Source organism: Rhinolophus hipposideros, assembly GCF_964194185.1.
Source record: "Rhinolophus hipposideros genome assembly, chromosome: 10".
Lineage (NCBI taxonomy): Eukaryota > Metazoa > Chordata > Mammalia > Chiroptera > Rhinolophidae > Rhinolophus > Rhinolophus hipposideros.
Genome location: NC_138056.1, coordinates 45,460,429 through 45,524,447, shown reverse-complemented (window position 1 = coordinate 45,524,447; position 64,019 = coordinate 45,460,429). Strand labels below are relative to the sequence as shown.

Here is a 64,019-nt window from a genome sequence, read left to right as displayed (position 1 = left end):
TTTTTGGCCTCACCGTATCCTGTGTTCTTGTGTGGGGAGCAGGAGCTGAGTCCCTGTGTGGGGACAGAGCCAGGAGTGCAGTTTCCAGGCTCTCGGCCTCACGTGGAAAGCTGCTGGCTCAGGTAGTAAATGACCATCGACTGTGATTGGATGTCCATCAGCTGTGGCTAGTTGGCCGTTAGCTGTAACCAGTGGCCAACTAGCCACAGTGACCCATTGGCCACTAATATAACTGCCGTGGCTACACTAGCAGAAAAATAGGGGGTAGCAAGAAGATGGTGGCTGAGCAAGCGGCGGAGTGTGGATTACGGATTGCAGAGAGGCCGATTGCAGCTAGCAAATGGGGAGTTGGTTGGTTGGCAGAAAAGCGGACAGCAGATCGCACGTCATGTGAATCCAGCCTCCAGTGAGACTATAGTGGTGTGACTCCCCTACCTGTGTCTCCGTGGGTGTTCCTTTTTGGCTTCACTGTGTCCTGTGTTCTTATGTGGGGAGCGGGACCAGAGACCCTGCATGACACCCTGCATGACACCCTTCATTACACTGATATAAAAATCCACGTGTAGGTTGTTGTGTATCCATAACTTTTCGGCTCCTTTGGGGAGATCCTAAGGAGTGCAATTGCTGGATTGTATGGTAACAGTATGTTTAGTTTTGTAAGAAACCACCAAACTGTCTGTAGCATTGTGCGTTCCCACCAGCAATGATTGTTCCACATCCTCACCAGGATTTGGTGTCATCACTGTTCTGGGTTTTGGCCTTTCTAATGGGTGTGTAGAGGTATCTCATTGTTGTTTTAAGTTGCATTTTTCTGATAACATATGATGTGGAGCATGTTTTTATATGCTTGTTTGCTGAGTTGCTTCATTTCAAGTTTTCATTTTCCGTGTCTGTGTGCAAGTCAGTAACAACTCCCAAGATATTCAGCATGTCCAGGGAACGTCTTGAGCTCTGAACCAGACACTACTGCACTCGCCTCAGTGAATACAGTTACTCAGCAACTCCTTTCTTACCTGAGTTCTAGGTTTTATGATTGCTGTGACATTGGCAAATGACTGGGTAGCAAACCCATGGGAGAACCATTACCACCACTTCTCCCTTATCTTTGCCTTAAAGCAAAGTTTTGACTTACATCTGTTCAAGGGTCAAATTGCTTTTGAATGAGAACTGCAATTGTAATTCATCTCCAGGACTCTCTTTTGGGGAAGTCAAACTGAAGCTAGACTGAAATGAAATTGCCCTTCATACTCTGCCTGTTTGGGGCACAAAGGGTTAGCAAGACACAGCTGTGTAGAGTTCTCTCCTAGGAATTTGTTACTGCTGGGTAAATGTCTCTCACCAGGCAGCTTCTGGACTCCTTATAAAGGCTCTCTTGCTTAGATCTAATAGTTTTCTATTCCTGAGAACTCCTTATGAGATCTTCTGGCAAAAGAGAATGTCTTTGGAGGTGGTTGAAGGGGATGAGACTGATCAGGGACTGTTTCCCCAGCCTTAGTACAGCAGGGCCTTTCTGCCTATAAGTTTTTTAGGTTGAGATAATACATCTCTTTCCCTCCCCCATTTCTCTCTTTCCCTCACTTGCACTTGCTCGCTTTAAAAGATTCTCTGCTGCTGCCTAAGATGACTCTTCAAACAACAGGGGGCAGGATGAAATGAACTTCCTTTTCAGACCCAAGAATTCTTTTTCCCATGAGGTCAGTATTTTAGTGCATTGAAATCTTTTCTGAATACATCAGGGATTGTAAGACAGTTTATAAAACCAACAGTTTGGAGGAAATTGGTTAACTCAGTAGTATATATTCAACAGATTCACACATTATATATATTGATATATCAATTTGAAAACAATTTCTGTATTGTTCAAGATAGTTTTTAAAATATAGACTATAGTCATGAAGTCATGAGCAGGTATGTATTCGACATTTTTAAAAAATGAAATTCTTTTAAAGTAAGGAGTGGCAACACATGTGGTTTGAAGTCAGAGAAAACAGAGTTCAGTTCTTGAATCTGCCATCATCATGTTGGATAAATGTGAGAAAGTAACATGATTCTGCTAAGTCTGGGTTTTCTAATCTTAACCTCAGTTTTCTCATCTGTAAAAAGGAGCTAATAATATCCAATGAATGTTGTGACAGTGATGGATGTGAAGTTTGGAAGTTGGGGCAGTCTATTTATACGTTCTTGGTGGTCTGGTTACAAGGATGTTTAAATCATAGCCTTGTCTTGGAAGACTTCTCTGTGGGAGAGAAAAAGGCATTTAAATATATTTTTCCAAGAATACTTATTTAATATTTGCTCATTAGTTTTAGTGCAAGAACACCCCAGGGTGGTTTAAGCATCATAGAATTTTTTAAAAAAAGGAAAAGAAAGTTTTAGTAACAAAGTTCCCTACATTAAAATAGTCATTTTATGTTCTCTTTGGTTTTATGAGTTGAAAAAAGATATCATGAGAAGCGTATAGAGCAGTGGAAAGAAAGATTCAGAGAAAGAGATACAATAAACCAAATTGTTTGGTACATAAGAGGCATTTAATACATTATCACTGTTGTTACTAAAGAGAAGACTAGCTTGGATGCTTCGATAATGCATTGGGGTATCTTAATTTATTCGCTATAATTAAAAGAGCATTAACTCGAGAGCTTGCTTGTTTATCTTTAAAGTATAGAAGATAAGCTTTAAAGGTTCTTAATACTTCATCTAGAAAATTTTTTTGTATCACATTGTCTAAATTTGAGCCAAGTCCTAGAATCAATGATGAATACCAGATTAATAAGAAAACTGTTGGTTTATCATCTCTTGTTTTAATATATACCAACATGGTTACCTGAACTTTACATCTAATTTGAGAGGACCATATATCAAGAATGACAATATATGTTTGATATTAAGTGTTTAGGGTCTATAACTATGACTAGATACAATTCATTAATTTATTTATCATACACTCTTAGATTATTACGGCAAGCATTTTTCCCGGCTTTTAGATTACAAGTCTGAGAAAGACTGATGAGGTCCTTGTGTTTTCCTGGGGGTTGTTTTCACCTTAGTGGCTATGCTTGTACAGACTCAATAGCAGATGCTTCTTTTGTCTTTTCCTTAAATACTGCTATTCCTCAGGGCTCTTTCCTCAGACCTCCTTTCCTAGAGATCTGATTATTGATATTTTCACCACTCCTGTGACTTTAACCTAGACATCAGTTTGACAACTCTCAAGACTTATTATCAAGGTGGCATCACAAAGTTCTTGCATGTACGTCACAGGTGAAGAAATGAGGTTTTGTCTACCAACTGATATCCACGTGCTCACTCCAACCTCGTGGATTTTATTTTATTTTGCATTGCCTCAATTCAAGTTTTCCAGCCATTAATTTTTTTAGTGAGTTCTCAAGAGGCTTCCCATATTGCACATTTTTCTCTTCTTTCTTCAAGTAGCTAGAGAAATACTGTTTTGGTCACATTTCCTATAACCAATTCTCACTCAAGTTGAAGCCACTGCCCGTTAATTCAGGGATTGGAATGAAACTCACCAAATTAACTTACACTCAGATATTTTCTTTCCCAGAGTTATGTACAGATGTTCTTGAAGAGTCAGGTCAAATTCTGATTCTGCCCATTGTACACACTGGCACTTTGTAGGTATTTGCCTGTTTTTTGAGAGAATGCATGCATTTTAAAAAACAAACATGCTTTCTGTAGATAAAATAGTTTGTCAGAAAAGTTAGGCCAAGAATCAATATAGAGGAACTTCTTGGATCCTATAGATTTCTTGATGGGTGTGAACGCATGCTCATATCCTAAAACTGAGGATATGGTTCACAATTATCATCTTTCATTTAAACAGAGATGAATCCAGCATCAGTGATGGTTTCTTAGGGAACTCCCTGCCCCAAAACATTTTCAATGCCCTTTGGTGAAAATGGAACATCAGGAAACTTTTGAGTAATTTTTCTGCAATCGATATCCAAGAGCTTCCAATGAGAGACATTGTTCTTGTAGAGGTTACTTTTAAGCTATCTGTCTTTAGGGAGAACTTCCCCTAAGCAATATCAGTTTTACAAATACTACCTGTATAAACATTTTAACACCCATCACCCACTGTGATTTGTTTGCACTGTTTCAACTGGTTCTTTCCTATTATTTAGTTTTTTTCAATAGCTGTTTTGTATTTCTTCAATCAGAAGTATTTTTCTATGAATATTTAATATTATCTTTATTACCTTATTTTTGTTGGGTACACAAGGACTTATAAATCTTAATGACCTCTTAAGGATTTTTTGCCTTGGAATCTGTGAAGTGAAGAAAAGCAGGATGAATTGTCTTTTGTGTTGTCCTATGGTTGCCCGGAAATATCTTATCGGCCCATGGACATACAATCATAGAAATGGAAAATATGTTATCATTATACACTCTAACCTCCTCTTTTATATGTATAAGAAATATACTGAAGTGTAGATCTCACATGTGGGAGTCTCACTATAACCCAGGTGTCCTCATACAATTTAGTGCTCCGTCTCTTTCTCTAATTCACCCAAGATCAACTCCAAATCTAAGAAAAGAATAACTAGGTATGGACTTCCACTGAAGAATATGACAAGGTTCACTAGTGATCCTAAATTATATGACATGTAGAAAACAGTGAAAAAAATTTTCTTTCCTATTTTTTTTTTTTTACAGGACATGCTTTTTTTTTTCCCCTCTAGGGAAATCTACTTCCTTCACTTATCATGCAATACTTCAATCAGAGCATCTTCCGTCCTGCCATCTTCTTTCTCACTGGCATCCCTGGTTTTGAAACTTACCATGTCTGGATCTCCATCCTGTTTTGTTGTCTCTATGTCATTGCCATCTCTGGGAATGGCATGATCTTGTTTGTCATCATCACTGAGTCTAGCCTCCATGAACCCATGTACTATTTCCTTTCCATGCTATCCTTCACGGACCTAGGGCTGTGCCTTTCCACATTGGTCACCGTGTTGGGTATTTTCTGGTTCAATGTTCAAGAAATCAACTTTGATGCCTGCATTGGCCAAATGTTCTTTATCCATGGTTTCACATTCATGGAGTCATCAGTACTCCTGGCAATGGCCTTTGACCGCTTCATTGCCATCTGTAACCCATTGAGATATTCCACAATCTTAACGAATTCAAGGATCACCAAAGTGGGCTTTGCAATCGTTATTAGGGGAACGACAGCTCTAGTGCCTTTACTCCTGCTCCTTAAGCATCTCTCCTTCTGCCATAGTCATGTTCTGCACCATTCATACTGTTTCCATCCTGATGTAATGAAGCTTTCATGCACAGATACCAAGATCAACAGTGCTTTTGGCCTGGCCATTGTCATCTCTACTGCTGGCTTGGACTCTGTCTTGATCCTCCTCTCCTATGTTCTGATCATCCACTCTGTGCTCAACATTGCCTCCCCAGAGGAGCGGATAAAGGCCTTTGGTACGTGTGTCTCACACATAAGTGCTGTTGCCATCTTCTATATCCCGATGATCAGCTTGTCACTGGTGCATAGATTTGGGAAGCATGCCCCTCCCCTTGTGCACACATTCATTGCCAATGTTTATCTGCTCGTCCCTCCTGTAATGAATCCCATAATCTATAGTGTGAGGACCAAGCAAATTCGCAAAGCTGTGCTCAAAATATTCCGTTCTAAACTGATTTAAGAAATTGTTGGAATACCATATCTTGACAAAGTCTGCTCTGATTCATGTTTGATCATTTACCAGTATGGATTAAAACTGTACCTTGAAAAAGCAGGTTTATACCTGCTTTCACTCTATTCTGATGATCTAGTAACTTACTATTTACACAGTAAATTCTTTGAGAGCAGGGACTGTGTCTGGTGTACTTCCATAAGTACTTTACTGGGCATAGAATAGGGTTTTGGTTAAAACATGTTTGTGACCCTGGACAAATGAAGTCATGCTTTGAGGTCTAGACAGTCTCACCACCTCTGGAGTATGTTGCTATTTAAAGATATCTGATACAATTTAGATCAGTAGGAAAGTCTAGGTTTCAGTAATTCTTACAGTTGATGATTATTCCCCAAAACAGATTATTCATGGCTAAGAAACATGAGTAAGTATACTGAGTGAGAAGAAATGTGAATAGAAAAGGTAGTTTCCTAATTTAAAAAGAGTCCTTCAGGTCTCTGAAGGGGTGGCCTTGTTCTTATGGCTGGTTCTTAGTCTTGTGGTTGGCAATGAACTTTTTTCCCCCCTCAGATAGTCATTTTTGAAGTGAATGCCTCTTTGAAGGAATGGCTTGGCAATCAAAGCTTAAGTCAGGCACTTACCTTACAAAAACAGAAAAACCAACTATAAGAAGTCTGTACATTTTCACAAATTTTGTGCTTTTTTAAATAGACCTTTTGAAACAATGCTTGTTTAAGACTGTTTCAGCCAATGCTGAAAATAAGTCTGGTTAATTTGATGTAGAATTTGGAAGGACAGATGATGGGGTGTCTGCTAAATGTTTTGAGCACATTGAGATTCTGTTTAAAAATATTTCCTAAGTTGGTATTTCTGTATGATGGGTATATTATGGCTTAGGGGGAAAATTTGATATTCTTACCATTCAGGTTGATATTGACAGCAAACATGGAACTGAAATATATTATGGAGACTCAAAGTACCCAACTTCCTCAGTTGCTTGATAAAGAGCTGAAGAAGAGTGCTTTTCTAGAAAAAGAGAAAGATTAAATCCTATGCTGAGCAATTTCTATTATGTTATTTAGATTAAAATGTTTTAGAATGCCAGTACTTCCATGACATGGATCCTGCCCCCCTGTGTAGCTTTATCACTTGCCACTTGCTCCCCTACTTGAACTCATGGTTCCAGGCATACTGAATAATTTATTAGTCACCTCTGTTCTTCCTGTGCTCTGTTCTCCCTTGTCTCCTGACAGACCTGGAGCTGATCTTCCAGGAGGATGAATTCATGCTCTTCTGTGCTCTCGTCATAAACATGCCCTGTTGTAATCCCCAAGTTTTACATCTGTTTCTTTACTGGGATTTAAGCATTTGAAGGGAAATGACTTTGTGCTATTCTTTGTATGACCAGCGCAATACTCTGGAATGTGATAGGTACTTAAAATGTTTTGCAAAAGAGTTAACAAATCTGCTTCCCTTCTTCTTCTCCCTTCTTTTTAGCCGAAGCAAAGTTTTCTAAAAAAAGTACAAAATTCATCGAAGTGAAGAAGATACATTTATCAGCTGGGTGTGGAGGTAGTGGAGGATCAGGAGTGAATGCATGCATAGAACAGGTTTTCTTGTTTGGAATTTTACACTTACAAAGTGACTTTTAACAAAATTTTATCAAGATATAAGATCAAAGAACTACAGCACCAGTCTTTGCAAAAGTAAGTGTAACGAGGCAGAAGGAAAGAAAATTATGAGGGAGAATAAACCCTTGGGAAGCTTCATACTCTGGGAGCACAAAAAAGTCCACTAGGAGTTTTCTGATTAAGAAATTTCAGGTAGCCTGAATTGTAGCGCCTTACATATGCCATCTACCCTGAGTAGTAAACTTCCCCAACTCCTCAGGGTCTTTCCTGGCATACAGGGTAGGGAAGACCATATCTCCATACTTTGTAAGTAAAACTGATTCATTCAGGGAAAAATCAGACTACACACACTGGTTTTCTTTAAGAATGAAAAAAGATTTTATTAACTGCAAAGAACTCTCATGGGTGCCTAAGAAAAATTGTGGAAAACTCCTTCCTACACTCTGTATTTCCGGGGATGTTCTCTTCTAACTGATGGGGTTCAGTTGATCCATGCGTCATATGTTTCGCTTCTAGGAGTAAGTTGTCAGTGCTCATGCAATTAGTTAGATGTGAGTTTTGGGTTGAGTTACATTCCAAAACGGTTGCCTAAGGCCAGGAGGCATACTGCCAAGGACTACCACCACCATCATCCTCATTCCCGTTTTCACTTACCATTGTTAAATGCTTCCCATGTAATAGGCAGCATATTAGATGTTTTACAAATGAGCTACTAATTTCACAGAAGTAAAATCTGATATAAAGTTGTTATTTGGAGAACCTCACTAGTTGGTGACAGATCCAACATTTGAATCTAGGTTTGTCTGACCCTATAACCATATTGTTCACTCTCTGTAATCAGAGGAGAGAGATAACGCATGGTAACCCCCCCCCCCCAGAACTGGCAGTGTGCTCTTATAGTTGGTTTGGAGCAGTATCTTATAAAAAGAGAATTACTATCAATAAATGGGGGAGATGGCATATAAACATTTATTCTATAATAAAAGAACAGTCTTCCATCAGAAAACAACAGCAGAAAACAAATATAACATGTATACACATATAGGAATGAACACATACAGATGTGGGAATGAGAGCTTAGTAAGTTAATTCCAATTGTCACATGTGTAATTTCAGGAAACATAGCATGACTTAAGTAGGCAAAACAGGAATTTGTTGAGGACCTGATTTATTTTCAGAATTCTTGGTTTACAACTCTTAGACTTAATTTACATCAAGTGTATATTGTTATTCAGAAAAAAAATGCAAGGCATTTGGAATATAATAATGGATAAGCAATGACTCACCTGCAAGTAGTTTTGTTATATTTTTCAGTCAGACAGGCATATTTTCAAATAACTTATGATCACACAATTTAATAACCACTATTCTAGATACATAAATAAAAAAAAAAGAAGTGCTTCCAGAGAAAAAGTAATTTCTTCAGACTGCACATAGAGAAGGTGATGCCACAAATGCTTCCAGAAATAAATAAATTAATGTTGAACTTATAAATGGATCAATGGAGGAAATAATGACTCTAAAGAACTTAGGCTTTTTCAAAGAAGAGTGGAAAGCACATGAATTAAGCAAAGCACAGCAGTGTGAAAGAGCTTGCTACATTTGGTAGTTTGGTGAAGTAGGAAAATCCCAGACTGACTACATGAAAAGGTTCCGGGGGTTGGGAAGAGGTTAGGTAGCAGTCAGAGTCAGTTTTGCTCAGATTGGGAAGATCCTTGACTGCTATAGTAAAGAGATAAAGAGTTTCAACTGTGCTGAAGGCAATGAAGAGCTCTGTACGAGGAGTGACATGAAGATATATATTTTTGAGATCACACTGGCACCAACAAGGAGAAACTCAGGACAGGAAAATTACTTACGGGAATACTGCTGTAGTTCCTGCAAAAACTAATGAGAGTTTTGTATAAAATGGAGGTGATGGAACTGGAAGATAAAGATGGTCAATTAAAGACCATTTCAGAAGTTGAACCTGTTTAAGTTTGGAGACTGGATGGCCTAGTCAATTGTGTAGGCAGAATGCTGAAAGGACCCTCAAGGTTCCTGCCCTCTATGTACTCGTCCAGTATAAAACATACCCCTTGAGTGTGAATGGACCTAATGAATGTGCTGGGGTACCACTCCTGTTATTATGTTACATTATATGGCAAAGGGAGTTTGCAGATGTTAATAAGGTCTCTGACTACTTGACTTTGAGTTAATCAAAAGGGAGAATATGCTGGGTGGGCCTGGCCTAATCATGTGAGCCTTTAAATGAGACAAGAAGCAGCAGATTAGAAGATGCAAGATGTCATGTTGTGAGAGGTCCACATGGCTGGGACTGAGGTTAGTCTCTAGGAGCTAAGAACAGTGAGGCTCCAGCCAGCAGGAAAACAGAGACCTCAGTTCTACACCACAACAACAACCGAATGAGTCTGGAATAGGACTCTGAGCTCCACATGAGAACACAGTCCTGCCTGAAACCTCGATTTTAGCCTTGTGAGATCCTGAACAGAGGTCCTACTTACACTGTGCTCAGACGCCTGACATTACCAAAATGTGAGATAATGTATGTGTCTTGTTTTAAATCATGCATTTGTGGGAGTTTTTTTTTTTTTTTAATGTAGCAATTGTATGTTTCAGTCCAAAGAGAAGCCAGATTTCAACTGTAGGTGTGAATTATTAAAAAGGAAAATGAAGGTAAACAAATGTTCAAAAACTTGTTGATGAAGGGAAGGAGACACATGAAACATGGAGGCAGGGTTAATAGGTTTTTTTTTTGTTTTTACAGTTTTAATTTAGTTTGTTTACTTATTTAATTGAATGTTAATTTCCATTTCTTGGGAAAATTTTACAACAATAACATTTATTTTTAGCATACACACATATTTCAAGAGGTGCTGTTGAGTTTGGAATCTATCACTAATTATTTCTTTTCGTGCCATCAATTCGTTCATTTTAATCTCTATGTTGGAATGACTGATGATTAAAATTAATAGTTCAAATATGTTTTTTATTTTTATTTATTTATTTTTATTAGTTTCAGGTGTACAAAACAATGTACTAGTTAGACACTTATCATTTATATCCCTCATAAAGTGATAACCCTCCTCCCCCAATCTACTACCCCTCTGACATCTCATACAGCAGTTACATTTCCACTGTCTCTATTCCTAAAGCTGTACTCCACTTCTTGTGAATGTGTGTGTGTGTGTGTGTGTGTGTGTGTGTGTGTATATACATACACATACATATATAAAATCATAGTTGACATTCATTATTCTTCAGCTTCAGGTGTACAGCGCAGTGATCAGGCATCTACATCATCCCTGAAGTGGTCTCCCTAATAAGACAAGTGTCCATCAGATACTCTACAAAATCTTTCCAACATTATTGATTATATTCCCCAAACACTGACTTTTGTATCTCTGTGGCAATCTTGTGGTAACCAATGGTGCTTTCTAATTCCCTCATCTTCTCCCTCATCCCCAACCTCCTCCCATCTTGCAGCCCTCAGTTTTTCCTCTGTACTTCTGAGACTGTTTCTGATTAGTTCATTCATTTATTTAAAGAAGATTTTAGGTGTTGACAGAATTTATATATATTATATATATGTATAATATATTTAAGCTTTGCTTTACCAATTTGTTTTTTTTAAATCATTTACTCCAGTTGGGAGAATGAATAGACACTGTGTATTTGGGAAATTATGGAAATATATAGAAAAAGCACTTGAAACATTTTGATGCAAGTATAGGAGATTAAAATAAGGAATACAAGGAGATCATGCAAATTTTATTATACATGATCAAAAATTGGATTTTCTACTCATTTCCAGCTCCACATTTTTGTTGAATCATTTTTTAAAGATTATTATTAAAATATAGCCAACATACAATATTATATTAGTTTCAGGTGTACACCATAGTTATTCAACATTTATATATCCAAAGAAGTGATTACCATGATAAGTCCAGCAATCATCTGACACTGTATGATGCTATCTCAATATTATTGACTATATTCCCTATGCTGTACATTACATCCACATGACTTATTTGTTTTATACCTGGAAATTTGGATCTCGTATTCCCTTTCACCTTTTTCCACTTTTTAAAAATTTCAATTACACTTGACCTTTAATATGATTTTATATTAATTACAGGTGTACAGCATAGTGGTTAGACATTATTATAATTTATGAAGTGATCCCTCTGACAGGCCTAGTACTCACCTGGCACTGTACATAGTTATTACCATATTATTGACTATATTCTCTGTGCTTTACATTCTCATGACTATTTTGTAACTACCCATTTGTACTTCTTAATTCCTCCACATTTTTCACCCTGCCCTCAACTCCCTCCCATCTATTATCCCAACAAATTATACCCATCTGAAACCATACATAGTTATTACAATATTACTGGCTATATTCCATGCTATACCCTACATCCTCATGATTACTGTGTAACAACCAATTTCTACTTCTTAATCCCTTCCCCTTTTGCACTCCCAACCTTTCTCCCATCTGGCAACCATAAATATGTTCTCTTTATGAGTTTGTTTCTGTTTTGTTGTTTTATTTTGTTCTTTAGATTACACATATAAGTGAAATCACATTGCATCTATCTTTCTCTGTCTTACACTCTACTCGGTATTGTACCCTCCAGGTCTATCCATGCCACTGCAGATGGCAAGGGGAAAGAGAAACATTAAAGCAGGATCTCTTCTCCCACCCTTCCTTCTCCCCCTACTGCCGTCCATGTTATAACCCATATAGAAGTCAGTCCTCAAGGGGACCTGTGAGATACTATCCATTTGTGTCAACACCTTAGAATGTCAAGAAAAGCACAGAAGAATGAGCAGGAGATGTGTATATATATATATACACATCTCCTGCTCATTCATATATATATATATATATATATGTATATATATATATATGTGTATATATATGTCACAGAGTCATCAGGAGAAAAATTCACTCATATATAAATATATACTTGCTAGTATATTTATATATATAAATTATATATATATGTGTATATAGATGTATATATATACATATATATATATACACCTATATATATATATGATATATATTCTTCACTGTGTGGTCTTTTATATATTTAATATTTTATGTTTATATTTTCATGGGTATTGTTTCTATACTGCCTTCTGTACTGTGAGGAAGGGATAAAATATCCTATCATGGGGAGGGAGAATGCACAATTAGCTTTTCATCTGGACATAGAGGTTCTCTGTTTCTTCCCAATGTTGCCAGAGAGTTAAAGCACAGAATTTAGACAAATTTCTCTGTGGCCTAAAATAGAGCACAAAGAGGACCAGGTTGGTGTTAAAGAGACAGAAGTAAAAATAACCAGATTTTTAAATGGAGTTCTCCAATCTAACACTTCAGAACTTGGAACGTCCCTTCAATAGCTTCTAGTTTTTCTGCAATATTCTTTTGTACAAAACTTTGCTATTGTTTCATCTTTCAATGTTATTTCATCATCTTTCATAGATTTTCCAAATTTATACATCATAATTATACTCTTACTTCTCCAGTGATACTGTTGATTTAATCTTTATTTCAAAACTATATTCTCCCTATTCTCCACTTTCTTTATAATCTTGAATTCTTCTTCTTTTTTTAATTAAAATGTATTGGGGTGACAATAATAAATAAAATTACATAGGTTTCATGTACACAATTCTGTAACACACCATCTATATATCACGTTGTGTGTTTACCACTCAGGTAAGGGATAAGGGGGTGAGGGATGGTAGATGAGAGTAGATGAGGGTAAATGGGGTCAAATATATGGTGATGGAAGGGGAACTAACTCTGGGTCCTTCTGTCCTTCTGAATCCTTCTTTTGTTTTTGATGTAACAGTGTTGTTATTGTGATACAATTCACATGCAATACAATTCATCCTTTGAATATGCAGAATTTAATGGTTTGTATTATATTCACAGAGTTGTGCAACTATCACCTCAAAAAATTTTAGAACATTTTTATAATCACAAAAGAAATACTTAGCAACTTCTTTCCTACCTGTGTTCTTTGTCTTATGATTGCTGTGAGACTGGCAAATGACTAGTGAGCAAATGTGGGTAATTCATTAACACCATTTATCCTTTACTTTTGCTCTATGCAAAGCTTTGACTTACAGCTGTTCAGGGTCAAGTTGCTCTTGAATGAGAACTGCAATCATAATTCATCTCTAGGACTCTCCTTAGGGGAAGTAAGAGTGATCTAGACTGAGAAAAATTTGCCCTTCGTTTGTGGCACAGAGGATTAGCAGGACATAGGTATATAGAGTTCTATCCTAGGAATTTGTGTTTCTGCTGCATAAATGGCTCTCACCAGGCAACTTCTGGTCTCCTTATAAAGGCCCCTCATCCTCAAATCTGACAGCCATCTTCCTGAGAACACCCTATGAGTTCTCCTGGCAAACAAGAACCTCTCTGGAGATAGTTTAAGGGGACGAGACTGATCAGGGACTGTTCCCCTAACCTTAGGACAGAAGGACCTTTATGGCAGTAAGATTGTGAGTTTGGAAGAATATCTCTCTTTTTAGACTTTAAACAACTCTCTGATCAACAGACAACAGGTTCTGGCAAGGATGTGGTAAAAAGGGAACCCTTATATATTGTTGGTGGAAATGTAAATTGGTCCAATCACTATAGAAAACAATATGGAGTTTCCTCAAAATATTGAAAATAGATCTTCCATACAATCCAGCAATTTCACTTCTAAGTATATGCCCAAAAGAAATGAAAACAGGATTTGGAAGTGATACATGTACTTCTATGTTATTGCAGCCTTATTCATAATAACCAAAATATAGAAACAGTCCAAATGCTCATCAATGGATGAAGAGATAAAAAAGATATGGTACATATACACAGTGGAAACAGTGGAATATTATTCACCATGAGGAAAGAATATATTCTTCAATTTGTGACAACATGGGTAGAATGTGAACACATTATTCTAAGTAAGATAAGTCAGACAGAGCAAACAAGTACTATTTTGATATCACTTATATGTGGAATTTAAAAATGCTAAACCTTTAAAAAACATAGAGTAAAATGGTGATTACCAGAGAATTGGGGATGGATAAAAGTGATGGTGCTTAAGGGAACAAACTTATAAATGAGTAGTAAATAAGCCATAGAGATCTAATATACAATATAATGAATAATAGGCCAAAATATTATACTGTAATTATATAATGTAATAAATATTGCTACATCAGAAATCATATTATAATACATAAATGTATCAAAGTAATCTGATATGCACCTTAAACATATATAATGTTACACATCAAATTTATTTAAAAACAAACAAACAAATAAACGACGAACCAGTAAATAAAAAAGACTCTGCTGCTGCCTGAGCTGACTTTTCAAAGAGCAGGAGACAGGATCAAATGACCTCCCCTTCCATAGCCAAGAATTCTTCTTTGCATGAGGTCAGTGGTTAGTGCCTTGAAATCTTTTCTGAATACATCAGGGACTGCATAACCTTCAGATAGTTAATAAGACTAACAGTTCAGAGGAAATTAGTGAACTCAGTAGTATGTATTCAATGAATTCATGTATTGTCAATTTAAAAATAATCGCTGCAATGTTTAAAATAGTTATTACCACTATAGACGACAGTCATGAGCATGTGATCATTCATTCCACATTTAAAAAAAATTAAGTCATTTTAAAATAAGAATTGGCAAAAGCATGACATTTGGAGTCAAAAAGAAAAAAGTTTAATTTCTGAATCTGCTTGTTGGGTGAGTGTGAGAAGGTAACATGATTCCCCTGAGCTTCAGTTTTCTAATCTTAGCCTCAGTTCTTCCATCTTAAAAAAGAGCTAATGAGACCAATGCATGTTCTTGCGATAGCAATGGATGTGAAGCTTTGTAACGGAAGCTGCCTATTTATATGTTCCTAGTGGTCTGGCTATAGCAGTGTCTCGGGGGGAAAAGAGACATTTAAATATCTTTCCAAAAATAGTTATTTATATTGGCTTAATTTCAGTGCAAGAAGACTCAAGGTTGGTTTAAGAATCATTTAATTAAAAAAAAAAAAAAGAAACTCTGAGGTGACCTATGGACTTCGAGTGATAGTGTCAGCGTAGGTTTATCAATTGTAACAAATGTGCTATTTGGTGGGAATTTTGCTAATGAGGGAGGCTGCGCATGTCTGAGGGTAAGCTGTATTTGGGAATTCCCTGTACCTTCCTCTCACCTTAGCTGTGAACTTAAGTCTGCTCTAAAAAAAATAAAGTTTCTTAAAAAACAACAAAAGTTAAATAGAATATTTAACGTTTTTCATTCTGATTATTCCTATATCCAGAATTGACACCTCTCTGTTAATTTAAATGCACTTTAAAATTTTTAAATTGTATTTTATAATCCACTATATGAAGATTTTTTCACTGATCAAAAAAAAATCGTAAGCAGTTTTTTCATGCCATATGAGAAACCACACATACATACACACACACACACACACACACACAACCACACACACACATCAAAAGAAAGAATGGGATGCTGTGAAAAGGAAAAGGAAAAAAAATGAATAAAAGGAAACCTTTTTCTGCTCCCAAGCTCTGCAAATTGAGTTCACTGCATTAGAATAGTCCTATTATTTCCCAGGAGTTTCCTCATTAAGAGATTTTAGGCAGCCAATCATGGCTCCTTAAACATGCCATCCACTCCTGAGTAGAACACCTCCCAGCTCCTGAAGGCCCTACCTGGCAAACAGGGTAGGGGAGATCGCATCTCCGTACTTTGTAAGTAAAACTATTGCATTCAGGGAAACCATCAGACTTTATACATATTCGTTTCCTTTAAGAACGAGGAAGATTTATTAACTGCAATTAGCTTTCATGGATGCCTAAGGAAAACTGTGGAAAGCTTTTTCCTGAAATCTGTATTTGGGGACATTATATTTCAACTGATTGAGTTCTATTGGTCTATGGGCCCCTATGTCTTGATGCTTAGAACAATTTGTTAGCCTGCTCTTGTAATTGTGTTTTCTGGTTAGTTGTGTCACATTTCAAAACCATCATCTAAAGGCAGCTGGCACTACGACCACCATTTACCACCAACATCACCCTCATCCTCATCAACATTTACCATTACTAAATGCCTCCCATGTACTAGTTAGCAGATTAAATGCCTTGTAAATGTTATCTCATTTAATCCTTACCAATTAATGCTTTTGGTAAACTACCAATTTCCCAGAAGTAGAATCTAATGTAAAGTGCTTGTTTGGAGAACCTCAGCTTGTTGATGGCAGAGCCAGCATTCGCACATAGGTTTGCCTGATCCTACAACCATATCAGTGACTTTCTATAAGAGAAGAGACATAACTCAGAACCTACAACACGCTCTTAGTGTGACACTGGACTATTTTTTTCATATAAGGAGAGAATTACTTTTAAAAAATGGAGGGAAGCATATAAAAATTTACTCTGAAACCCTAGGACGGAATCTTCCAGCAAACCCAACACACACACACACTCACACACACACACACATACACACACACACACACACACCTCACTTTGTGAGAATAAAGGAGAGTTCAGTGATATTCTTCCAAAAGTCACATATGTAATTTCAGGCTACATGGCATGAATTAAATGGTCAAAGCTGTCATGTGTTGAGATCCTGATATATTTCCAGAATCAATGATCAGTTGGATTTAATTTGTATCAGAAAGTATCTATCATCTTCTCACACTGCACAATAAAGTGCAAGATATTGGGACTATAATGGTGAAAAACAGTGATATACCTGCCAGTAGCTTATTTTAGTTGAGGAGGCTTATTTTCAAATGACTTATGACCACACAATGGAATGACCACTATGCCAGGTGTATGTATAAAAAGGATGTGACTCCAGAGGAAGAAGCAATTCCTTCTGACTTGAGAAGGTGATGTTACAAAATGCTTCCAGAAGTAAATAAATTAATGTTGAATCTGTAAATTGACCAAAGGAACAAATAATGAGTCTAAAGAATTTAGGCTCATTCAAAGAAGAGTGGGAAGTATGCGAATTAAACAAAGCACAGCAGTGTGAAAGAAGAAAGTTATTCGTGTTTCTTCTCAGAGCAGAAAGACATCTATATATTCATTCTTTCCTCAGTGTTTAGAAACTTTGACATTCCTTACCCACATTCCATACCTTGATGATGATAATTCCATGCAGGATCCCCGTTACCTTTATTTTTTTTTCAAATACCTCCCACTTTATTATTTTCATTGTGTTTCGAGTATAGTCCAACGTTACTTTATTTTATGTTTCCTTAACACTCGGTATTTGCCCTGTTGATATTTGCTGATATCAGAGGATTATTTAACTCAGGTTCATAATTCTGTTCTATTTTACTTTTTATTAAATTTATTGGGGTGACATTGGTTAGTAAAATTATAAAGGTTTCAAGTGTACAACTCTATAATACATCATATATTGCATTGTGTATTCATGACCCAGAGTTAGTTCTCCTTCCATCACCATGTAGTTGACACTCTTTTCCTCTTCTACAGCCCCCTTACCCCCTTCCCCTCTGGTAACCAGTAAACTGTTGTTTGTGTCTATGAGTTTTTGTTTGTTTGTAGTTATCTTGATTGCTTATACTTGTTATATGGTTTGAAAGTTAATTAGGTACAGTTCAAGTTATGACATTGCAAACAGAATGTATGTTCATGCAGGTTATTATCACAACTACTAACAGATAGTAGGGGCTCAACAAATGTTAGCTTTTTATTATGATCGAATATAATCAACTTGATTGAAATAAAGTATCCAGGAGATGAAGAGAAGATTTCTTTTTGGACCACTAAAAGCTAACTTACTTTATTGACTACATAGAATTATTGCATATATTGTTTGCTGTTATCTAAAATTTCATACAACCCTATAGCCACATTTCAACAAATATTTATTGACTGCCTACCATGTGGAGTCAGGAAGTGATGGGTACAATCTCCATGAACAGGCATGTAAATTTAAATAAAATAGGTCATTTTTAGATTTGTGTACAAATTCTGTATCCTCATATAATTGTTCATTTCCTGTTTTCTGCTCCTTTATTACATGTGCTCTTAGTTTTCTTTTGAAATCAATCTTTATGATCTTTTTATATAATATAGATATTGTCTTTTATAAGTATTTACCTGGTGGAATAATTAATTTCAGGTTGAATGCATTATAAATATACAATTTATTATTGCAGGATACTCAGATTAAGATTCTGCAGTTTGAGTTCAACATGTCCACTTTCCAGAATATCACGTCCTCCTCCATCATTTTTCTGCTAACTGGTGTTCCTGGGCTAGAAGACTTTCACACCTGGATCTCCATTCCTTTCTGCTTTCTCTATATAACTGCCCTCTCAGGAAACAGTCTGATTCTCTTTGCCATTGTCACTCCGCCCAGCCTCCACGAACCTATGTATTATTTCCTCTCCATGCTGTCTACCACTGACCTCGGCTTGTCCATATCCACTCTGGTCACCATGTTGGGTATATTCTGTTTGATGCCAGGAAGATCAGTTTTAATGCCTGCTTGTCACAGATGTTTTTCATTCAACTCTTCACTGTCATGGAATCTTCAGTGCTGTTGGCCATGTCTTTCGATCGTCTTGTGGCCATTTCTAATCCTCTTAGATATGCTTCTATCTTAACAGATCTTAAAGTAGCGCAGATTGGAGTAGCAATCGTCACCAGAGGTACATTAATCCTAATACCTGTGCAGGTGCTTCTTAAACGTCTATCATTCTGTCACAGCCACGTGCTCCACCACTCCTACTGCTTCCACCCTGATGTGATGAAGCTCTCCTGCACAGACAACAGGATCAATAGTGCAATTGGGTTGACTGCCCTGATCTCCACTGCTGGGGTGGACTCCGTCTTCATCCTCCTTTCTTATCTTTTGATTATTAAGACTGTCCTCAGCATTGCATCCCCAGAAGAGAGGAGGAAAGCCTTTAGCACATGCATCTCCCATATGGGGGCTGTTGCTGTATTCTATATCCCATTGATCAGTCTGTCTTTTGTTCACAGATTTGGGAAACAGGCCCCACCCTATGTACATACACCGATTGCCAATGCCTGCCTGTTAATCCCTCCTGTCATGAATCCCATCATTTACAGTATGAAGACCAAACAGATACGTAGGGCTGTGCTGAAAGTTCTCCATCCCAGTGCAACAAAGAACTAGATGGGTTTTTCAATTTTTTCTAGTCCTGATCATTGTATAGATGAATAAAATGACACTTATTGAAGTTAAAATGTTGAGTCTCATGCTTGGGGTGACAGCATCCCAAAAGATCACGTTAGCTTTCAGTTAGAAGACTGTGGACTATGAGAAATACATTTAAGCTGGAAATTCTCTATCACTATTTACCTTTCTTTAGATAGGCAAGTTTCCCTGTGGACTAAAATATGGCACAAATAGGACAAGTTGGGGTGAGAGGACAGAAGTAAAATGGTTGGATATTTTAATGGAACACCTCAACCAACACCTCAGAACTTGGAATATCCCCTAGAGTATCCTCTACTTCCCTTTCAATTTGCTCTTGTAGTTATTTTGGGCTACAATTTTGTATATCAATCTTATTTTATCTTTGTTCTATATTTCATTGATTTCCCAAATTTATAGATCACTGATTATCATCATATTTATATTCTGGTGTTATTATTAATTTTTTCCCCAAACATTTTCTTCTTTTTCTAGGGAAAAAGTAGTTTGACTATGTGTGCTCTCTCCACCTTCTTTATGTAATCTCCAATCTTCCTTTTTTTAAAAACATAACTGTTTTACTGTGATTCAGTTCACGTACAGTACAATTTACCTATTTAATATGCAAAAGTTTAATGGTTTTAGTATATTCACAGAGTTGGCAACTATCACCACAATTTTAGATCCTTTTTGTAATTCACAAATGGAACACCCTACCCATGAGCTGTCATACCTCATTACCTTCCATCCCCTCAGCCCTAGGCAACAATTAATGTACTTTCTGTCTCCATAAATTTGCCTATTTTGGACATTTTATATAAATTGAATCACATGTAATATGTGGTATTTTGGTATTGGCTTTTTTCAATTAACATAATATTTTAAAGGGTCATCCATTCTATGGTAAGTGTAAGTACATCACTCTTTTTACTTGGCAAATAATATTCCATTGTACGACTCTGTCATGTTTTATATACCCATCTTTTAATGCAGCCTTAGGTGGCAGCACCATTTGTTGAAGACACTATTCTTTCCTTACTGAAATGTTTTGGCACCTGTGTCAAAAATCAATTGACAAGGAATGTGAGGGTTTATTTCTGTACTTTCAGTTCTATTCCTTTGATCTGTATATCTATCCTATGCAGTACTACACTGTCTAATCATAGATGACTATGCATTTTGAAATTGTTAAGTATGAATCCTGAAACCCAGACTCAGCTCTTCTTGTCCAAGATGATTTTTGCTATTGTTGGTGTCTGAAAATTCCTTATATATATTTTGGGATCAACTGTCAATTTATGCACAGAAACAAAGTTGCGTTTTGATAGAGATTGCATTACATCTATAAATCAATTTGGGGAGTATGGCTATGTTAACAATATTAAGTCTTCAAATTATACACATGGCATATATTTCCATTTATTTAGGACTTCTTTAATTTCTTTGAGCATTATTTTTGTGTACAGTGTTCTAAGTGTGCAAGTCTTGCACTTCTTAGCTAAATTTGTTTCCAAGTATTTTTATTCCTTTTGATGCTTTGTAAATGAAAATGTTTTCCTAAGGAATGGATTAGTAATAGTTCTATTGAAAATAAAAAGAATAAATTTATGTCAAACTGTATCCCCCACTTACCCCATCCCACCTAATTTTTAAAAATTTTTGGGTTACTGGTAGAAGAGATTATATTGATTAAACATTAGGTATTAGATGTGATAACTAAGGAGTAGATTTTATTGCACAGGTGTTAGACCCCTTGGGAAAGAGAACTTTTTTAATGGCCCTACGGATCTGCTTGGTTTTCACACTATAAATAATGGGATTCATCACTGGTGCAATAAGCAAATACATATTGGCTATAAGAATATGTACATAAGGGGGCACCTTTCCCCCAAACATATGGACAAAGCACAAGATAATGAGAGGGATGTAGAAGACAGTAACAGTACTTATGTGGGAGGTACAAGTGCTAAAGGCCTTATGCTGTTCTTCTGGGGAAACAATGCTTAAGATGGTCTTCATAATCAGGATATAGAAGAGAAGAATAAAGGTGGAGTTCACTCCTGCAGTAACTATGAGGGCAGTAAATCCTAAAACACTGTTGATCTTATTGTCAGAACATGAGAGCTGGATTATATCAGGATGGAAACAATAAGAATGATGGAGCAAATAACTTTGGCAGAAGGATAGTTGTTTGAGAAGCAGGACCAGAGGCATTAGGATCACTGTACCCCTGACAAGAATGGCAAACCACACTTTGACGATTCTGGAATCAGTCAAGATTGTAGCATATCTCAGTGGGTTACAAATGGCAATGAAGTGGTCAAATGCCATTGCCAAGAGCAATGAGGATTCCATGACAGTAAAGAGTTGAATGAAGAATGTCTGGGCAACACAAGCATGGAAATTGATCTCTCTTGTATTGAACCAGAATGTCCAGCATAGTGACTAATGTCGAAATACACAAGCCCAGGTTGGTGGTTGAGAGTATAGAGAGGAAATGTACATAGGCTCATGGAGACTCAACTTAGTGATAAGGATGATTAGGATTATACCATCCCCATAGAGGGCAGCGATGTAGAGACAGCAGAAGGGGATGGAGATGCAGGCATGGGCACCTTCTAGTCCTGGAACTCCTGTCAGGAAAAAGATCACAGAAGAGGAAGTGATGTTAGAGGAAGATGACATAATTACTATAGAATAATGTCAAAATAAAATATCCTAGAATGAGAAATGAAATTACCATTTAGCAATTTTATTGTGATTTCTATTAACTGTAGTTAGATAAATCAAATTGGAGATTATTCTTAGGACCTTGTCCTGTTTTTGCTCCCCAATTTTCATTTCTTTTCTTTTTGCTGTATTGAGCTAATCTTTCATGATTCTTGTTTCCTGATTCACAACAGAGAACCTTTATTTATTTTTAATCTCAGGGTACTTTTTGTTGTCTTGACCCTAAGCATTTTCTTTCCCCCTTCTTTGTACTCCCCATATAAAGGGAGAATTGGATCAAGATAATCTGGAAATACCAAGAATTTAATGAAGACCTCAAAGGAATATTAGTGTTTAAAAGTAAGATTTATTATTTTATAGAAAGCATAAATGTTTGAATATTTGTGTTACTACTTGTACATTATCATGGAAATTTATCATACATTTTAAAGCTATATAGCCTATTCAAAAATAATTTTGTTTAAGTATATACTTTTATACCAGTCCTATACAATATCCTATTTATTATTTCTTGGTCTCCGGATCTTATCTTGCTAAGGTTGTTTCTAGTCTAGGATTATTTTCTGATCTTCATTTTTATTTTTTATCTATTATCACTGTAGTTGTGTTGATACGTAACTGTTAAAGAAAATTTTCTGTAACATCACCTTTATCAATTAGTCCTTTCAGAAACAACTGTATTAAATTTTAGGGTAAGAGTGAACTGGGTGTACAGAGGCCTGGTATTAGATCATTCCTTCTCCAGCTTCGCGCTTTTGCTACCTTTTACTTATACATAGCCTCAGGACGGTAGTACACTTACAGAGCATATCTTCATCAAGGTAAATAACACATTTCATCTTTCAGTTCTGACATTAGGTAACATTGGATATGAGACTTACTGTTATGTAAGTGAGGTACTGGGTAAATTTTCTTCTTCCTTTTTCATTTCCCATACTGACTTAACTCTTGTGATCTAGTCCCTTTATGTATGGAAAAATCTTGGTAAGCTCTTCACTAAGCCAATGTGGTGGTGCTCTAAATAACCTAACTTTTCTTCTCTTTGTGTCTCTTAGTACCGGTTATTGACTGGAATCCCATTGGTCCTTCAGGAACATTCTGATCTATCATGCCTCCAACCACTTGATTTGAAGAATATACTCCTGCAGCAGTGTTATACAATTTCACCTCCTTAGATATTGAAACATTCTGACTCCAAATCTCAGTTTGTGATACCTCTTGTGACTACCTGTTGTATTGTTGACTACTTTTTGTTTAATCCCCAGCTATTATGGCTGTCCAGTCTCAACTTTTATTCCTGTTGTCACAGGCTACTGGGATACCAACTATCTTATATCTGAGGCTACTTTGTTTAGGTTCAGCACAAAAGAGCCTCATGCCTTTGGTCTTGTCACTTAATCTTAATATTAAAGATGATTGAATTACATAATCTCTATTATTGTTTTCTATGAGTTTTTGTTTCTCATTTGTTTGTCTTGTTCTTTTGTTGTTTTTGGTTTATATGCCACATATCAGTGAAATCATATGGTTCTATGCTTTTTCTATCTGACTTATTTCACTTAGCATTATATTCTCAAGATCCATCCATGTTGTCACAAATATTCCTATATCATCTTTTCCTACCGCCGAATAGTATTCCATGGTGTATATTTACCACAACTTCTGTATCCATTCATCTATCGAAAGACATTTTGGTTGTTTCCATGTGTTGGCCACCATAAACAAAGCTGCAATGAACATTGGAGCACACGTGTCTTTATGTATAAATGATTTCAAATTCTTTGGGTAGATATCCAGGAGAGGGATTGCTGGGTCATATGGTAATTCTATTCGTATTATTGTTTTCTCATTCTATGCAATAGCACTTTAAAAAGACATCACAGAAACAACCTTTTGGGCATTACTTAATATACTAAATATATGAGAAATTATGGAAAAGGCCCCCATGCAGAAATTTTCAAATGTATGTTACAGTGATTATGAAGTAGTTTCTATGCTGACTATGAGGTGATTCATGTTCCATTGACTTTATAATTATTTGATTGAAAAGTATATTAAGTGAAATAGAATCAATTTCTCACTCAGTTTTCTGGCATCATTCAAAAATTAATATGCAAAAATGAAAATCCCTTATTCATTAGATAATTTTAGAAGAACATTTTAAAAGTCATATGTGTAGAAGGATAGAAAAATATATTTTTTTTAATTAAAGTTTTTTGGGGTGACAATTGTTAGCAAAGTTACATAGATTTCAGGTGTACATTTCTGTAATACATCATCTATATATCACATTGTGTGTTCTCTTTCCATAGAAAAATCTTATATTAGAAAAATAATGATCTTGTGGCTGGAAATATGAATCAAAATTTAAGCAGATTTAATTTAAATAAAATAAATAATGAAAAAAAGTCAATATTTAAAGCCAACATCCATGAGCAGTAAAGTGACAACAGTAGGGTTCAAGAAGAAATGCTATTTTTGTTTTTGAAGTCTCCTCCCAGGCGACTTTGGACATTGGCTTTAAATGTCTCCATTTATAACATTTTAGAATAATATGGAATTATAGGATTTTAGAATTGGAAAGTACCTTAGAGATATTTTACTCCTTCTACAAAATGACCCTGATTTTTATCAAATGATCTTCCAGTTGACTGAAAGCAACTAATTACTTTTATTAGTCTTATTCCTGCTAAAGTGAATTGAAGAAATAATGATGGGTGTGTAAAGAAAAAAGAATGCTTAGAAACTATGAGGTTTAATCAGGTTTAATCAGCCAGGAGAAGAGAAAATTAATGGTTACATTAACCATTAATTATAACCATAGTTATATTAAAATGACTGAAATATTATATTTGAGAAGAATTACACATATCTCTGTGCCATACAGAAGGTAAACCTAGAATTAGCAGGAAGGAGGTCGTAAGATGCTCCTTTAAGAAGAAAGGCTTGTACAACTGAAACCCATGTAACTTTACTAACAATTGTCACCCCAATAAATTTTAATTAAGAAAAGAAGAAGAAGAAGTGCTGTAATGCATACAATAAGCCAGAAACAGTGCAATAGTGAGCTTCCAACGCTACTTGATAAACGGGTCACTTTGTCTAAACACAAATACTGAAAATGGGATAGATGTATTCATTTAATCTTTCAGCAAATACATATTACACATCTACTGTGGACCAGCCTTAGAAAATTAAATGTTAAGTACAACAACATCCTTGACCCTAGAAATGCTTAGTCAACTAGAAGATATAGACAAGTAACATGGAATTAGAGAGTATATAGAGTAAATCTAGAATGCTATGAGGGCACTTAAAGAAAACAACAAGCTCACTGTGGGGGATGAGGAATGGTTTCCAGCAAATAATGATGTCTAGATTGAGACCTGAATTCTAAGTAGCATTGGCAAGAAATGAATTTGTGTGTGTGTGTGTGTGTGTGTGTGTGTGTGTGTGTGTGAATTTTAAATGTCAGCTTGACTTGGCCACAGACTGCCCACATATGGGATTAAACATTATTTCTGGGTGCATCTCTGGAAGAGATTAGCATGTGAATCAGACTAAGTAAAGCAGGTTGCTCTCCCCAATGTGGGTGGCCATTATTCAATTAGTTTGGGGCCTGAATAAAACAAAAAAGGCAGAGAAAGGAAACTTCTTTGTCCCTGCCCGAATGCTGAGCTGGGATGTCAGTCTTCTCCTGCCCTTGAACTGGGACTTACATCATGAGCGCCCCTGATTGTCCGGCCTTTGGACTTAAACTGGAACTCACGCCATCAATTCTGGTTCTTAGGCCTTCAGATTTGGACTGGAACTACACCACTGGCTTTTCTGGGTCTCCAGTTTGCAGACAGCAGATTGGAACAATCTGTATCTCTGTCTAGCTCTCTCTGTCTATATCTCTACCTCTACCTCTCTCTCTCTCTCTCTCTCTCTGTCTCTCTCTCTCTCTCTCGTCTATCTCTATCTGTCTATATCATCTATCTATCTGTATCTATCTATCTATCATCTATCTTCTATCTATCTATCTATCTATCATCTATCTATCTATCTATCTATCTATCTATCTATCTATCTATCTATCTATCTATCAACTATCATCATCTGTCTACCTATCATCTATCTATCTCCTACTGGTTCTGTATCTCTGGAAAAACCTGACTAATAGAATGTGAAAGGGGAGGGAAGGTAAAATAGCAACAGAAATTTTGGAATCAGAGGACTTAACAAAATTTTTGATGATATTTTCTTATTGGTAAATTATAGTTATTTTGCAAGGTAGTTAAGACCTATCATTTATAGAATCTCACAATGTGTCAGGCTTTATATGAATTGTGTATCTTACACAATTTATCCCATTTAATTTTAAAATTATATTGCTTATTAAATTTCAATTTTGTTTTTTTTAATATCAACACTTCTCCATGGTGGTAAAATTGGTAGAAAAAGACATAAAACTAATTTAGCTGAAAGATTTTAGTGTCATAGGCTAAAAGTATGAGATGAAGAGATATTTTGCTTTTAGAATTAAAAGATAATACAGATTCATTGAATACAGGAGCAAAGGATGAGTGAGCATTTGAGGATGGTTCATTAGCTTTTGTCTTTGGTACCTGGGAATTATAAACAAAAACAAAATGAAACATAACAGCAGTTAGTTCTGGGAAACCTTTTATTCATCAAAAATTGCTTGAATTACTTTTAGTCAAACTGGGTCTTTGGCAAAACTGTGATAAGTTCCTGAAACTGAGATTTTGCACTCCAAAATTGCTCTGTGTCTATATGGTTTGGTAAATCAGCTAGATAAATAGCTAGATAAAATAGGCAGAAAAACTGGGAACATAAATAAGAGAAATTTCTTACATTATACATACCAAACTTTGACTTATCATTGAAATTATTTAGATGGATTCTTTGATAGTCTGTTATGTTTAGTTCAATTCAACAGCTATCATTGAATATCTGCTTTATAGAAGATGGTAAATACCTATTGTGGTATTTACCATATATGAATACCTGTATTTTTCTAGGGATTGTAGTGGATTCAAAGAAAATCAAACCTTTATTATTTAGGGAATTTACAGCTTTCTGAAAGCTGTATATATATGTAATAATACATATAAAACATATAGTCAAAAGTAAATAAAGGCAAAAAAAGATACAGAGAAAGCACTATAAAAGGCAAATTATGGGAAGGAGAGGTCTGATATCATTGGAACAATTATGAAAAATTTAATGCAGAAGATATTTAAAGATGAGCCTTGACACATAAGTTAGAATTTCAAGGTGCAGGAGTGGATGTCAAAGTTGAAGTGGAGTCAACAGGAAAGCTCACTGTTAGGAAAGTTCATATGTATGACAGAGTGGTCAGTAGACTGGTTTTCTTAGACTGCAGAGTATGTAAAAAGAAAAAGGCAAATTAAACTTTAAATGGAAGTTGAACTAAAATTGTGGAGGACTTTATCATAGACAGAATTTGTTGATTCATTGAGTTGTTATATGAAAAGTAAACATGAAAGAGATGCTTATTGATTTGTTTTTAAATTTTATTTGAGCTGGATATTTGGAAAATTAATTCTAAGTAATGACAGGTGGTTTTGGGGAGAAACAGCATAGAGACTGGAGGTCAATTATTACCTATAGGAATAGGATAACTGAGAGGTATTGAGAATCTGAATTAGTATTTTGGTGTAGAAAAGATAAGATTACCTGAGGTCGATTAACTACATTGTGGACATATTTGAATTAGATAACATTTAGTTCCATCCAACTCTAAAATTGCATAAGTTTATAACTCGAATTTGTGACAAATTTTTGCTGGTTTTGAAATAGGTCTTTATGGGAGCAGTAATTGTTAAATATAAGTTCTCTTGGAACAGACAAGTTTGAACACAGCTTTTTGAATCTGCTTTGTTTTCACACTATAGATGATGGGGTTCATCACAGGAGGAATAAGCAAGTATACATTAGCAATGAGTGTGGGCACAAAGGGAGGAACATGTTTTCCAAATCTGTGAACAAACGACAGGCTGATCAAAGGGATGTAGAATATGGCTACAGCAGTGATATGAGAAATGCAGGTGCTGAAGGCTTTCTTCCTCTCCTCGGGGGATGCAATGTTGAGAACCGAGTGAATGATCAAGACATAGGAAAGCAGGATAAAGAAAGAGTCCACTCCAGCAGTAGAAATAATTGCAGTTAGTCCAAATGCACTATTGATCTTTGTATCTGAACATGAGAGCTTCATCACATCAGGGTGGAAGCAGTAGGAGTGGTGGAGCACGTGGCTGTGGCAGAATGATAGACGTTTAAGAAGTAGGACAAGTGGTGTCAGAATGACAGTCCCCCTGGTAATGACTGCCAAACCAATCTGTGCAATCCTTTCATGAGTTAGAATAGTAGCGTATCTCAAAGGGTTAGAAATGGCCACAAAGCGATCAAAGGCCATAGCCAGGAGCACCGAAGATTCCATGAAAGTGAAGAGGTGAATGAAGAACATTTGCAATAAGCAAGCATTGAAGCTGATTTCCCGGGCATTGACCCATAATATTCCCAGTACTGTCACCAGTGTGGAGATGCATAAGCCAATGTCAGTGGTGGACAACATGGAGAGGAAATAGTACATGGGCTCATGGAGGCTTGGCTCAGTGAGAACTATGAACAGGATCAAAGTATTCCCAGAAAGGGCAGTTAAGTAGAGGCAGCAGAAGGGGATGGAGATCCAGGCATGGGCCCATTCAAGACCAGGGACCCCAGTCAAGAGGAAAGTAGGGAAGGTGGAGTTATCGTAGATTGGCATTAATGATGTGAAGGAGCAGAACTCTGTTGTAAGATCTTGACTTTCTAAATTTAGAATTTTAAAATTCTTTTTAGTTGAAGTTTAATATACATTTAGTTCACAAAACTTGAGAGTACAGCTCAATGAAGTTAGACATCATTGTGCTCACTTACAAGAACAACTGATGAAACATTACCACTAACCCAGAAGGCTTCCTAATGCTCATTCTCATCAACATCCTCTCTTGTAGTAACCATTATTCAGACTTGATTACTGTAATTCTCTCTGTTCTTGATCTTGATATAAATATAATTATGCAGTATATATTATTTGCATTTTGCTTCTTTCATTCAATATTATACCTGTGAGATTCATCACTGAAATAAAATGTTTAATTAGGTTCAATTTACTTAGTTAAACTTATTTGGTGATTATCACTCACTATCATGTACTCTTATCGATATTTTTGACTATATTTTTTACCTTCCAACGGGGTTATAAGCTTCTTCTTATTAATATGGCCCCATGAGAATAAGGGGTTATTTTTGGCTAATCTTTGCTTAGTAGAATTCTTTGCTCAGAGTAGATAATCAATATATTTTCTCTAATTCATTTATATTTTATTTGCCCTTTCTTAAATATCTTATTTAACCAGAAGTGGTACATGGCGTAAGAAAATAATTGACTAATTTTGCCTTGGAATCTTAGAACTCTTAAACTCATATTCTAAGTGAAAATCCACTTTAACTTACCAGGGGAACATCTCTTTTCAGGGAATACATATACCTAAGAATCCACCCCAGATATAATTATAATAATTTAGTACATTTTGGAAACAAATACAGCCCTGGGACAGGATTAAAAGCACAGAAAGTGTCCTAGGTAAACATTCAGTTAAATGTTAAAGGAAGCTTCTTAAACCAGTAGTAATAGAGTGAATTATTGAATAAAAGGAGTTGGGTAAACTGACTATCCATTTGAAAAACTATATATAATAAAGCATACACCAACATATATATTTACATTATTTCCTGATAGTTAAATATTTAATTATGAATAACCAACATACGTTTTACATAAAATGCCGGTAAATATTTATACAATCCTGAGTGAGAAAGAATTTTCTAATGGTAACACTAAAGATGTAAATCACAGAATTAAAGATTGATATATTTGATTTGATGAAATACACAGAATTGTTTTATGGTAAAAAAAAAACAAAACACCTTTAATTCCACAGAATTAAAAAAATAATTACAAACTGGAGGACATATTTGCAGTATATACAAGATTGAGTTGGATAATAAGCTTACTGTAGAATGGTAACAAACAATAAAAATGTAAAAATGGGTAGAAGTCTTTAAACTGGAATTCCCCAAAGAATAACTGATATAGTAGTAATACAGAAATAATATTTGATTTTACCATCAGCTAGAGAAGTAGTAATTAAGAACAGTTGTTTTTAATCAAGTAAATTGACAAGGATTAGTAAGGATTGTTGAACTATAGGAAAACTATACTCATGGTGGAGAGTGATTAGGTAGATGGTTCAATTATTTTTTTCACACACTTAAGACTTCATTTCCTTTGAATTAAAATTTTAATTTCTCAGGAATTAATAGTGACAACAATGGCCACAGCTGCATATCATGCATATATAAATCAATCATTCAATAATTTGTCAATTATTTCAATAGTTAAGTACTAAGTGTCTATTTGAGACATTTAACCCCTCAAATAACTTTTAATTTTCAATATAATACATCTTTATAAACAGATTAATATAGTGTATATGAGACATTGTACTACATTCCTTAAATTTGTAAATTGGCCTTATTCTTTTTTGTGCTAAAAAAGTGTAGATAAGATTGCTATATCCTATGGTTACTAAGAGGTAAATAACATCTATGTTTTCAATTCATTAGTTCCTTTCACATTTTCCAATGTTTTTCGTTCTTCATCTAATCCGAGGACACTCTCAAGCCTTTCTAAAAAAAGGAGTATATTTGTCAGAGTATATTCACCAGCTTAGCCAGAGTTTGTTTCTCAGAATCACTGTGTTTTCTAGAGTGGACAAAGGGGAAGAGTTCAGGAATTGGCGGGCTAGCACGCATTTGGTATCAGGCAGGACCAGATAGTCTGGGATTGATAACTGTTTTATAATCTTCACCTCCCAGTCAACCTCACTCTATAGTTAACTCAATTTCTATCAATAAAATGCATGGGTGTGTAGTTGGACATGAGTTGGAATATGTGGCTGAGGTTTTAGGAAAAGAAGATAAGGAGTTTTTTCTTATCTAGTTTCTTAGAAGGATGAGTAATCAAGAAAAGGGTAAAGCATCTTTATTCTTTTAAGAAGAAAAATGCAAAGTCTGATTTTCTAGATTACTAGTCATCTCTTATATAAAGGAAGGTCTGGAGTTATATTCTGCTGCAGAGAAAAATCAGTTAACATCACATGATGATTTGTCGAAACAATGGATACAAACACAATCTTTCTAGAGTGACAATGTTATCCCTATGATTGAAAATGCCATGGATTCAAATAATTAAATGAATTGATTTATCCATTCTGAGAGAATGATTTAAGAGAGTCCTTCATTATATTTTTCTGAATTTAGGAACAGTGCCTATGGAATATATCAAAGTTAACCACCTACATGGAGGCGAAGCAGTGACTGTATCCTATGAACATGCTGACATGAGGCCCTGCAGACTCAGTGTTTAGTGCCTGGACTGAAAATGAATGAGATGAATGGTTGGAAGATAGATGAGAGGATAATTTTAATATTTTTATAGAGAAGAGAATATTGAACCAAGTTCTTTGCTAGATATCTGTACATATTTTTACTTTAACAGCACCATTAGTAGGTCTGACTAACATTCCTAGTCTTCAGGTGAGATGACCTAGATTCAGAGTGAAGCACTTATTTAAGGTTCCCATTGATAGACATAATGGAGCCAGTGTGTGAAATCGGGTCTGTCTGACTCTGAAAGTATGGTCACTTTACGGTGCCACACTGTTGTTCAGACAAAATTAAAAATAAATTTGTCAAATTGCTGCAGACTTATGAGGATGAATAGAGTAATTGTGCTGCAGTAAGTATAAACTAATTAGAAATATTAGTTAAACAATAGTGAGGATGTGCCAGTGGTTGTATTTTGGGGTTTGGTTGTTATATGTGTCAGGAAATACAAACAAATAGGAAGCACAATTATTGCTACGTTTAGCTATATAGATGAATACAAAACATTTTTATGGGATTTGGAATTTCTTAACAGGCATCAGGCCCATAGAAACGAACAAAACACTGGGGAGTAAGTATAGTCAGGAGCTTGGGGGATTTGGAGATCAAGGACCAGGGGTAAATGAGGAAGGTCTTACCTTTCAAAGTGTGGAGAATTAGAAGGGATACAAATAGAGATGTTGAAGGAGCAATGCCAGAAGATGAGGTGAATTATGGTCATTAACTTCACTTCCAAAAAATTCTTCCTTATATTTATCTAAGATAAATTACTCATGATGCAGCTTAAAGTCATTAGACACATTTTATTCTAGACACAACCAAGTACTATTTCTGATCAGCTGCTTGACTTGGCCTTTAGAGAGGGAGGAGAGACTTCTTTTACCCTTATGTAGGATGGGGTAAATGAAGGTAACCTATTTATCTCTACAAATAGGAAATTTTTATAAGGGACCACGATGGTGTAGTCATTTACTCAAATGAGCTAAATAAACCCTTGGGAGATTTCTGTGCCATTCTATTGTGCTTCACCTTTCTGTCCCCCAGGTGAGTTAGCTGGCACCAGGAAATGTGGATCCTCAGACAAGTGGAAAAGAACCAAACAAAGAAAAATAAACATGGTGACACAGTAACTCTGTGTTTACATGTTTTAATTAAAAATGAAATTGAATCATTACTTTGAACATGGATACAGCTAAGGACCCAGAATTTCTTCATTTTTATTCTGTTATGTGTTTATTATAAATAATCTATTACATAGATTTTTGCATACAACTAAGTAGAATGACAAATGCTTTGAAAGTATCTCCAGGTAGTAGCATAGTACCAGGTACGTAGTATGTATGCGTTAACTGTTTGTTGCTATGAGCAAATGGATTCCTACGACTGAGAAGCAAGCAATAGAATAGAATTACAAAGTCAAGGGGCTATAATAAAAGAGGGTCGATTTCCCTTTCAATGGAAAAGGGAAGATTTTAAATTCTGGCAACTCAAATGGAAGAAACTTCCAGGAAAAAAAAAGTAGGTTGTTCTCAAGGATCATAAAAATTAACATCTGTATAGTGATTAATGTTTACCAAGTGATTTCAGGTACATTATCTTATATAGTTTTTGTTGTTCAGGCTAAAACAAACATGTTGTATTTACCTGACATGTGCTGATGAATACAGTATTTGACACAAAATCAGTGGTCAGTAGTGTTTATCAAATTAATTTACCCCTCACTCTTGAAGATCTATTTCATAGTCTAGAAAAGAGACTCATATAAACAAGAAAAATAGAACTCATTTTATTCAACTCTGTTTGGTTGATGGTTGGGCTAATTAGTTAATAAAGTTGGTTACATATAGGAGGAGTCATAAAAATAATTTTAACTTACACCGAACACTTTCTTTCAACATAAAACTTGTATGTGTTATTTATTTACCATTGTTTGATGTAGAATTAGGGACTTCTCATGTAGTTTTGCAAATTAGAATTCCATATTATACTCTTTTTGTAAACCATATCTTTAATATACTGTATACAATTTCCATTACAATAATTGTGATGCTTGAGAAAAAACAAGTAGCCTACAGTTCATTTATTGGGGGCATTGAGGACTTGATCATTGGAGAATAAGCTATGAGTGTTCAACTAGCTGCTAGCATCAGTCATTATGTTTGGCAGAGGGAATAAAATTGCTGGTTCATTTAGCAAGTTTATTCAGTAGAACTTGCATAGAAATCTTTTTTTTAAAACTGCTTTGTTGAGGTATGATTGACATTTAAAAAACTGTATATTTAGTGTATACAATTTGATGAATTTGGGAATAAGTCTACAACCATGAAACCATCATCACCATCAAGGCCATAAATATACTCAACACCTCCCAAAGTTTCCTCCCACCTCTTTTGTTATTATCGTATTTTTGTGGTTAAAAACACAGCATAATATCTACTCTCTTAGTAAATTTAATATACTACAGCTTTGTTAACTATAGGCCAACCATTGCATGAAAAGGTGCTCAATATCAGGTAAATGGAAATTAATTCCACAATGAGATACCACCTCATACTTGTTAAGATGCCTATTATTATTTTTTAAAAATTTTTGGTGAGCATGTGGACGATAGGGAACCATGGTACATTGATGGTGGGAATGTAAATTGGTACAGCCACTATAAAAAAACGGTATAAAGTTTCCTCAAACATTAAAAACAGAATTACTATATGATTCAGCAATTTCACCTCTGGGTTTTTACCCAAAACAATTGAATTCAGGATCTCAAAGAGATATATGCACTTCCAAATTCATTGCATAGAAATCTTCATACTTAAAATTTTGTTATACATTTTTAGAAAAATGGAAAAACAAGGAAAAAGAGACTCAACAATCATAGCAGCAAATAGTTTAAGCACTTTCATAATTGAGAGAAGCAGCATAATAGAGTTCCAAGAATCCTGCATTATACAACCAGATAAAACAGAAAACATTGCTCTGCTAATAACTGTGTGGCTCAAAGGAAAGATTCCATAGCTAAAGGCATCAATTTCTTCCTCTGCACAATAGAATGATGAGCTGATAATCTGAAAATTTCAAGGAAAAGTTCATAGGATTAGGATTTAGGGTTCTCTTGGCTGATGGAATTTGTTTACAATTTGGATAAGAAGACAGGTTCTTGTAGATTATTTTAAGCTATGTTGTAATTTCATTGTAAGATTAATCTGACATTTGTATGGAGGACAAATTGCAATGAAGAGAGATTGGATATAGGGCAACCTGGCAGAATGTGCCTATAGTAAAGAGAAATTCTGAAGACACAGAATTGTGGAGTTGGAAAGGAGAAAGTTTATTAAGTGCAATATCAAGTTATATATTTTTTTGATATAGTAACAGTTTCGATGTTGAAGATATGAAGGCCAAAGGTGATGTCAATAAATAAGGTTTGGTTGGCTGAAAGAAGGGTCCCTTGCATCACAAAAGGAGATAAAAATTTTTTAAATTTTGATCACATAGACATTTAAACAAAAGACATGTTGCCAGTGGTCAGAGGAGCACTTGGTCAAGTTTTTTCAAAGAAGGAAATCCTTTAATCACCTTACATCCTTCATGATCAGAAATAATTTCATCCATCAACAGAAACATCAGGTTGCTTGTAAAAGAATCAAAATAAATTTGGTTTTGGACTTGCTGACTTTGAGGCACTGATGGGTCATGTGTATTATTTTGGTAAGAATAATGGTTAGAAATACTTCATGAGAGTACATGTCCTTCAAGACCAGGTTTAATTTTATACATAGTAGGTATTGATAAATATTCATTGAATGAATAAATCATAAATAAATAAATGTATAATTCTGTAAAATTAGTTTTGAATACTGGATTTCTTTTCGATCTAATACAACGTAGGGCAATGAACACAAAAACATAGATTTAAATTACTATAGACATTTTGTAATTGATTTAGCATATTTTGTTTAATTCTCATAAATTTTCTCAGACTAAGAATTATTAGTTTTATTAAAGTTTAATGATACATAGCACTATTTGTTATTAGTAGCAACGTATTAGTATTAAATTAAATTTATAAAACAGTAATTGTCAGAAAAAGTAATCACTTAATATAATAAACACGAAAATTTTATGAAGAACCTAAATTATGCATGAAGGACATTTTATTGTTTCTATGCCTAATAATAATAAGTTTTTGACCTTGATTACTTTTTAATGTTTGCTTCAACATATCTGAATCTGTTTCTGCAGGCCTGTGGGAAAGATATCTGTTAGTATATGTGTTTATCCTGTGTAGTTTCATATAACTGTTCTGTTATTCATCTAATCAGTAATGTTGTAATCTTTGGTACTTTTGTCTTGAGCAGTTTTGCTGAAAGGGAAACTTTAAAGTTGAATATATTCTTCTGCTTAGTCAATCATTTAATCCCCAGGATCATGACCATAGATTAAAGACATTTGTCACTAATCAAATGTTCTTAATGCACTTTGTTGGAAAAAGAGTGAATATTAAGAGTGGTGTTGGCTAGTTCTGTGGCAAAAAATATTTCCCCTTTCTGATAATAGCCTCAAGCATTGAGGAGGGCCCAATACACCTGGCCTGTACACATGAACCTGATTATCAACACTAGAGCCTGAGATACCTGACCCAAGCAGGGTCAATCAGACACTCTCATGAGAATTTTTCACAATGCGTTTCAAAATAATTTTAGAGTTATAAAAAAGGTGAAAAAAGAATGATAAAATTTTCATGTCTCTTTTACCCTGATACTTTATTTCCTTGAGTATTTGAAACTTCAAGAGGGGCACATAAAGACTGGGAAATGGGAAACTTAAATTCTTGAGCAGCCTAGCTGTTCTGGCTTTTCTGTCTCAAGGGTTGGTTGTTTGCCTCCTGCTTGTATTGTCCTACATATTTTCCTGTTAATTTGAGATGTGCTGGTTTTTAAAATGTGTGCTTCACATCTTAGTTCACAGAGAACAATAGTCCTAGCTGCTGAGCTCTTAAATCCATCCTCATATTCCACAGAGCCCACGTGTCCCATGAGCTGCTCCAGACAATGACTGAGTGTGGCAGGAAAACTAAGGCAGGCACATTCCTGGTGGGCACAGGACTCCTCTGACAGGTGACCTTGATTTGAGGATACCCAGTGGCCTTCTAACCTGTTTAGAACTGTACTACAGACTAAGATGATACTTTCTACCAAAACTTTTCATTTCCTTTCCTTAACTCAAAGTGAAGCTTACATCAAAGTATAACAGTTCTTCCAGTCTTCCTTTTTGGCCATTCTTGCCTTCTTTTTGTAAATGTTACCTAGCCCCTTGTTGTCTACTTGTCTATTTTTTCATAGGGAAAAATAGCTGTTTGGAAGAATACATAGAATATATCTCAAAAACAGTTAGTAGACACCTAATATAAAATAAACAATAAATGTTAATTGCTATGAATATTATTTTTATTTTTCATTATTAATATTTTCCTGTTTCCATTATTGGACGGCAAAATTCTTGAGGTATATCCTATGTATATTTTATGACTGAAAACACAAAAATGCTTACTAAATATTGGTTGAAAAATGAACAAAATGAGAAAAAATACCTCACAGGTAGTCACCTACCAGGGTTGTTCTTCTACAGTGAAAATCATTTTTGTCAGGTTTTTCTCAAAATTAATCATCTCTGTTTATTTTGTAAGGAGAAGCCTGAGTATAGCCCTGCGGATCTGTTTTGTTTTTATACTATAGATGACGGGGTTGAGCACAGGGGGCAAAAGCAGGTATATATTGGCCATCATCGAATGGACCACTTTGGGGGCTGATAGACCATATCGATGCACCAAGGACAAGCTCATCATGGGGATGTAGAAAATAGTGACGGCTCCAATGTGGGAGACACAGGTGCTAAAGGCCTTGTGCCTTTCTTCAGGAGAGGCAATGCTGAGCACAGAGCGAATGATCAAGATATAAGACAGGACAATACATGGTGTATCCACCCCCGTGGTCAGGCCGAGATCAATTAACCCACAGATGCTGTTGGCCCGAGTATCTGAACACGCTAATTTAATCACATCTGGATGGTAACAGTAAGAATGGGAAAGGACATTCGTTTTACAGAAATAGAGGGGTTTAAGGAGCAAGAGTAGTGGTACTATTAATACCACAGTGCGTATAATCATTAAGAGGCCAATCTGAACGATTCTAGAATTAGTGAGAATGGTAGTGTACCTCAGAGGGTAACAGATTGCCACGTAGCGGTCAAAGGCCATAGCCACTAGCACCCCAGATTCCATGAAGGTAAATCCATGAAGAAAAAACATCTGGATAATGCAGGTGTCTAGACTGATTTCTCTTGCATTAAACCAGAGGATAGCTAATGTTGTCAACATGGTAGAAACAGTCAAGCCCAAGTCAGTGGCTGACAGCATGGAGAGGAAGTAGTACATGGGCTTATGGAGACTCTGCTGGGTAATGATGACAAAGAGGATCATGGTGTTCCCAGACAGGGCAATGGCATAGAGGCAGCAGAAGGGAATGGAGATCCAGGTATGGACAGTCTCTAGGCCAGGAATACCAGTCAACAAGAAAGTTGGAAATGTAGGTGTCAAGTTCCTTAAGATCTCCATGTTGTCCAGAATTTGTAGCATTTGTCCTTACAATACCCACATCCTATAGAAGTAATAAATTACATGGTTACACAAAAATATCTGGCTAAGTTTTCTTTTGGTTTGGAGAGTTATCTAAAGACATAGGTAAATACTCTATCATTGAGGAAACTTTAAATCAAAGTTATTGTATATATATGTATGTAATCATATATAGTATGTTGTATGTGTATATATACACATATGTATATATACATTACTGTATACATACGTTTATATGTAAGATATACATATATATTCTTAAATTCAAGGTAAATGTGCCCATATAACTTTATATATATTGAAAGATAATTATTTCTACTTTCTATATTGACAGAATTTAAAGCTCCATTAAATCCAAGATTAAATGATTAGAGTTAGTTAAAAAACAAATGCATTCATTTTGAGTATGTCGTGTATGAAATGACAAATAGAGATCCTGTTAAAGATATCTATGCTCATGTGGATGTGAATCTCCAGGCAAAATCTCCAGACTTGCTGATAATATACCTTTGGAAGTAATCATTGTATAATGCCATTTTAATACAACAGTGTAGTTGAATAACCTCACAGATTAGATTTATAAGAGAAAACCCATGAAGATGGAACTCTGTAGAAGTTATCGGAAAGCTCTATGCACACGAAAGCAAGATGAGATGAGGCAGCTCTACAGGAACTATTAAAACCAAGAGAGCATGGTGTCATCACTGGGTATTACATGAACAACTGGGTTGAATTTCTTGACTGGTCAAGTCTCCTAAGGATTAACAACTTCAGGTGCTGCTGAGAACACATTAGTTACCCTAAAAATAATAGGTTTATTTTTCAAGTCCAGCCCTGAAAGCTGAGAAATAGCTACAGTGGCTTGAGGAATGAATGGAAAAATAAGTAGTGGAGGTTTAGTTTTGAAGCCAAGGAGAAAACTAAGTCATGACTATAAGGTAGATGTAAAATTTTTGTAAGATTGGAAAGAACTAGAAAATATACATATTTAAAAACTGAGGTTTAAGATACAATACACAGTGAAATACTGAAAATATAGAATGATTGGGATTAATTCATGTATAAAATTCTGTAAGAAAGCAGTGAGTGATTGAATATAGAACATGATAATTAGCCTTCCAAAAGATGAAGATCATCATTTCCACTGACACTAGTAACTAAGTGGCAAATGGGTAGGTTGGTGGAAGGTTATACGAGAGAAATATCATCAGATGCTACCTTTTTTTTTTGTTTTACAACTTTTCTTATTGTGGTCAAAATGTCAAAAATAAAATTTACCATAAACCATTTTCAGGTGTGCAATTCAGTGTTTTAAATACATTTGTAATGTTGTGGAACATACAAACATCGCCATCATCCATCTCAATAAATCTTGTCATCTTGTAAAATTGAAACTGTACCCATTACACAATAACATCTAATTCTCACCTTTTCCAATTCCTTGGCAATCACCATTCTACTTTCTCTCTGATTTTTGACTGCCCTAAGTACCTCATATAAGTGAGATTATACAGTATTTGTCCTTATGTGATGGCTTATTTCACTTAGCATAATGTCTTCAAGAGTCATCCATGTCACATCTTATGTTAGAATTTCCTTCCTTTTTAACTCATTCCTATTTTTTCCCCTGTAAATTATTAGGGAAAAAATTACTGCTGTTCAAGGAGTATGCAGTGATGGATACTGGTGTGAAGATAAGGTTAAGGTTTCAGTAGACATTGCAGGGAATAGGAGAGTCAGTTGAATCAATACACACAGAAATGTTATAAAGCCTTGTTCAATTAAATTTTTAAACATAATATTTAAAATACATTTACACAGTTAAAATCAATTCTAGGAAGACAACATCAAATAATAGCAATGTAAGTTATTATAATATTAGTATTTTTCTATCAAGCTCTTTAAAATACTAGGTAGGTTGACTTCCTGAGAGTAAATATAATACTGTGTAATACGTGTATGTTTATGCTAGTTTTCTATTGTTCCATTTATGCTAGTTTTCTATTGTTCTTTTTTAAACTCCAATTCGCAGGGTTTTATTTCAATCTGAGAAAAAGCATTACAATATTCAACTATAAACTAGTAGGGGTCAGATATCTGTGTATTATCTGTATCCCTGAGGAGAGGGTGGACCTTAATTTTATATGACTTTTCTATAAGCCCCTATGAATATTTGTGAATAGATAACAAAGTACAACATCATCACAATGAACACCTTTCTCTACCTTCTTACCAACTTTATGTGGAAAGAAGAGCTTCCACTTACTTCTTCACCAGCAGAGGCAGAACAAGTTACCCTTCTGGAATCATGGGCTTTATAGTAAAGTGTGAGTGAGTTCTGCGGCCGTTGGTAAAATATTAATCTCCTTGGGACTATAGACAGAGAAAAAGTGAAATCCTTCTCTCCCCATCTATAAATATAGGACATTGTTGTATAATCACAGAAGGGTTTTAGTTAGTACCTCAAGTGACAAGTCATCTGCAGGGACATTAATTGCAAAGCAAAAGAATGAAATCATCCACATAAGTGGATGTTTAGACTTTTTCTGTCACTGGGGAATAGAGAAATATATGTCATTATCTCTAGATTATCAGTATTCTGGGAAGATATGAAAGTAAACCAATGTTCACTGACATAGTTATGGTGACAATGAAGAGAGAAGAAAATATACACCCCAGTCTGCAAGTCTCTGTTCCTCCACATTGACCCATAGAGAGGACGATACAACCACTCCAAAATCTATCTTGGTCTAGCCATTCCCTAGCTTTTCCCCAAGAGAGGGGTCAGCTCTTGATACATTAATTGGGCTCCATATTGCTAGTGGCTGAGGTTGGTATGGGTAAATGATGAGTTCTCATGTGCATGTGTTCTTGCTCTCATAATTGTTGCTTTTTTTGTGGGAATATATTTAACATCTGAGACTATTGCACAATTTTTGCTGTTCTTGTCAATCTGGGTATTTCAGTAATGGATACAGACTGTAGACTTAGCAATTCTACATTCATAGGAAAAGCCAACATACACAGCTAAACATTATGTTTCCCTTTTTGGGGAGGCCTCACATTGGCAGAGAGTCTGGTGTTTTTCTAGATATCGATTAAATCAGTAAATTGTCCTCCATTTAGCTATTTTTCCCTTAATTTATATTTGGCTATTATACCTATACTTCCTTGTTTGAGAACTTTTAATGGCAGAAGGTGTGAGAGGTTCAATTCCAATATTATAACTCTACCTGGAACCCCTATCAAATGTCTGACCTGATACTTCACCAACAAAAATGAACTATGAGCAATTCATTGTGTAAAATTTTGTCAGTGTGAAAGAATACAAACTGTCACCACATTGTGTTCAGAGAGTTTATAATCTAACAAGGTTTCCACTGAAATCCTTCTGTGGTGGACAGATTAAAAATAATAAAATAGTCCCTGTTTACCCTTGCTTGCTTGAACCCTTGTGTAACTCTCTGATCCTGAGTTGGGTAGAAGAAATACAGTTTCATTAGACCCTTTTGGCTGAAACCAGTGTCGAAGATTTTATTTGAATGAAGCTGCTTTTAACCAAGAAATTATGGCAAAGGTGACAGGATATCACTTCCATCTCATCAACCAGCTAAAAACTAATTCTGGTCTTCTCCGTTAATAATTATGCTTCTATCAACATTATAATACCTTTTGATGACACATTTATACATTTCTGTTGATAATATTCTATGAGTGAAATTTCTGGTTAAACTTTGAAATACTACCAAACAGCTTTTGAAAGAGTTTGTACAATTTTACGCTCACACCAGCAGCATGTGAGAGTTCCTTTTGATTCATATTTTATCAATAATTGCTATTGTCAGTATTTGTAGTGTTAGCTATTTCTGTGGGTTTATGCCTGTCTTTTGGTACTATACTAGCTCATATTTCCTAACTTATGATGTTAAATATCTTTTAACATGTTTAATGTCACTTTACATCTAATTTATCATAAAGTGTCTGTTCCAAACTTTCCCCATTTGTCTATTGTCATGTTTGATTATTTTAAAAATTTATTTTATAAAGTTGCTTATCTATACAAGACACAAATCATCTTTTTAATATTCCCTTTTGATGGACAGAATTTCCTGTTTTAATTTAAAGCAAGATTTTTTCCTTTACACTTAGTGCCTCCTATGTTCTATTTAAGAAATAGTTGTTTTGATTTCAATTATATGTAGAATCTGAAAAACAAAATAAGCAAATGAACAGAAATAAACTCATAGACACAGAGAACAAACTGATGGTTACCAGGTGGGAGGGAGGTTAAGGAGCTGAGTGAAAAAGATGAAGGGATTAAGAAGTACAAAATGTTAGTTACAAAATAGTCATGGGGCTGTAAAGTACAGAACAGGGAATATAGTCAATGAAATTGTTATGTATGATGTCGGGGGATGGGTACTAGACTTATCAGGAGGATTGTTTCACAAGTAATATAAATGTCTAACCACCATGCTGTGCACCGGAAACTAATACAATATTAAATGTCAACTGCAACTAAAAACTAAAAATTTCAAAAAAGAAATAGTTGTTTACTCCAACAAGTTAAATACGTTGTCCAATGTTATGTATAGAAACTTTATTTTTTATTATTTACATTTAAATCAATAATTCATTTGGAATTTTATGTTATGAGAGGGAGATCAACTTTATTTTCTGTACATGAGTACAAAATTAACATAAGTAACTTTCACTAAAGACACCAACTTTTCTCCACTTCTATATGGTTCTACATTTATTATACAGAGTATATAGTGTATCTGTTTTGAACTCTATTCTGCTTTAATGCTCCATTTGCCTCATTCTGGGAAAAACCTACTGTCTTAATTATTGTAGCTTTGTAATAGTTCTAATTATTGAGTAGAGTTAGACTCCAAACTTTATTAATTTTGTTATGGATTTTAGAGTCAGTTTGTTAATTTACAAACAGAGAGAGAGAGAGGGAGAGAGAGAGAGAGAGAGAGAGAGAGAGAGAGAGAGAGAGAGAGAGAGATTCTGAGGTTTTAATGGGATTGCACTGAATCTGTAAACTAACTTGGGGAAAATTTCATAATACTTTAAAGTATTGAATTGTCCAATCCATGAATATAGTTTATCCCTCCATTTATTTAGGATATCTTTAGTTTCAATGCTGTTTTATAGTTTTCAGAATAGAAGTGATTTACATCTTTGTAAAATTCATTTTTAGGTGTTTGTTTTCTTATGCATTTTAAATGGTATCCCTTTAAATATATTTTTTGTTTGCTAGTAAAATTATGAAAAATACATTTTATATGGTGATATTGTATCATAAATCTTACAAAATCCATTTATTAATATAAAAGTTTATTTGTTGATTCTTTTGGTATTCTATATAATCTATCAGGTTTTCTGTATATAATAAGATATATATTTCTCCTTTCTTTCCATTTATTCTCTCCGTGTTATTTTTCTCTAATTATTACATTGGCTGGGTTCTTCTTTGCAATATTGAATAAAATTGTTTTTATATACTCACTAGGAAGTGTTCCTTCTTATTTGCTTGAAGGGTTTGTGTAAAGTTGAAGCCTGTAGATTAGAGATTGAAGATAATTGTTCTGTTAATTTTCTTTCTGTCTTCCTTTTATCCCCCCTCCTTCCCTCCTTCTTTTCTTTTTTTCCCCTCTTCTTTCTCTTCCTCTTCCTCTTCCTCTTCCTCTTCCTCTTCCTCTTCTTCTTCTTCCCTCCCCTCTCTCTCAATCTCTCTCTCACTGCCTTCTTCTTTTGTTCATTCCTTCCTATTTTTATGTCTTTGTATGGTTTGTAAGTATGAATATAAGTATTTAATATATATGAAACCACGGAACCTATATTTTTCTTTCATTACTGTTATATGTTGTGATTTTTAGGTATTTATACATTTCATCTAAGTTTTTTAAAAAAGTGGTATTCAGATATTAAATTTATTTTTTTTTTACTACTTTAAAATTTTGTAGGATCAATAATAATGTCACCTCTTCATTCCTAACACTGATTTTTAATGCTTTTCCTGAATTATAATTGATCACTTTTGCTAATCAAGTTTATTAGTTAATAATTAGTTTGCTAATCAAGTTTATTATTAGTTTTTCTGATGAATTAATTTTTTAAATTTTATTTTCCTACCACTAGATTATATAAACTATTTGAGAGATCAAAAATACTTTTAACGTGCCCTTGTATTACCACTACTAAGAAAGAGCCTAATGTTACTCAATAAAATGTTGAAGGAAAGAAGAATGATAAGGAGGAAGAAAGACGATCTCTATCCTTATCCAAGTCATTGCATGGTTAGAGTGACTACTCTGTGTTTGGAAAGAGCTTTACAGATTTGTTTGATCTTCACACTATATGCAATGGGGTTCAGCACTAGGGTATATAGGAAATGGAGATTGGACATCAGTGTATGGCCATGTAGAGGAGCATTATGACCCATGCAATGTACCAAAGCCAAGATGACCCAGGGAATGTAGACGATGGCAACAGCACCAATCAAAAGATGCAGGTGCCAAACATCTTTTCCCTTTCCTCTGGAGAGGTCGTACTGAGGATCGACTTGATGATCAACATATAGCAAAGGAACTGCAGGGAATATCTATACCTGATATCAGAATGAGAGCCACTAAGCTGTAGATGCTGTTGACCTTGATAGTTGAGCAAGAAAACTTAATCACATCAGATGGTAGCAATAAGAATGAAAAAGCACATTAGGACCATAGAAGGATAATTGCTTAGGAGCAGAAACAAACCCATCGAGTGGACCCAGCATTGATATAAAAGTGACCACACCAGCCTGATGATTCTAGAGTTGGTTAAAATCATAACATGTCTTAGGGGATTGCAGATGGCTACAAAACAGTAGAAAGCCATGGCCGAAAGCATAAGAGGATTCTATGAGGTTGAATCCATGCAGAAGGAACATCTGTACAATGCAGGCTGATGATCCTGGCATTGTACCAGAGAACAGCCAGTGTTGCAGAGAGAGAAGAAATAGAGATGCCCGTGCCAGTGGTGAAGAGTATGGAAAGGAAATAGTACTTGTGCTTATGTAAGTGGGAGTATATACATAGTGCTGTTCCCTAAGAGGGTGACCACACAGTGGCAGCAAAAAGGGATATAAAAGCAAATGTAAAAACCTTATAGCCCTGGAACTCTGGTCAGAAGAAAGTTGGGGGAGTGGAGTTATCAAGGGGTAGCATTGTGGACTGCATGAACTGGCACTGCCCTTCACTAAGTTCCTGCATTGACACATTTCATTGAGTTAAAGCTACTCTCTGTCAGCCATTTTGATAGTCATTTTAATTAAATATCTTTTATATCTTAAGTTCCTTAAGATCTTCATTTGTACTGCTTCTCACAAGGCTAACACAAAGTAGATTCCCAGTCATTGGTGTGCTGGTAAAACGATTCTCTTAAAAAAGAAAAACAAAACTTCATTTGTAGTTCTTGCCAATTCCCATGGTATAAGTGGTGAGTTCAAGCTGCCACTATGACATTATTGTACACAGAGTTGAAAAGAAAGGCACACACTGGCCTCTGAAATCTGACATATTGCTTTTTCCCATGTTTGTGGGATATGTGAAACATTGCCCCTATCTATTACTATTTTTCCAACTATAAGAAAATTTATGTGATTCCCCTCAGGTTTTCAGTTCTATTTGCCTGTGACTTTTTCTACCGTTTTATACAACCAAGTCTTAAGCTTCTGCCTGTTTCTTAAATTGATATAGTTACTGTGAATCCCTTTTTAGGAACCAAATATTTTAGATTGAGCTATGTAAAACTATTTGTAGCTGAGCATCATTCATTATTTACCTTGGTTCTTTGATTGGTTAAGAGAGCAATACTAGGTCCTTCATGACATTTGTGAAAACTTTGAAATTTTATGAAAAATAGTGAGTGTGTTTACATGTGATTTTTCAGTGGAGAAGGTTTCATAGATTACATTAGATTCCAAAGGAACCATTGTGAAGAAAAAGATTGGGAACCTCTGACCCAAACTTCCTTACATTCTACTTCATGATTTTTCCAGTTTCCCCAAATTCCCATTTCCTGTAATGAATTAATAATTGTCCCTAATTCTTGAAACTTTTCTATTGACTGTCTAGTACTTGTTACCTATCTATGCTGCATGCCATGGCATATCTAGTTTTAGTTTTTGTATTATTGATCCCAAATAAAAACAAGCTAAAATGTACACTAAAGATAGACAATACAGCTTTTCTTAAGGCATGATATATGGACATGAAGATATAGTTCTTACATTTGACTTTATAACATTTTTTCTAGATGCTTTTGGCAAAGTATGCAATACATCAGTGAAGAGCATGGTGTCTAAGATACAGAAAGGTTGGATTCAAATCTCAATCCTGATCCATGTTAGATGCCTGGACTTTGATGAACTAAATGTCTCTAGATTTCAGTTTCTTCATCTCGAAAATGTAGTTAATAATGCTGTATATTTTATTGAGCTAGTTTGAGGATAAGTGGACTATGTCTTAACAGTAGTTACTGGGACAACTAGTGTAAAATAAACAAGCAATAAATGGTAATTACTATGAGTATTATTTTTATGATTCCCTGATTAGGCCATAAAATCCTTGGGATATATTATACTTGTATTTTATAACTAAAATACAAAAATGCTTACTAAATATTGGTTGAAAAAAAATGAACAAAATGAGAAAAAACTCTCACAGGCAGTCACCTACCAGGGTTACTCTTCTAGAGTGAAAGTCACTTTTGTCAAGTTTTTCTCAAAATTAATCATCTCTGTTTATTTTGTAAGAAGTCTGAGTATAGCTCTGCGGATCTGTTTTGTTTTTACACTGTAGATGATAGGGTTGAGCACAGGGGGCAAAAGCAGGTATACATTGGCCATCATCGAATAGAGAACTTTGGGGGCTGATAGACCATATCGATGCACCAAGGACAAGCTCATCATGGGGATGTAGAAAATAGTGACGGCTCCAATGTGGGAGACACAGGTGCTAAAGGCCTTGTGTCTTTCTTCAGGAGAGGCAATGCTGAGCACAGAGCGAATGATCAAGATATAAGACAGGACAATGCATGGTGTATCCACCCCCGTGGTCAGGCCGAGATCAATTAACCCACAGATGCTGTTGGCCCGAGTATCTGAACACGCTAATTTAATCACATCTGGATGGTAACAGTAGGAATGGGAAAGGACATTCGTTTTACAGAAATAGAGGGGTTTAAGGAGCAAGAGTAGTGGTACTATTAATACCACAGTGCGTACAATCATTAAGAGGCCAATCTGAATGATTCTAGAATTAGTGAGAATGGTAGTGTACCTCAGAGGGTAACAGATTGCCACGTAGCGGTCAAAGGCCATAGCCACCAGCACCCCAGATTCCATGACGGTAAATCCATGAAGAAAAAACATCTGGATAATGCAGGCGTCTAGACTGATTTCTCTTGCATTAAACCAGAGGATAGCTAATGTTGTCAACATGGTAGAAACAGTCAAGCCCAAGTCAGTGGCTGACAGCATGGAGAGGAAGTAGTACATGGGCTTATGGAGACTCTGCTGGGTAATGATGACAAAGAGGATCATGGTGTTCCCAGACAGGGCAATGGCATAGAGGCAGCAGAAGGGAATGGAGATCCAGGTATGGACAGTCTCTAGGCCAGGAATACCGGTCAACAAGAAAGTTGGAAATGTAGGTGTCAAGTTCCTTAAGATCTCCATGTTGTCCAGAATTTGTAGCATTTGTCCTTACAATACCCACATCCTATAGAAGTAATAAATTACATGGTTACACAAAAATATCTGGCTAAGTTTTCTTTTGGTTCAGAGAGTTATCTAAAGACATAGATAGGTACTCTATCATTGAGAAGCTCTAAATAAAACCAAAGATCCCTTTGTATTCATAACCAGGGACATTTAATGATTTTATATATATATATATATATGTATGTATATATATATATATACACACACACACATTACATATATAATATATATGTATATATATATTACATATACTATATAAGAGTATATAATATATATGATGTAGGACAATTAAGTTCATGAACTCATCCTAGAAAAAGTGCTACATACTTCATTGCTGAATATCACTACAATTTCCTTCAAAGTACTCTCATTGGGAAGCTATGCACCAATGCTAACATCTAGTCCACCCTTCAAAGCAATGTTAGAACTCCTTTTCTGGAATGGTCATCAAAGCTGTCATTGTATTACCCTTGATGTCCTGAATGTCATCAAAATATCTTCCTTTTAATATTTCCTTTATCTTTGGGTAAATAAATAAGTCATTTGGGGCCAGATCAGGTGAGTAGGGAGGGTGTTCCAATACAGTTATTTTTTTACTGGCTAAAAATTACCTCATGGACAGTGTCATTGGAGCTGGTGCATTGTCGTGATGCAAGAGCCATGAATTGTTGGTGAAATGGTCAGGTCGTCTAACTTTTTCACACGGCTTTTTCAGCACTTCCAGATAATACACTTGGTTAACTGTTTGTCCATTTGGTACAAATTCATAATGAATAATCCCTCTGACATCAAAACAGGGTTAGCAACATCATTGCAACAAGTTCATGAACATAACTATCAGACCTCGTTAGTGTTTGTGTTGTGTGTGTGTGTGTGTGTGTATGTATAATCATTTTAAATCTTAAAATAAAATATGTCCATATAACCTTATACATTTTGATGATTATTTTTATAATTTTAGTATTTTCAGAATTTTAATCATCATTAGATAGTAAGATTCTATGAATAGAGATTTAGTTAAGAAAAATTATTGCATTCAATATTGAATATGTTGTGTATGAAATGACTGAGAAAAGTCCCTCTGAAGATATCCATGGGTATTCAGTGTTCATGTGGATGTGAATCTTCAGGCAAAAATCTTCAGGTTTGTAACACAGGCAAAAACCTCCAGATTTTTCCGGTTATTGATTTAGAAGTTATGTGTCATTTTAATCCAACAGTGTTGGTAAACAACCTCAGAGAGTAAATTTATACAAGAGACTCAATGAAGATGAACCTCTGCAGAAGTTAGTAGTGAGGACTATAAACACTGAAGATGAGTCCAGACACTTTACAGGAACCATAAAAACCAAAAGAGCATATTGTCATAGTTGGGGGTGACACATGAACAATAGTGTCGAGTTGCTCATGCAGTCAAGTCTACTAAGGATTAAAAATTTTAAATGCAGCTGAGAGCCCATGTAATAGTCATGGATTATTGACCCTGAAAAAAACAGTTGAAGTCTAGCAATGAAAGTTGAGAACCTGTTTACATGGTTTGAGGAATGAGTGGAACAACAAGTAGTGGAACACTTGTTTCTGGAAACTTGTCAGTGAAGGCAAGGAGAAAAATAGGCCATGACTAAAGAAGACTATAAGGTAGATGGAGGACTTTTGCAAGATTGGAAAGACTTAGAGAAATGCATGTATTTATAAACCGAGTTTAAAGATATAACAAATAATGAGAGATTGAAATACAGAATGATTGGGATTCATTGGTTTAGAAAATTCCTTAAGAAAGTAATAGATGATTAAATATAGAGCATAATAGTAATTACCTCTCAAAAACATGAGGATAATCATTTCTACTGACACTAGTGAGTAGGTGAAAAATGGATAGGTTGATAAGGATGATTATATGAGGGAATTTTCACCCAATACTAGTTATTATTATTATTATTATTATTATTATTGTTATTATTATTGTTATTATCCTTTTTTTTATTTTGGTTAAGTGAACCTAGCATAAAATTCACCATCTTAACCATTTGTAAGTATACAATTCAATATTAACTACATTCATATTATCATTCAACTATCACCACCATCCATCTCCATAACTCATCTTTAAAACTGACATTCCATACCCATTTAAACAATAACCCCCCTTATGCCCAGCCCCTGGGCACCATTATTCTATTTTCTCTCTCTATGATTTTAACTACCATGAATATCTCATATATTTGGAATCATACAGTATTTGTCCTTTTGTGATGGCTTGTTTCACTTAGTGTCTTCAAGAATCATCCATGTTATAGAATATGTCAGAATTTCCTTCATTTTTAACCAGTGCATACATTTTCCCCCCTCTGAATTATAAGGGGGACATATACTGCTGCTTAAGAAGTATGCAATGACGGATGTTGGTTTGAAGATGAGGTCGAGGTTTTCAGTAGACATTGCAGGGAATAGGAGAGTCAGTTGAATCAATACACACAGAAATGTTATAAAGCCTTGTTCAATTAAATTTTTAAAAATAATATTTAAAACACATTTGCACTGTTAAAATCAATTCTAGGAAGACAAAATCAAATAATAGCAATATAAGTTATTATATTATTAGTATTTTTCTATCAAGTTCTTTAAAATACTAGGTAAGTTGACTTCCTGAGAGTAAATGTAATACCCTGTAATAAGTGTATGTGTTAACATTCTGTTTAAGCTAGTTTTCTATAGTTCCTTTTAGAACTCCAGTTCCCAGGGTTTTTTTCAATTTGAGAAAAAGCATTATAATATTCAACTATAAACTAATAGGAGTCAGATATCTGTGTGTTATCAGCATCCCTGAGGAGAGAGTGGACCTTAATGTTATATGACTTTCTGTAATTCCCTATGAATATTTGTGAATAGATAACAAAGTACAACATCACCACAATGAACACCTTTCTCTACCTTCTTACCAACTTTATGTGGAAAGAAGAGCTTCCATTTACTTCTTCACCAGCAGAGATACAACAAGTTACAGTTCTGGAATCATGGGCTTTACAATAAAGTGCGAATGAGCTGTGGGGCCATTGGTAAAATATAAATCTCCTTGGGACTATAGAGAGAGAAAAACTGAAAGCCTTATCTCCCTATCTATAAATATAGGGTATTGCCAATCACAGAAGAGTTTTAACTACTAACTCAAGCGACAAGTGGTCCACAGGGACCTTAAATGGAAAGCAGAGAAACCAAATCATCCACACAAGTTGATGTTTAGACACTGCTCTGTCACTGGGGATTACAGAGGTGTATGTTATTATCTCTGAATTATCAGTATGCTGGGAAGATAAGAAAGCAAACCAATGTACACTGACATAGCTATGGTGACAATGAAGAGAGAAGAAAATATGCACCCCAGTCTGCAAGTCTCTGTTCTTTCACTACTCCATTGACCTATAGAAAGGATGATACATCCACTCCCAAATCCATCTTTGTCTAGCCATTCACTAGCTTTTCCCCAAGAAATGGGCGAGCTCTTGATACATTAATTGGGCCTCATTTTGCTGTTGGCTGAGGTCACTGTGGGTGAATGATGAGTTCTTATGTGCATGTGTTCTTGCTCTTGTACTTGCTGTTTTCCTGTGGTAATATGCTTAAGGGCATAGACTCTGTGGAGAATTTTGCCATCCTTGTCAATATGGGCAGCGAAGTAATGTATTCACATTCCTTTATAGGCCTAGCAATTTTAGACTCATAGGAAAGGGGAAGACCCACACCCAAACATTATGTTTCTCCTTTAAAGAGAAGCCTTACATTGGCAGAGAGAAACTTGTGTTTGCCTAAATATGAATAAACCAGTAATGTGTTCCTCATTTAGCTATTTTTCTTTAATTTACATTTGTCTATTTTTCCTATGCTTCCTTGTTTGAGAACTCTTACTGGCACAAAGTGTGAGGGCTTCAATTCAAGCACAATACTGTGCCTGGAACTCCTATCAAGTGTCTGGACTGATACTTCAACAACAAAAATGAACTATGAGCAACTCATTGTGTGAAATGTTATTTGTCAGTGTGAAAGAATGGAAAGTGTCACCACCATTGGGTTCAGACAGCTTACAATCTAACAGGGTTTCCACTGAAATCCTTCTGTGGTGGACAGATCATAAAATGATAAAATAGTCCCTGATTATTTATGTCTCCTTGAACCCTTCTGTAATCCTTTGTTCTTGAGTGTGGGTAGGACCTGTGATTTGCTTTTAACCAAAAGAATGGTGCAAAGGTACAGGATATCACTTTTGCACTTATGTTATATAAGATCTGGCTTATGTAGCTGACGGCTTATACAGCCAGGCTGTGACGAAGCAACACCATGTGTTTTTGCGTCCTATCATGTCTACAAAATCCCCATCTGCTTTTGGTGAGAAGAGGAAGACAATTACTTGTGAGATGAAACTCAAGATAACTGCCCAGCATGAAGGTGACAAACCATAAATACATAAATGACATGAGATATTCAACACTTTGTTATAAAATAAGCTTTGTGTTCAATGATTTTGGTGAACTGTAGGCTAACATAAGTGTTCTGAGAATGTTTAAGGTAGACTAGGCTAAGCTATGATGTATTAAATGCATTTTTGACTGACAATGGTTTCAACTTATAATGGATTTATGGACATAACCCTTTTGTAATTTGAGAAGCATTTGTATTTTAAATATAAAAACAGATGCATGTTAGACTATTAGAAATAAGAACCCTGTTATTTGATTTCAAATAAAAAATGCTCATTTGTCTAGATTTTATAATAATTGCATTAACAGTGGCAATATAGAATATTTCTATTATAATGCAGTTATCAATCCTGACTACACATTAACATAAAATGGGAAGCTTTTAAATATATACTATACTCACCCTAGATCAAATGAATTATCCTTGGACAGTTGGACTTGAGTCCCATTTTATTTCGATGTGAAATAAAGATTGAGAATTACTCTTAAAATGTAAGAGTACTGTACTAGGGCAGAATTCGAGGGACTTACCTAAGTTTTCCAATAGCTACTTGTAAATCCTGGAAAATTTAATTAACCTCTCTGGATCTCAGTTTCCTCAGACATGAAATAATAGTAAGGAAAAGTAATTGCATTTCCTGAGCACCTATGAATATAATTATCTCATTGGTTCCCATAGTTATGAAATTTAATTTTCTCTTTGATTTCCATAGTTATCTGCAAGTAAACGATAATGTCTTCACTTCATGTTAAGAAATTATAATCAGAAAAGCTAAAGAGTCTGTCAAATTTTATAAAGATAGGGAGTATTAGAGGTAAAATTGAAACACAGATTTGTCTAAAGATCCTACAATTTTTGCCCAGATAGAAAAGTTTTATGGCTAAGTCATTTCTGATGGCTTATTAACATAACTTGTCCTTAAATATTTTAAGTAAACCTTTTATTGATGTATAACATACATTACAGTGCACAACTCACAATTGTACAGCTTGGATTTTCACATTTGAACACACTGATGTAACAACTACCCAGATAAAATTATTAGTACCCAGAAGCCACCTTTTGCAATCTTTCAGTTATTCTTCCTCTTCCTGGGAAGAGAGGAGAAAGACAGACCCAGGTCAGAGATGGCCAGCATGGAGATGAAATAGTACATGTGCTCCTGAAGGGAAGGCTCTGTCCTGATGACAAATAAGATGGTACAGTTGCCCAGGATGGCCAGGAGATACATGAGGCAGATAGGAATGGAGATCTCAAACATACACATCCGCAAGACCTGGGATCCCAATCAACAGAAATGTGGAGATGTCAGCTTCTGAGGTATTGAGAGGAAACATCATAAACTTCAGGAAAAGTTGTTTTCCATAAAAATAATCAATTTGGGTACTGATAATATTTATATAACCTAGCATATGTAGCTCTATTCTGGATGCAAGGACTTTTAAATAGTTAAAAATGAGCTATTATCTTCTTCTAGAGATACCTCTTTTAAGACCTCACGGTTTTTACAGAGGTAATCGAGTTCAAATGAGGTCATTAGGGTGAGCCCTAATCCAAATGACTGGTATTTTTTTAAACAGGGGAAATTTCTTGTCTTTTTAAATTAATGCAACAAAGAGCTGTTTCTTTGAAAAGATTAATAAAATTGACAAACCCCTGACAAGACTAAGGGAAAAAAAGGCACAAATAAACAAAATCAGAAATGAAAGAAAAGTTATGATGGGTACCACAGACATACAAAGGATCATACACAAATACTATGAAAGACTATATGCCATGAAATTCAATAACCTAGAAGAAATGGACAAGTTCTTAGAAATATATAACCTTCCCAGACTGAATGACAAAGAATTGGAAAATGTAGATAGACACTTTTCCCCTGAAGACAAACAAATGGCCAACAGATATATGAAAAGATGCCCAACTTCACTAGCTATTAGAGAAATGAAATGCAAATCAAAACCACAATGAGATACCACCTGCTAGAATGCCAATTATCAACAAACAAGTAACAAGTGTTGGAGAAGTTATGGGGAAAATGGAACCCTCATGCAGTGCTGGTGGGAATGTAAATTAGTACAGTCACTATGCAGTGTGGAGGTTCCTCAAAAAATTACAAATAGAATTACCATATGACCCAGCAATCCCTCTTTTGGGTATCTACCCAAAAAATCTGAAAACATTCATACATAGAGACATATGTGCTCCAATGTTCATTGTAGCTTTATTTACGGTGGCCAAGACAAGGAAATAACAAAAGTGTTCTTCGATAGATGAATGAATAAAGTTTTGGTATATATCCACCACCCCTGCCTCTCCCTTTATCCTCTGGTAACCACTAAACTGTTGTCTGTGTCTATGAGTTTTTGTTTCTTTGTCTTGTTCCTTTGTTGCTTTCACTTTTATATCCCACATATGAATGAAGTCATATGGTTCTTGACTTTTTCTGTCTGACTTATTTTGCTTAGTATGATAATCTCAAGATTCATCCATGTTGTTGTAAATGGCAGTATTTAATCTTTTCTTATAACTAAGTAATATTCCATTGTGTATATGTTCCACATCTTCTTTATCCAATCATCTACCGAAAGACACTGCTTATTTCCATGTCTTGGCCACTGTGAATAATGCTGCAGTGAACATTGGAACACATATCTTTAGAGATAAGTGATTTTTTGATTTTGGGGGTAGATACCAAGAGGATTGCTGGGTCATATGGTAATTGTAGTCTTAATTTTTTGAACCTCCTTACTGTTTTCCATAGTGGCTATACCAATATACATTCCCACCAACAGTGTTTGAGGGTTTTTTTTTCCTCACAGCCTCTTCAACACTTGTTATTATTTGTGTTGTTGATGATAGCCATTCTGACATGTGTGAGGTGAAATCTCATGTGGTTTTGATTTGCATTTCCCTATTAGCTAGTGAAGTTTAACATTTTTTCATATATCTGTTGGTTGTTTGTATGTCTTCTTGGGAGAAGTGTCTGTTCAGGTCCTCTGCCTATTTTAAAATTAGATTGTTTTTTTGTTGTTGAATTGTACAAGTTCTTCATATATTTTGATATTAGCCCCTTATCAATCAAAGGCATTGTTTGAAAATATCTCCTCTCTTTCAGTTTGTTGCCTTTTTGCTTGATTGATGGTATCTTTTGCTGTGCAGGAGCTTTTTAGTTTGATACAGTCCCATTCATTTATTTTAGCTTTTACTTCCCTTGCCCTTGAGGCAAATTCACAAAATCCTCTCTGAACCCAAGTCCATAAGTTTAGTACCTATACTATTTTCTATGAAATTTACTGCTTCACGTCTTATGTTTAGGTCTTTGATCCATTTTGAATTAATTTTGGTACATGGTGACAGATAGAAATCTAGTTCCATTCTTTTCCACGTGACTTTCCAATTTTCCCAGCACCATTTATTAAAGAGGCTTTCTTTTCTCCGTCATATGTTTTTGGCTCCTTTGTCAAAAATTATCTGCCCATATGTATGTGGGTTGCCTTAAACTTATATGTGTAATTTAAAAAAATAAAAATCAGTATTTTTCTTGAAGGTAGGATCTGCTAAGGGAAAACTATTTTGACAAATAATATAATAGTAATTTTCCCCATTTTATTCTTTAGAACTCACAACTGATTTGTTTAACTGTTGCCCTAAGTCCTTTTCATCCTTCTGTTTAAGTCATTTGGGCAACTTCTCAAGGTAGAAAACCAGTTGGAAAACACTGGTTTAAAGGTCCATAGCAATGTTTGTAGTCATGCTGAGTTAGTTTTGGCTCTGGGACAGTTACCATGAGGATTTGGGCTAGAAAGTAACTGACTGACCAATTGTGCATCTCTAATTAAATCTGTTATCTTTAGTGTATGGCTCCTCCTAGATTAAGGGGCAGCAAAGTTTACTTTTTTTTTTCCTGTAAAAGGTCAGATCATAAATATTTTAGGCTTTGTGGGCCATACAGTCTCTGTTACAACTACTCACCTTAGCCAATGTAGCACGAAAGCAGCCACAGTCAATATGTAAATGTGTGGATGTGGGTATATTCTAATAAAAGTTAGTTTACAAACACATGCTGAAACCTCGATTTGGTCTGCAGGCTATAGTTTTCTAACTCCTGTCCTATACGATAAATTTTCATGAGGTGAGCCCTGAACAACACAACATAACATCTCTGTGCTTGGCATAGAGTAGGAATTTAATAAACATTTGCTGAAGCAAATAACAAATAAATGCCATTATTCACTGGCAGTGGATGGACTTAAATAACTAGTTAACCATATCTTAAAATATTCTGGCAGAGCCCACAAAGAACTCCCTCTCTTTCAATGCTTCTATAGGTCTGTGCTGGTAATCTCTTATTTTTTTTTCTCATCATCCTTTGATGTATAAAATGTCAAATGAAGATTGGAGAAAAAAGCATTTAAAAATAGAAGCAAAGATTTATTTGCAAAGGACTCAAATTTTAGAAGTTATGCTTCATATAATACAAAACCCAACATATAGGGGAACAAATCACACATAAAGGTACCAAGGTTATTAAGTTTACATTAATCTGTTCATGATGGATTTTGATCATCATATTCACAAAGGTTGTGATATATGTTAAAATATCAGTATAACAATCAGGGATACAACAGTTTTTATTGGGGAGTCCAGGTTTACGAAAAATATTCAAGAGTTTACTGTTTTGGAGATGAGACTGACCTTATAATTTTGTATTTCTCTCAGGTTTCAAATAATTTTTCTTTCTCTGTTTCTTTTAACTCTATACATGAAGCACTTAATACAATGAAAGTATTAACAGAAGAAAGTGTTAGGTTCCTCTCCTCCTCCTTCTCTTCTTCTTCCCTCCTCCTCCTCCTGTTTTCCAGACAAACTTTTCTCCCCAAATAGATGTGACATCTAGGAATAGGACCTGAGTTTCTTCATCTCTTAACTCTTCCACAGTCCCAGATGCAATGGTCGCTCCAGACAGACATGCCACCAGGCTCTAGTGGAAGTTACTTGTTAGGCCAACCACACTACTTTTCAAGTTTAGCTGGGCATGGCTTGCTGAAAGAAATGCATAGTAGAAAGTTTAGTCTTTTCCTGATTGACCCTTTTAAAGGTCCCTCATCATTTGTGTCTTTTAAAAATACCAGGATGCAGAGAGGTGTTGAATTATATCCCCCCAAAATTCATGTGTCGAAGTTCTATTCCCCAGTATCTCAGAAAGTGACCTTATTTGAAAATCAGGTCATTAAGATATAACTCGTTAAGCTGAAGTCATAATAGAGTAGGGTGGGTGTTCTTATGCAAAGGGGAAATTTGGACACAGGGACATGTACACAGGGAAAATACCATGTGGACAGGAAAGCAGAGATCAAGATGATATGGGTACAGGCCAAAGTTTCCAGCAAACCATCAGAAGCTAGGAGAGAGGGCTAGAACAGTTTCTCTTTCATAGACAACAGAAGGAACTAATACTTCTGATAATTTAATCTCAAAATTCTAAGATCCAGAACTACAGCATGTCAAAAGAACTCAAAGAGAGTCTGGAGGCTTTGGCTAGAAATAGAAGATAAAGAGTTATTCAAGGGTCTCGAAGTTTACAAATTAGAAACACAGCTAGGCAGAAACCCAGTACAGTTTCAAAGAAAAAAAAAGTTAAGAGTTCTCATAACAGAAAGTGCAGTCTTGAAAACAATCAATCCTACATTCTTAGCTCTCGGGTTGGTCCAAGATGCTTATCAGTCAGATGTCAGGTGGTCTGGATAATGGATGTCAGGAGGTCCAGAAGATGGGTGCCAAGGGGTCAGGTCATGTGCTATGGTCTGGGTAATGGGTGTCAGGTGGATGTATACGTGAGTCCTTCGGGAAGTTATCAGAGGGTCATCTAGAGGTTCAGATTTATATCCAGGCATTGACACAGGACTGGAAAGTTCAAAAAGTTTAAGTTCTGAGGCTAGTTAGAACAAGAATGGAGTCTTTCCTCATGCCTCAGCCTTCATAAAGTTAATCATTTTAGCGGCTTGGTTAAAATGATTCCATTTTGTATATTCCCTATTTCACTCTTTTCAGGCACATTTCTATTGTTTAAGCTAGTCATCTTGTGGTACTTATTTTTATAGCAGCCCTCATTTTACAGGTAGAGAAACTAGGCATGGAGAGGTTAAGATTTTACAGTATAGATATACAGACCTAGAATTTTATACCTAGTCTTATTCATTATGTTAAACTAAACCTTAAAATGTACAGAAAAATTTTAAAGCCTAACAATTCTATATATAGCTGATATACTGATATAGTGTAAGAGCAAAAGAGTATTTTTTTTAGATGGGAACACAGAAAATTTATCATTTTCTGCTTCCATTTTTTTAATGACTAAAACTAGAGTGTGTTCTTCAGCAAAATGAAACAGATATCCAATAAAGTTCAACTATTGCTAACCAAGTAGTAGTGGAAACTACTCAGGGGTGCCATGTAACATAATCTCAGGAAAGCAGCAATTCAATATTTCTTAAAAATGCAGAAAGCATTAAAAAAAGCCCTGCACAAAAGTGGTGTCAGAGGAGAAGCGGTGTCAGAAATTCAGAATTTAGGCCCCATCCCAGACCTAATGAATCAGAATTTTCATTTTAATAAGATCTCGAGGATGGTTTATATGGTTGTTAAATTTTGCAAGCTTTTAATAACCATTATGAGTAATTAGCAATGAGACTTAGGGGGATGATGAAGAAAGCCTGTCTTTATCCTGCTAGCAGGCAAAAGGGAAGATAATTTGAATTCCAAAGAAAACAGAAAGTTGTCTCAGAAAACTTAATTTACATTGTCTCAGATTCAATGTAAATTAAACAGAAATTTGACATATTTGAATCAGCGTGCAAGGAAAGCATCAATTTTATTTTGATGAATGGATGCCCCCTCTAATAGTAGTATGTGTTTAGTGACATAGGATAACATACCATTCCTTTTTTAGTCACACCATGTATTATAGATTCTGTGTTGAATAATGTTTATTTAATCTCATTTCAGTAAAAAATAATTTGCTTTAAAATTCAAACAACTAAAATACAAATACGCAACATTTAATCATAGCTCCAAGGCTGTATGTTAATTTATATATCCTATCCATGGAAATATTGTGCTGTAGGTGACTAAAATTGGGAATCAAGAAAGAAGAGAAGGAGGGATGTGTAACGGCATTTCATGCCTGCACCCTACATAGCAGTAAATAAAATACAAAGTTAATGGAGATAAAAATGAATGTTTATATTTATTCTATTACACAAATAATAAAATACTTAAAAGGGAGATGATTTAGTCTGGTGTGGTGAATCTCCTGGGAAATGCTAGTTCTCAAACCTAGGATCATGTTATCTATCGGATTATATTATCTCCAATCCTCAAGGGTCTCTTGGCAGCAGGGCTGGGTTAATGCTGGGCTCTTTATAGAAGACCAGATCCAAGAGCCACCTGCATACATACTTGGCTGGGCAGTGAGTGGAAAGGGCAGCTCTCCCTCTGTCTGGAGCCAGGTATGATGCTAGGGCCAGAAATAGCAGACCAAGAAGAGGGACTGTTGAGAGTGAACCTGGAGTACAAAGGATAGAATAGAGGGAGCGATGGGGGATGGGGAGGCAGGCACTTACAGGCAAAAGATCATAAATTAGATGTAGAAGAGTGGAGATATTGGGAAGAGGGCTTCAGAGGGACAGAAGGTTGTGGGAATTGAGTGAGAGGTCAACAAGAAGTTTGCAAACAAACATTTCCAGGAGAAAATGTCAGTCAGTTAAATCAAGCAAGTAGAGTGAATTGTGATTCTGTGTGGTCCGAATTTGACATTTATTATATATTTTATTGTTGTTTTACTCAGCTTTTAAATTTCGCTGATTTCTGTATCCCTGTTTGCTGGAAAAGAGCTTTTGGAGTTCTTTCACTTGGTATCAGCTCCATCTTTTTGCAGGATCCTTGTAGTCTGAACTTTCTAATAGGTATCTTCACAGACACGATTTATATTTAGAAAGGACTTCAAATACCTTTTGTCATTTGACCATCACAGAAAACACTAGAAATAGTCAGACCAGAGATGTTTTTAAAGTCCAGGATTCACAAATGAGGGATCTTAGATGGGAATGAGTTTCCAAGTTCCTACCCCTTGTCTGTGTTGGAGCAAGTACTTCTACCTTCATGTAGATTATTCTACTGGACCAGAATAACATATCCCGAAGTCCACCACTTCCTTCTTGACCAAATGCTCTAGATATAGAGATCTATTCAGTGCTATATTTTCCTGTCCCCAACTCCCTCACCATCTATCAAACCACAGACACTCACCAAACCAAAACAGACACAATCTAATTTAAAGTAAATGTAGCAGCATTCTTTGGTCTTGGCCTTCTAATGTGCGTATGGCACGCTCTACTTCTTATTTTTTTTACATATATCTTTTGCAGTCAGTAAACATTTAAGTTTGATGTGGTGTTCTGTATCAGTATTTTACTTACTGGCTTTAATTTCATCTTAGTTAAGAAGGCATTCCCTAAAAGAGTCATAAGTGCTTTTTCTCTAATACTAATATCATTATAGGGGATTTGTTTTGCCTTGAAATTCTTAATCCAAATGCAGGGATGTGGAAAATATTTTTATGTTTTTTATAAATTTGTAGCCAATTGATCAAACATCATTTATTGCATTTAAGTTCTTTTTTCTAGTGATATAAGATGTCATTGTCATTATATTCTTTATCTATCTATATATCTATATCTATATATCTATATCTATATCTACATCTATATCTATATCTATATCTCTATCTATATCTATCTATATAAATATAATTCATATATAAGAACACTGCTCTTTTCTGGGGATATGTTTTTTAAAACTTTGACTGTTACATTTTGTTAATTATAATAGCATTATACTAAATTTTTACATATCAAAGGATGTTACCTCTGTCGTTTTCAATATTATACTGAATATATTCGCACATTTATAGAACCTGACACATTTTAGAATCCATTTGTCACTATTTATTAAAAATTCTGTGTATTGTTGATCAATAATGCTTTGAATTTATGAGAATGTTAATGGGTGAATTCACGTCTTTTCACTATTGAGTATTCCTATTGTCAGGAAAGGAATAAAGGACTTTCTTTATGTTTGACAGTAAATTTTTACAGTCTTCTCCTGTCCCCAGCAAACATAAGCTTTTGCTATACCGACGCATTTTGTAGTTTTGTGGCTAGGGTAAATAAATCCTTAGTTTTATGAAGTTTCCTCAGTAATTAATTTTTATGAACAAGAGTAATTATTAATTGAGATACTGATCTTCTACCTGGTCACTTTGGTAGACTCTATTTTAAGAGTTTGCAGTTCCTTCTTTTGGATTTTTCAGGTAAAAAAATCAATTAAAACCTAAATAAAGACTTCTTTTTCCTTTTAAAGGTAATACTATCTCCTTTTATTTATTTATCTTTCTTCATTTACTAAGACTGTTCCATAAAATTTTGAATAATATTGCAATAGTAGGTATCCGTATTTTATCATTGCTTTTTAATAAAAATGCTTTTAATTGGTCACCAATAAATATGTTTGCTCCAAATTTCTGGAAGCTATCTTTCATATGGGAACTTATTTAACATATTAAGAATTTGATTCTGAATTGCCATTGAATTTTCTGATTTTTTTTCATCTCATGAGAAATCATATCTTCCCTCCTTTAATCTATTAGCATAGTCACACCATTGATAGATTTCTTAAGCTGAATATTTTTTTCATTCGTAAGACAAAGTCCACTGTGTCAAAGTGCAATGTTCTTTAAGAGCACAGTTGCATTTGACTTGCTAAAACATTGTGTGTAATGTTTGCACGTGTCATCCTAAGTAATTAGATAAATAACTTTTCATCTTTTTATTCGCTCTAGAATAGGATTTCTCAACCTCAGCTCTATTGACATTTGGGGCTGGATAATTCTTTGTTGCCTTATGCATTGTAGGATGTAAGCATCCCTGGCGTCCAGCCACTGGATGACAGTGGCACCTCCTCCCCAGTTGTGAAAACCAAAACTCTTCAGGCATTGCTCTTGGGGGTGGGGGACAAAATTCCCTATTTTATGCTCTACTAGAATTTGTAAAATATAGAAATTCTCTACTTTAAAAAAAAAAAATTAAAGTTGTGGAGTTTTACCTGGCATTACCGTTTTTTTCTGGCTGAATTTGATTTCTTGGGCTAGTTTGGTGATTGATGTTTTCCTATAAAATTATTCATTTTATATCTGTTGCTAAATATAGTGTCATGCATCTATTCCATTATTTTAAAGTTTTATTTCTATATCTATTTTGTTTTCTTTTTAATTTCTCATGCAGTTAATTGTGCCTTTTCTAAAGTTTTCTTGACCACTCTTGAAAGAAGTTCACATATTTTCTTTTGAAATAATCAACTTTGGTTTTATTGTTAACTCATTCATTTGTGCTTTTTTTATTTTTGTTAATTGCTTCTTTTGACACTTATTTAAATATTTTTTCAATATCTTACATTGAAAATATAAAAATATAATATTTTATATCCTTGTTTTCTAATAAAAGTATATTCTTCAGGCTATACATTGCACTTTAATGTCTTACCCCACAGGTTCTGATATGTGGTTTTCTCATTTTTATTCAGTTTAAAGGATTGTTTTTCTCGTTTATATTTTTCTGTCATGGAGAAGATGTTTAATAGATGGATGTTGTTTTTGCTTTGGAGCTCTTGTTATTTTTACATTTATAATAAATTATTATTATTTGTAGGTTAATTTAATAGTCAAGGTTATACAGTATTAAGATCTGAAAGAGATTATTTCATGTTTAAATAAAGAAGAGATGGAAGAAGAAAGAGATTAGAGATTCAATAGAAAACATTTGGTAATTAATTGGGAATGGTGAACATTATTAGAAAGAAAAAGCATACAGGATAACTCCCAGAACTCTGATTTAGATAATTGGCTAATTTTTGTGGAAATTGTAAGTTTTAGATAGAATATATAGGAGAGAAAACAATTATAGGGGAAAATGATCCCTTTTGTTTTGAACACATTGAATTTGATTTATCTATGAGAAATCCATGTGACAATGTCAGAAGGCAGATCTGTTTTCAGGAACCTGGAAACCAGAGAAGGCTTTCAGGTATTTATTTGAATTTTGTCTTTAAATAGGTGAAAAATGAAACTGTGAAAATGGGTGATATAATTATTTAAATGTCTTGAGATCTTTGAAGAATTCCATATTTAAAGTTCTTGGGGGGAAAAAGGCAGAGAAAGAAACTAATAAAAGAGAGGGGGAAATAATAGAGACTGGTGCCATACAATACAGGGGAGAGACAATTTCCAGAAAGAA

The 64,019-nt window shown here is 35.1% G+C and overlaps 5 protein-coding genes and 2 pseudogenes across 7 annotated transcripts; 2 read left to right on the top strand and 5 right to left on the bottom strand.

Moving 5' to 3' along the window:
* Positions 1-1,652: 1,652 nt before the first annotated feature.
* On the top strand, positions 1,653-5,669 carry LOC308503790 (olfactory receptor OR51C1-like; the record flags this gene model as incomplete). The annotated part of the gene is made up of 2 exons (XM_081063453.1): positions 1,653-1,694; positions 4,701-5,669. The coding sequence occupies 2 exons, from the start codon at positions 1,653-1,655 to the stop codon at positions 5,667-5,669; spliced, it is 1,011 nt and encodes a 336-aa protein (XP_080919579.1).
* A 12,894-nt stretch (positions 5,670-18,563) lies between these two features.
* Positions 18,564-19,513, top strand: LOC308503812 (olfactory receptor OR51C1-like; the record flags this gene model as incomplete). The annotated part of the gene is given in 2 exon segments (XM_081063477.1): positions 18,564-18,822; positions 18,825-19,513. Coding segments are annotated over 2 exon segments (948 nt in total).
* A 1,737-nt stretch (positions 19,514-21,250) lies between these two features.
* On the bottom strand, positions 21,251-22,219 carry LOC308503423 (olfactory receptor OR51C1-like; annotated as a pseudogene). Its single transcript has one exon. The product of its transcript is annotated as an olfactory receptor OR51C1-like (transcript).
* A 5,896-nt stretch (positions 22,220-28,115) lies between these two features.
* Positions 28,116-29,060, bottom strand: LOC308503823 (olfactory receptor OR51C1-like; the record flags this gene model as incomplete). The annotated part of the gene is made up of 1 exon (XM_081063488.1): positions 28,116-29,060. The coding sequence occupies one exon, from the start codon at positions 29,058-29,060 to the stop codon at positions 28,116-28,118; it is 945 nt and encodes a 314-aa protein (XP_080919614.1).
* Positions 29,061-37,460: 8,400 nt separating this feature from the next.
* On the bottom strand, positions 37,461-38,420 carry LOC308503802 (olfactory receptor 51F1-like; the record flags this gene model as incomplete). Its single annotated transcript, XM_081063466.1, has 1 exon — positions 37,461-38,420. One exon carries the CDS (start codon positions 38,418-38,420, stop codon positions 37,461-37,463), a length of 960 nt encoding a protein of 319 aa, XP_080919592.1.
* Positions 38,421-44,718: 6,298 nt separating this feature from the next.
* Positions 44,719-46,404, bottom strand: LOC308503422 (olfactory receptor 51F2-like; annotated as a pseudogene). The gene is made up of 2 exons: positions 46,348-46,404; positions 44,719-45,517 (listed from the first exon to the last, which is right to left on the bottom strand). The product of its transcript is annotated as an olfactory receptor 51F2-like (transcript).
* Positions 46,405-47,214: 810 nt separating this feature from the next.
* LOC308503803 (olfactory receptor 51F1-like) lies at positions 47,215-48,171 on the bottom strand (the record flags this gene model as incomplete). The annotated part of the gene is made up of 1 exon (XM_081063467.1): positions 47,215-48,171. One exon carries the CDS (start codon positions 48,169-48,171, stop codon positions 47,215-47,217), a length of 957 nt encoding a protein of 318 aa, XP_080919593.1.
* Between the last annotated feature and the right edge of the window lie 15,848 nt (positions 48,172-64,019).